Here is a 70966-nt window from a genome sequence, read left to right on the forward strand (position 1 = left end):
CCAGACCAGGGCCCAATTTCATAGAGAGAGCTGCTTAAGCAGAAAATATTGCTGAACAATTTTTCTGCTAAGGGGCTAAGCAGAAATGAGCAGGAAACCAGTCACAATTTGTTCGTGTGACATGGTATTTTAGCTGGTAACCAGAGTCCAGTTAGCATAATAGTTTGTGCTTAAAGACCATAGACCTTATTGCAGATAGCAATTTTGAACAACTGCGCATGTGCGCGCAAAGGACTGTGGGAAAAATTTGGCACCTCGCTCAAAAAAGTAAACAACGTTCAACGTTCGTACACGATCGATCGGTTTGCAAAATGGATGTGGCAGGAGTGACCGAGAAAGAGCTGCTTGATAGAATAAATAGTTCTGCCATAGACGAACTAAGGTAATCTTTAGCTAAAGTGAATGTGCCAAGACACAGTAGTTAAAGACAAACTCCAAAGGCGACATTTTTTCGCGATAAAATTACTGTTTTTAGGTTTGCCCGTCTACGTCTGTAGGGCGTCTGACATTGACAAGGTCAATGGCGAGAAGTTGCAACACGGATCAGTCACCCTCGAGGGATCGGAAATAACAACCAAAACTTCCCACCAGTGACTCCGATTTGTGCTGATAAATACTTCGACAAAAGCATGGACGACCTCCATGACAAAAGTAAGACATTTTTTTCTGTTACAAAACAGAGAAACATTGCCAAGGTCATGATGATCGAGGACTGTCATGACTGTTTTACAAAAAATACAATCATTTCTTATTCCTGGTATAGACTAGAGTCTAGATATAGCTCTATGGATAAAGCCCATCAATGGTTACATTGTCTTGATTCGATTGTATCTGTAATTGGTTATGATAGACTAATAAAAAGCCATATTGAGAGGACTATGTATACAGTAACTCGCTTTTATATTCTTTATAAATAATAGGCTATATTTGTACATCTGTTAAACCTGATTCTAAATTTATATACTGATAGGTCTCATTTTGTAGTTTAAGTGGGGGAAAAGTCATTTCAAACCTTGCCATCAAAGAAGAAGTATTGTGAGCACTTAAATGTGATTCTCTGCAAACTCTGCATCTTCAAAATTTGGATTTAAATTAACAAGTAAACTGGCACTGTGGTCAGGTGGTTCAGGGCCCACTAATAATGGGTTCAGTACTGCCAGAGGCAATTTGTAATGTATTAAGCTGTCTCATGACTTCACAAAGCCAACATTAAAACGATTGATTTTTATTAAGCTGCAGCCAACTTTGGCAAACACGTCATGCATGTCAGAGTCCTTGTTCACAAAAAGACTCTAGAAGAAGGGTCAGACTATCTGCTACACCCACAGGTTGGAATAGAATCTAAAGATGACTGCGCCATGATAAAACTGCAGCTATATATAAAACCTGTGACAAATTCTAGTTTGTGAATGCTATATCATGCATGTTGTGAATTTAACTCCCGGGTTGGTGTGAAAACAATTGTTCACAATCTAACCAGCATCTGTAATTATTTGACCCATTTTATGGTGAGAGTTTAAAGGTTTCATTAATAACTGTGGGTACACATAATTTAACTCTTGCTGAAAATAAATCCAAACTTGTCACACTTTTTGTTCCATATATTTGTTTACAAACAATTTTTTATTTACAAGTTCCATCCTTTAATTTTTTTCCTCAAATATTTAAATTGGTAATATTAACTTTATAACACACTTGGTATTTTCATGGCCCCTTAAAAACACTTACATTGCAGTTTACTTCACTCAATTATTATCTACCCTTGTTTGCCTCAGGTATTGTTCATGTTGACTGTACTGAGGCGGTTAACTACAACCCTCTAGATCTTTGCAATTGCAACCCTTGGTATTATTTAAATCTTTGCATTATGAAGTATTATTGTATGATTTAAGTAACCAGAATAAATGAAGCTTTAAACTCTTCAAGACAGTGGAAATGGACGTTTGGACAGTATTATTGTTTGTATTGTACACTTCTACTTTCTCTGAGAATTGTAGCCTACAACCGCAGGACGCCACGCACAGGCATATTTAGAAGCACTTGCGATACCTTAGGTGTTTTCAAAGCCCAACAGCCGACAGAACGCTTGCGTCACAGTTCACTCTGCAATTAACATTTATCTCTTCATCGCCAATTTACGTGTCATCAGTCAAAAATGGCCTCAAGAGCATGAAGACACACACACACAGTCACACACAGCCTTTAGTCAATTCAGAAGATGGTCAATGAGCTCTCCTGCAGCAAAAGAAGTAGGATGTGGTTGGTCGAGTCCACAAAACAACAGTACAGATCACATCTTTGGAGTGAACACAGAACTGGGAAAATAACTGCTTCCAATATGAGTGCTGTCACGAAGCATGTTGATGCACAAGTAATTATCTGAAAGATAAAGCAGACAAAAACTAAGGGAATAAATGAGTGGTTACAAGTTCTTAAAAAGGCGTTTAAAACAGGCAGGGTCGTGGTCGTTCAGGCCTTGTTTCCTCTTTTACGTATCTTATTTGATGACCTGACATGTGTTGCATTTTAATGACTGAGACAGTTTTCGGATGCATTGTGTGGTGTGTGCGTAGTTAGTCTTGGTGCAAGATGTTTCTTGTTTTGCTTTCACACCCAGCGCGGCCAACTCACCAACATCGCCCGTAACGGTGAAACATCTAGCACCAAGACCAGCGCATATTATGCATCTAAACATATCCGAAAACAACCGGTTATAAACAGCTCCAGCTGGTCTTTATCACTCGTTAACTTTAAACACTCCCACCCCACGTGAAGCGCTCTCCACCACAACAGGAATGCAGTAGTGAAACTGATTGAGGTATTTATGAATGATCTTTTGCCTTGGAAATCACTACCAAACACTCTGCCCTGAAAGTCAGTCATGACCAATATGACTATGAGCTAATTAATGAGCAGTATCATTATCAGAATATTGATATTATAATTATATTCTGAATATAATATCAATATCTCCAAAACAAGTTGAGGAATATAGAATTGAATAGGCCTATGTTTCTTTCTTAGTTTCTACCACCAATCACACATACAATAAACATCTAGCCTATACAATACTCAATTTGTAGCCTACAGCTTGTTGGGCTTGACATGCTTGATGATTTAATCATGACCCGGTCATGATTAAATCATCAACAAGCTTTATTGATATTTTATTAAACTAGTTTGTGTTCATTCAAAGTAAAAAAAAACATGCATGGACCTAGGCCTACCTACGTATGTACGTACTTCTTCCGTTGAGTCGCAAAGCACACTGATCCGATGGCATTATTGTCGTAGTTTTTTATATTAATAATACACATCTGACATGGCTAAATAAAGCATGGAGGTACACCCATTCGTGGCTGAAACTGTCTTCCGCCACAGAAGCATGACCGTCCACCACAAACAATGTCAATGTTTACAAACTTATTGTTTACACAAAAACTTTGTGGAACACGTTACGTGACGACCGTATAACTGGAGGTGCAAAATATTTCCCACGATCCTTTGCGGGACGTCGGATTTTTGCTATCTGCAATAAGGTCTATACAAAATACCCCCCTTCAGCCATCTGCATTTAAAAGATCTGTATTTTATTACCTTACCTTATTCCTAGATTTTTACACTCATCTTGTATTTGAAAAAAAAAAAAAATTCGCAACATAAGGGCTTCCCCAAACACGAGCACCTTTCACCGATGGTGGCAGCAAACATATTGCCAAAAATAGTGATGTGTCTGGACGTGTGGTTTCTTCGGGTTTATTCGCTGCCGCCTGCACACGACCCGCTAGTGCACAGCAATGGTCTGGTTGCCAAGCAATGCCCCTTCATGTACTTAGTTCATCTCTCCATCTTTTGTTTTGTCTTGCTCTTTTTCGTAAAGGATTCCAAAGTACAGTGAACGGCAAAAGAGCGCCTTCCAGATGCGCAAGGAGGAAGGGGGGTCGGTCTTCATGGCCTCATTCCAAGAGAAACAACTGCTACTTGAGGAGAGGAAAGAAAACAGTAAGTAGAGACCTGCATCATACTGCCATCATATCGGTCATGTTCAAAGTATCCAATAACAGTATTGAATGCTAATACTCATTGTACAAAAAGGAACCAGACCATACATCTTCCAGCCTTGGTTTGGTTACATTGATTTCCATGGAAGAAAATCAAGATGGCCACACCATAATAAAAGTCTGTTGTATCTTACAATTTCATTATTGGCCTGTGGACATCCATTTCAATTTAAAACTGTGTGGAAATATTTGAGGTTTCTTATAAGTCTGTTCAATGAGAGGCGTCCTTGGGTCTCATATTTCAAACATAGCGCTCCAGGCATGCAACTCTTCCGCCGGTCCGCGGTTTACGCATTTTAGCGCTTTGCATCCTTTGGAAAAGGCGCTTTATAAATTCGGTTATTATTATTAATTATTATTATTATTATTAATTATTATTAATTATTATTATTTATTACAGCTGTTGCTGTTGCTGTTGCTGTTGTAGTATCAGTTGTGGCATCAGTTGTGGCATCAGTTGTGGCATCAGTTGTGGCATCAGTTGTGGCATCAGTTGTGGCATCAGTTGTGGCATCAGTTGTGGCATCAGTTGTGGCATCAGTTGTGGCATCAGTTGTGGCATCAGTTGTGGCATCAGTTGTGGCATCAGTTGTGGCATCAGTTGTGGCATCAGTTGTGGCATCAGTTGTGGCATCAGTTGTGGCATCAGTTGTGGCATCAGTTGTGGCATCAGTTGTGGCATCAGTTGTGGCATCAGTTGTGGCATCAGTTGTGGCATCAGTTGTGGCATCAGTTGTGGCATCAGTTGTGGCATCAGTTGTGGCAGCAGTTGTGGCAGCAGTTGTGGCAGCAGTTGTGGCAGCAGTTGTAGCATCAGTTGTAGCATCAGTTGTAGCATCAGTTGTCGCATCAGTTGTAGCATCAGTTGTCGCATCAGTTGTAGCATCAGTTGTAGCATCAGTTGTAGCATCAGTTGTAGCATCAGTTGTAGCATCAGTTGTAGCATCAGTTGTAGCATCAGTTGTAGCATCAGTTGTAGCACCAGTTGTAGCACCAGTTGTAGCACCAGTTGTAGCACCAGTTGTAGCATCAGTTGTAGCATCAGTTGTAGCATCAGTTGTAGCATCAGTTGTAGCATCAGTTGTAGCATCAGTTGTAGCATCAGTTGTAGCATCAGTTGTAGTACCAGTTGTAGTATCAGTTGTAGTATCAGTTGTAGTATCAGTTGTAGTATCAGTTGTAGCATCAGTTGTAGTATCAGTTGTTAGCATCAGTTGTAGCATCAGTTGTAGCATCAGTTGTAGCATCAGTTGTAGCATCAGTTGTAGCATCAGTTGTAGTATCAGTTGTAGCATCAGTTGTAGTATCAGTTGTAGCATCAGTTGTAGCATCAGTTGTAGCATCAGTTGTAGCATCAGTTGTAGTATCAGTTGTAGTATCAGTTGTAGCATCAGTTGTAGCATCAGTTGTAGTATCAGTTGTAGCATCAGTTGTAGCATCAGTTGTAGCATCAGTTGTAGCAACAGTTGTAGTATCAGTTGTAGTATCAGTTGTAGTATCAGTTGTAGTATCAGTTGTAGTATCAGTTGTAGTATCAGTTGTAGTATCAGTTGTAGTATCAGTTGTAGTATCAGTTGTAGTATCAGTTGTAGCATCAGTTGTAGCATCAGTTGTAGTATCAGTTGTAGCATCAGTTGTAGCATCAGTTGTAGCATCAGTTGTAGCATCAGTTGTAGCATCAGTTGTAGCATCAGTTGTAGCATCAGTTGTAGCATCAGTTGTAGCATCAGTTGTAGTATCAGTTGTAGCATCAGTTGTAGCATCAGTTGTAGTATCAGTTGTAGCATCAGTTGTAGGATCAGTTGTAGCATCAGTTGTAGCATCAGTTGTAGCATCAGTTGTAGCATCAGTTGTAGCATCAGTTGTAGTACCAGTTGTAGTACCAGTTGTAGCATCAGTTGTAGCATCAGTTGTAGCATCAGTTGTAGTATCAGTTGTAGCACCAGTTGTAGTACCAGTTGTAGTATCAGTTGTAGTATCAGTTGTAGCATCAGTTGTAGCATCAGTTGTAGCATCAGTTGTAGCATCAGTTGTAGCATCAGTTGTAGCATCAGTTGTAGCATCAGTTGTAGTATCAGTTGTAGTATCAGTTGTAGTATCAGTTGTAGTATCAGTTGTAGTATCAGTTGTAGCATCAGTTGTAGCATCAGTTGTAGCATCAGTTGTAGCATCAGTTGTAGCATCAGTTGTAGCATCAGTTGTAGCATCAGTTGTAGCATCAGTTGTAGCATCAGTTGTAGCATCAGTTGTAGCATCAGTTGTAGCATCAGTTGTAGCATCAGTTGTAGCATCAGTTGTAGCATCAGTTGTAGCATCAGTTGTAGCATCAGTTGTAGCATCAGTTGTAGCACCAGTTGTAGCACCAGTTGTAGCACCAGTTGTAGCACCAGTTGTAGCACCAGTTGTAGCACCAGTTGTAGCACCAGTTGTAGCACCAGTTGTAGCACCAGTTGTAGCACCAGTTGTAGCACCAGTTGTAGCACCAGTTGTAGCACCAGTTGTAGCACCAGTTGTAGCACCAGTTGTAGCACCAGTTGTAGCATCAGTTGTAGCATCAGTTGTAGCATCAGTTGTAGCATCAGTTGTAGCATCAGTTGTAGCATCAGTTGTAGCATCAGTTGTAGCATCAGTTGTAGCATCAGTTGTAGCATCAGTTGTAGCATCAGTTGTAGCATCAGTTGTAGCATCAGTTGTAGCATCAGTTGTAGCATCAGTTGTAGCATCAGTTGTAGCATCAGTTGTAGCATCAGTTGTAGCATCAGTTGTAGCATCAGTTGTAGCATCAGTTGTAGCATCAGTTGTAGCATCAGTTGTAGCATCAGTTGTAGCATCAGTTGTAGCATCAGTTGTAGCATCAGTTGTAGCATCAGTTGTAGCATCAGTTGTAGCATCAGTTGTAGCATCAGTTGTAGCATCAGTTGTAGCATCAGTTGTAGCATCAGTTGTAGCATCAGTTGTAGCATCAGTTGTAGCATCAGTTGTAGCATCAGTTGTAGCATCAGTTGTAGCATCAGTTGTAGCATCAGTTGTAGCATCAGTTGTAGCATCAGTTGTAGTATCAGTTGTAGTATCAGTTGTAGTACCAGTTGTAGCATCAGTTGTAGCATCAGTTGTAGCATCAGTTGTAGCATCAGTTGTAGCATCAGTTGTAGCATCAGTTGTAGCATCAGTTGTAGCATCAGTTGTAGCATCAGTTGTAGCATCAGTTGTAGCATCAGTTGTAGCATCAGTTGTAGCATCAGTTGTAGCATCAGTTGTAGCATCAGTTGTAGCATCAGTTGTAGTATCAGTTGTAGTATCAGTTGTAGTATCAGTTGTAGTATCAGTTGTAGTATCAGTTGTAGCATCAGTTGTAGCATCAGTTGTAGCATCAGTTGTAGCATCAGTTGTAGCATCAGTTGTAGCATCAGTTGTAGCATCAGTTGTAGCATCAGTTGTAGCATCAGTTGTAGCATCAGTTGTAGCATCAGTTGTAGTATCAGTTGTAGTATCAGTTGTAGCATCAGTTGTAGCATCAGTTGTAGCATCAGTTGTAGCATCAGTTGTAGCATCAGTTGTAGCATCAGTTGTAGCATCAGTTGTAGCATCAGTTGTAGCATCAGTTGTAGCATCAGTTGTAGCATCAGTTGTAGTATCAGTTGTAGTATCAGTTGTAGTATCAGTTGTAGCACCAGTTGTAGCATCAGTTGTAGCATCAGTTGTAGCATCAGTTGTAGCATCAGTTGTAGCATCAGTTGTAGCATCAGTTGTAGCATCAGTTGTAGCATCAGTTGTAGCACCAGTTGTAGCACCAGTTGTAGCAACAGTTGTAGCAACAGTTGTAGCATCAGTTGTAGCATCAGTTGTAGCATCAGTTGTAGCATCAGTTGTAGTATCAGTTGTAGTATCAGTTGTAGTATCAGTTGTAGTATCAGTTGTAGTATCAGTTGTAGCATCAGTTGTAGTATCAGTTGTTAGCATCAGTTGTAGCATCAGTTGTAGCATCAGTTGTAGCATCAGTTGTAGCATCAGTTGTAGCATCAGTTGTAGTATCAGTTGTAGTATCAGTTGTAGCATCAGTTGTAGTATCAGTTGTAGTATCAGTTGTAGCATCAGTTGTAGCATCAGTTGTAGCATCAGTTGTAGCATCAGTTGTAGTATCAGTTGTAGTATCAGTTGTAGCATCAGTTGTAGCATCAGTTGTAGTATCAGTTGTAGCATCAGTTGTAGCATCAGTTGTAGTATCAGTTGTAGTATCAGTTGTAGCATCAGTTGTAGCATCAGTTGTAGCATCAGTTGTAGCATCAGTTGTAGCATCAGTTGTAGCATCAGTTGTAGCAACAGTTGTAGTATCAGTTGTAGTATCAGTTGTAGTATCAGTTGTAGTATCAGTTGTAGCATCAGTTGTAGCATCAGTTGTAGCATCAGTTGTAGCATCAGTTGTAGCATCAGTTGTAGCATCAGTTGTAGCATCAGTTGTAGCATCAGTTGTAGCATCAGTTGTAGCATCAGTTGTAGCATCAGTTGTAGCATCAGTTGTAGCAACAGTTGTAGTATCAGTTGTAGTATCAGTTGTAGTATCAGTTGTAGTATCAGTTGTAGTATCAGTTGTAGTATCAGTTGTAGTATCAGTTGTAGTATCAGTTGTAGCATCAGTTGTAGCATCAGTTGTAGTATCAGTTGTAGTATCAGTTGTAGTATCAGTTGTAGCATCAGTTGTAGCATCAGTTGTAGCATCAGTTGTAGCATCAGTTGTAGCATCAGTTGTAGCATCAGTTGTAGCATCAGTTGTAGCATCAGTTGTAGCATCAGTTGTAGCATCAGTTGTAGCATCAGTTGTAGTATCAGTTGTAGCATCAGTTGTAGCATCAGTTGTAGCATCAGTTGTAGCATCAGTTGTAGCATCAGTTGTAGTACCAGTTGTAGTACCAGTTGTAGCATCAGTTGTAGCATCAGTTGTAGCATCAGTTGAAGCATCAGTTGTAGTATCAGTTGTAGTATCAGTTGTAGCATCAGTTGTAGCATCAGTTGTAGTATCAGTTGTAGCATCAGTTGTAGCATCAGTTGTAGCATCAGTTGTAGTATCAGTTGTAGCATCAGTTGTAGTATCAGTTGTAGCATCAGTTGTAGTATCAGTTGTAGTATCAGTTGTAGCATCAGTTGTAGCATCAGTTGTAGCATCAGTTGTAGCATCAGTTGTAGCATCAGTTGTAGCATCAGTTGTAGCATCAGTTGTAGCATCAGCTGTAGTATCAGCTGTAGTATCAGCTGTAGTATCAGTTGTAGTATCAGTTGTAGTTTCAGTTGTAGTACCAGTTGTAGTACCAGTTGTAGTACCAGTTGTAGTACCAGTTGTAGCACCAGTTGTAGCATCAGTTGTAGCATCAGTTGTAGCATCAGTTGTAGTATCAGTTGTAGCATCAGTTGTAGCATCAGTTGTAGCATCAGTTGTAGCATCAGTTGTAGCATCAGTTGTAGTATCAGTTGTAGTATCAGTTGTAGCATCAGTTGTAGCATCAGTTGTAGCATCAGTTGTAGCATCAGTTGTAGTATCAGTTGTAGCATCAGTTGTAGCATCAGTTGTAGCATCAGTTGTAGCATCAGTTGTAGCATCAGTTGTAGCATCAGTTGTAGCATCAGTTGTAGCATCAGTTGTAGCATCAGTTGTAGTATCAGAGGGTGCCTGAATACAAGCCACATCCCAGAGGGTGCCTGCCTAGAGGACATCATCCCATGTGATTGAAGCGCACCAAACATAGGTAAATTTCCAAATTCTGATCATAATTAATCAAAAGGGCTTATGTACAGACCCACTTAGAGACATGCAGTGTTACACTTGTTGATTTGACTCGATTTGTATATATTTCAGGAGTCTGCAGTTCTGCTGGAGATGTGGTGCTACCTGCTGCTGACAACATCCCAGAGGGTGCCTGGCTACGAGCTACATCCCAGAGGGTGCCTGACTACGAGCCACATCCCAGAGGGTGCCTGACTACAAGCCACATCCCAGAGGGTGCCTGACTACAAGCCACATCCCAGAGGGTGCCTGACTACAAGCCACATCCCAGAGGGTGCCTGCCTAGAGGACATCATCCCATGTGATTGAAGCGCACAAAACATATGTAAATTTCCAAATTCTGATCATAATTAATCAAAAGGGCTCACGTACACACCCACATAGAGACATGCAGTGTTACACTTGTTGATTTGACTCGATTGGTATATATTTTAGGAGTCTGCAGTTCTGCTGGGGATGTGGTGCTACCTGCTGCTGACAACATCCCAGAGGGTGCCTGGCTACCAGCTACATACCAGAGGGTGCCTGACTATGAGCCACATCCCAGAGGGTGCCTGACTACAAGCCACATCCCAGAGGGTGCCTGACTACAAGCCACATCCCAGAGGGTGCCTGACTACAAGCCACATCCCAGAGGGTGCCTGCCTAGAGGACTTCATCCCATGTGATTGTAGCGCACCAAACATAGGTAAATTTCCAAATTCTGATCATAATTAATCAAAAGGGCTTATGTACAGACCCACATAGAGACATGCAGTGTTACACTTGTTGATTTGACTCGATTGGTAAATATTTCAGGAGTCTGCAGTTCTGCTGGTGCTACCTGCTGCTGACAACATCCTACAGGGTGCCTGGCTACGAGCTACATCCCAGAGGGTGCCTGACAACGAGCCACATCCCAGAGGGTGCCTGACTACAAGCTACATCCCAGAGGGTGCTTGACTACAAGCCACATCCCAGAGGGTGCCTGACTACAAGCCACATCCCAGAGGGTGCCTGACTACAAGCCACATCACAGAGGGTGCCTGACTACAAGCCACATCCCAGAGGGTGCCTGACTACAAGCCACATCCCAGAGGGTGCCTGACTACAAGCTACATCCCAGAGAGTGCCTGACTAGAGGATATCATCCCATGTGATTGAAGCGCACCAAACATAGATAAATTTCCAAATTCTGATCATAATTAATCAAAAGGGCTTATGTACAGACCCACATAGAGACATGCAGTGTTACACTTGTTGATTTGACTCGATTGGTATATATTTCAGGAGTCTGCAGTTCTGCTGGGGATGGGTGCTACCTGCTGCTGACAACATCCCAGAGGGTGCCTGGCTACGAGCTACATCCCAGAGGGTGCCTGACTACAAGCCACATCCTATAGGGTGCCTGACTACAAGCCACATCCCAGAGGGTGCCTGACTACAAGCCACATCCCAGAGGGTGCCTGACTACAAGCCACATCCCAGAGGGTGCCTGACTACAAGCCACATCCCAGAGGGTGCCTGACTACAAGCCACATCCCAGAGGGTGCCTGACTACAAGCCACATCCCAGAGGGTGCCTGACTACAAGCCACATCCCAGAGGGTGCCTGACTACAAGCTACATCCCAGAGAGTGCCTGACTAGAGGATATCATCCAATGTGATTGAAGCGCACCAAAAATAGATAAATTTCCAAATTCTGATCATAATTAATCAAAAGGGCTTATGTACAGACCCACATAGAAACATGCATAGTTACACTTGTTGATTTGACTCGATTGGTATATATTTCAGGAGTCTGCAGTTCTGCTGGGGATGGGTGCTACCTGCTGCTGACAACATCCCAGAGTGTGCCTGGCTACGAGCTACATCCCAGAGGGTGACTGACTACAAGCCACATCCCATAGGGTGCCTGACTACAAGCCACATCCCAGAGGGTGCCTGCCTAGAGGACATCATCCCATGTGATTGAAGCGCACCAAACACGGGTAAATTTCCAAATTCTGATCATAATTAATCAAAAGGGCTTATGTACAGACCCACATAGAGACATGCAGTGTTACACTTGTTGATTTGACTCGATTGGTATATATTTCAGGAGTCTGCAGTTCTGCTGGGGATGTGGTGCTACCTGCTGCTGACAACATCCTAGAGGGTGCCTGGCTACGAGCTACATACCAGAGGATGCCTGACCACGAGCCACATCCCAGAGGTTGCCTGACTACGAGCCACATCCCAGAGGGTGCCTGACTACAAGCCACATCTCAGAGGGTGCCTGACTACAAGCCACATCCCAGAGGGTGCCTGACTACAAGCCACATCCCAGAGGTTGCCTGACTACAAGCCACATCCCAGAGGGTGCCTGACTACAAGCCACATCCCAGAGGGTGTCTGACTACAAGCCACATCCCAGAGGGTGCCTGACTACAAGCCACATCCCAGAGGGTGCCTGACTACAAGCCACATCCCAGAGGGTGCCTGACTACAAGCCACATCCCAGAGGGTGCCTGACTACAAGCCACATCCCAGAGGGTGCCTGACTACAAGCCACATCCCAGAGGGTGCCTGACTACAAGCCACATCCCAGAGGGTGCCTGCCTACAGGACATCATCCCATGTGATTGAAGCGCACCAAACATAGGTAAATTTCCAAATTCTGATCATAATTAATCAAAAGGGCTTATGTACAGACCCACATAGAGACATGCAGTGTTACACTTGTTGATTTGACTCGATTGGTATAAATTTCAGGAGTCTGCAGTTCTGCTGGGGATGTGGTGCTACCTGCTCCTGACAACATCCCAGAGGGTGCCTGGCTATGAGCTACATCACAGAGGGTGCCTGACTACAAGCCACATCCCAGAGGGTGCCTGACTACAAGCCACATCCCAGAGGGTGCCTGACTACAAGCCACATCCCAGAGGGTGCCTGACTACAAGCTACATCCCAGAGGGTGCCTGACTACAAGCCACAACAAGATTTGTGAAGATTTCACATTTCGTTGGCCTGTTTAATTCATTCTTGGAAGTATATGTGCTTTTCGAATTGTTGTCAACGTACTTGAAATGAGGTACTTCATTACAAGTATGTAGACAGAATACATGTTTAACTTGTATCGAGGTAATATACAAGTTCATGTATTCATATACAAAAACTGCATGTTTGTAATGAGGTACTTCATTACAATCATGTAATTATAACATGCTTGCAATGAAGTACCTTATTGCAAGTATGTAAACGTTTCATGTGCGTAATGAAGTACCGCATTACAACCGTGAAACAAGTTTAGTTAATTTGTAATGCAGTTTGCTCATTACAAAATACGAAACAACATAAGTTTATTTGTAGTAAATTCATAACAAATAAAAAGAGAACAATATGTTTAAGGAGTGTGTTTAAGTGTTTATTAGACATTAAGTTTTGTATTGTTACTACTTAATTTGTCTTTCAATTATTTATTAGTCTAATTGTTTACATGGTATTTGTTCTGGGGTAGCTTACATGGTGGCCACCATGTTGTTTTGTTGGTAACTCTTAAAGCTTTTAATGTGAAAGGTCATGACATTGTGTTGTGTGAATATGGAGGTTGTTTAAGAGTACTCATTGCCGAGGTTATTTAATTACAAAGGTCATGACAATGTCATAGAGTCCTCATTAACGAGGTGATTTAATTACAAAGGTCATGACAATGTCATAGAGTACTCATTAACGAGGTGATGTAATTACAAAGGTCATGACAATGTCATAGAGTACTCATTAACGAGGTTATTTCAATTATAAAGGTCATGACAATGTCATAGAGTACTCATTAACGAGGTGATTTAATTACAAAGGTCTTGACATTGTCTTAGCTGTATAGAGTACTCATTATTAGGTTAATATAATTATAATTATAAAGGTCATGACATTGTCTTAGCTGTATAGAGTACTCATTAACAAGGTTTTATAATTACAAAGGTCATGACATTGTCTTAGCTGTATAGAGTACTCATTAACAAGGTTTTATAATTACAAAGGTCATGACATTGTCTTATCTGTATAGAGTACTCATTAACAAGGTTTTATAATAACAAAGGTCATGACATTGTCTTAGCTGTATAGAGTACTCATTAACAAGGTTTTATTATTACAAAGGTCATGACATTGTCTTAGCTGTATAGAGTACTCATTAACAAGGTTTTATAATTATAAAGGTCATGACATTGTCTTAGCTGTATAGAGTACTCATTAACAAGGTTTTATAATAACAAAGGTCATGACATTGTCTTAGCTGTATAGAGTACTCATTAACAAGGTTTTATAAATACAAGGCCATGACATTGTCTTAGCTGTAAAGAGTACTCATTAACAAGGTTTTATCATTACAAAGGTCATGACATTGTCTTAGCTGTAAAGAGTACTCATTAACAAGGTTTTATAATTACAAAGGTCATGACTTTATCTTATCTGTATAGAGTACTCATTAACAAGGTTTTATAATTACAAAGGTCATGAGATTGCTTTTGCTGTATAGAGTACTCATTAACAAGGTTTTATAATTACAAAGGTCATGACATTGTCTTAGCTGTATAGAGTAGTCATTAAAAGGTTTTATAATTACAAAGGTCATGACATTGTCTTAGCTGTATAGAGTACTCATTAACAAGGTTTTATAAATACAAGGCCATGACATTGTCTTAGCTGTAAAGAGTACTCATTAACAAGGTTTTATCATTACAAAGGTCATGACATTGTCTTAGCTGTAAAGAGTACTCATTAACAAGGTTTTATAATTACAAAGGTCATGACATTATCTTATCTGTATAGAGTACTCATTAACAAGGTTTTATAATTACAAAGGTCATGACATTGTCTTAGCTGTATAGAGTACTCATTAACAAGGTTTTATAATTACAAAGGTCATGACATTATCTTATCTGTATAGAGTACTCATTAACAAGGTTTTATAATTACAAAGGTCATGACATTGTCTTAGCTGTATAGAGTACTCATTAACAAGGTTTTATAATAACAAAGGTCATGACATTGTCTTAGCTGTATAGAGTACTCATTAACAAGGTTTTATTATTACAACGGTCATGACATTGTCTTAGCTGTAAAGAGTACTCATTAACAAGGTTTTATTATTACAAAGGTCATGACATTGTCTTAGCTGTATAGAGTACTCATTAACAAGGTTTTATAATTACAAAGGTCATGACATTGTCTTAGCTGTATAGAGTACTCATTAACAAGGTTTTATAATTACAAAGGTCATGACATTGTCTTAGCTGTATAGAGTACTCATTAACAAGGTTTTATAATTACAAAGGTCATGACATTGTCTTAGCTGTATAGAGTACTCATTAAAAGGTTTTATAATTACAAAGGTCATGACATTGTCTTAGCTGTATAGAGTACTCATTAACAAGGTTTTATAATTACAAAGGTCATGACATTGTCTTAGCTGTATAGAGTACTCATTAACAAGGTTTTATAAATACAAGGCCATGACATTGTCTTAGCTGTAAAGAGTACTCATTAACAAGGTTTTATCATTACAAAGGTCATGACATTGTCTTAGCTGTAAAGAATACTCATTAACAAGGTTTTATAATTACAAAGGTCATGACATTATCTTATCTGTATAGAGTACTCATTAACAAGGTTTATAATTACAAAGGTCATGACATTGTCTTAGCTGTATAGAGTACTCATTAACAAGGTTGTATGTATACAAAGGTCATGCCATTGTCTTAGCTGTATAGAGTACTCATGAACAATGTTTTATAATATAATAATAACATAAAATAATAATAATAATAAATAATAATTAGAGGGGGTAACATTACAAAGAAGCAATTGTTGTAATGGTTACACACTCAGATGTATTACGATCCCTTTTGTGGGGTGGGAGATGACAACCTTCACGTGGTCCACCCTGTTGTTAACTAATTGTCATCAGCTGTATATACATATGTATATATAGCTCTATGCATCTAACCAATCTACCCCATCAGGTAAGATGGAATTTGACTCGATGAACTTTCAAGAATGTTCATGATCAGTCCATGAACATGCCTTAAACAGTTCACAACATGTTCATTAGAGCAGTTCATGAACCAAGTTCAAGAACTGTTTATCTGTTCAATTGATGGACATTTGATAGGGGAACAAAAGGGAAGCGACGAGTTCTTTATTGGCCGTTTAAAACCAGCAGGGTCGTTGCCAGGTGATAAAGGCCCGAGCAGAAGGCGAGGGCCTATATCGCACGGCAACATACGTTTAAGAACAAGTCACTACTCTTTTATTCCCATTCATAAATGCCCTTTTGTTAAAAAGCGCGCTTAGAAATAGATATTCGCGCACACTTAGAAATAGATTACGCCCTGTTACTAAAAGTTATGAATTGCGCGTTCGGCATGAGTATATTGGCGTACGTAGGCCTGACGCGCGGAAGCCGGCCGGTTATAAACAGCTCCAGCTGGGCCCAATTTCATGGCTCTGCTTACCGTAAGCAAAAAATCAGCGCTTGCGGAAGCAGGGAATTCTGTGTATACGGCAAGCGTATTTCATGGGTTAGCGGCGAATTTTTGCTTTTGCGCGTGCCTACTCCACGTTTCTAGGCATTCTACGCTTAAAAGGCTAGCTCAGAAAGCCGGTTATAAACAGCTCCAGCAGGGCCCAATTTCATGGCACTGCTTACCGTGAGCAAAGAATCAGCGCTTGCGGAAGCAGGGAATTCTGTGTATACGGCAAGCGTATTTCATGGGTTAGCGCCGAATTTTGGCTTTTGTGCGTGCCTACTGCACGTTTCTAGGCATTCTACGCTTAAAAGGCTAGCTCAGAAAGCCGGTTATAAACAGCTCCAGCAGGGCCCAATTTCATGGCACTGCTTACCGTGGGCAAAGAATCAGCGCTTGCGGAAGCAGGGAATTCTGTGTATACGGCAAGCGTATTTCATGGGTTAGCGCCGAATTTTGGCTTTTGTGCGTGCCTACTGCACGTTTCTAGGCATTCTACGCTTAAAAGGCTAGCTCAGAAAGCCGGTTATAAACAGCTCCAGCAGGGCCCAATTTCATGGCACTGCTTACCGTGAGCAAAGAATCAGCGCTTGCGGAAGCAGGGAATTCTGTGTATACGGCAAGCGTATTTCATGGGTTAGCGCCGAATTTTGGCTTTTGTGCGTGCCTACTGCACGTTTCTGGGCATTCTACGCTTGAAAGGCTAGCACAGAAAGCCGGTTATAAACAGCTCCAGCAGGGCCCAATTTCATGGCACTGCTTACCGTGAGCAAAGAATCAGCGCTTGCGGAAGCAGGGAATTCTGTGTATACGGCAAGCGTATTTCATGGGTTAGCGCCGAATTTTGGCTTTTGTGCGTGCCTACTGCACGTTTCTAGGCATTCTACGCTTAAAAGGCTAGGTCAGAAAGCCGGTTATAAACAGCTCCAGCAGGGCCCAATTTCATGGCACTGCTTACCGTGAGCAAAGAATCAGCGCTTGCGGAAGCAGGGAATTCTGTGTATACGGCAAGCGTATTTCATGGGTTAGCGCCGAATTTTGGCTTTTGTGCGTGCCTACTGCACGTTTCTGGGCATTCTACGCTTGAAAGGCTAGCACAGAAAGCCGGTTATAAACAGCTCCAGCTGGGCCCAATTTCATGGCACTGCTTACCGTGAGCAAAGAATCAGCGCTTACGGAAGCAGTGAATTCTGTGTATAGGGCAAGCGTATTGGGAATAGTGTCATCAGTGGTCATTTCAACTTGGTTTTAGGTGGTTCCTCAGATGTTTAACCCAGGAGGGGGGGTGTCTGGCGGGCCCAATTCAGCAAATCTCAAGTCTGGCGGCTGATACTGGTATTAATTATAGTATTATTGGTCCTTTCTCTATCTGGTCATTTCAACTGCAGTTCCTCTGTTGTTTAACCCAGGGGGAGGAGGGGGGGGGGGGTTGCAGGCCAATGCAGCGAAATTATTGTACTACTACTAGCATACTTGTTGTTATTAAATTATGGGCTCTCACGTTTTTAAAGAATACCAGGTCGACGCGTGGGGCCGGGGCTGGAGCTCCAGAAAGGGGGAGTTTTTAGAATTATGTATTTCAAGAGGCGGTATCACTGAGTATGGATTTAATTTTTGGTGCGTCTTCATAAACTCTTGGAGTATCAAGAACACGATAGGCCTACCCATGCCGGATTAACATGAGTTGAGATTTGTGAGTTTGGTGTTATTTACCGAGCTTTGTTTGTTTTGATTGACTGTTTGCAGGGAAGAGGTTGAATCAAGGAAGAGGCTGAGTGAGAAGAATGCAGAGGACTTGAAGCATATGGATAAAAGACAAAGAGACAACCAGGTTATTACAGTTTGGAGAAATCTTTCCATAAAGCTTTGTCCTTTTTCTTGAAACTGTACTTAATTTTGGTCCAATTCCAATCCATCAAGTAATTTATTTATTTGTTTATTTATTTATTCACTTAGGCTTTAAAAACTTCAAAACACACAGCAACAATAAGTAGAAATGTGTAATTTTTACATTATTAGTAAAATAATTAGAGACATATCAACAAAAAGCAAGCAGAAGCCTATAGGGATTGCCCAATAGGGAACCAAATCACTATCCAGTTCTTGAATTGGTCTCAACGTTTTGACTAGCTTGCTATAGTCATCGTCAAGAGATTGACTCCGCGGTAGTGCAGTTAATTATGATCCTATAAAGCTAAAGTAGTTGTCCCAGCCAATTTTCTATACCTTCCGCCCGGGTATAGTTACAAAGCAGGACAGTTCTTTTCAGAACAAGTCTCTCAAAAATCTGATAATCTACTCTTTGTGGTAGTAGAATAAAGAAAGACAGTTCTCTAAGAACAAACTCTACCTGGCAAGTAGAAACACACATGGTGTTACCGCAAACCAAATATATATTGATACCTCACCATGCAATGCCTAAATTCTTTTGTACCCTTTTCACTGATGAAAGAGGTTTCTAAAAAAATAATTGCCTTGTTAGTGATTTCCAATCCATGTTTAGTTTCACCTCACATGTAGGTACTTGTGAAATTTGTGTGTAATTTCTTTTCCCAAAAGACTTTGATGCTTTATTTGTCGTTAAAAAGACAAATAGTTAATTATTTTCTGCAAATTATTTATTATGACCCATCAAAATGAACTAGGCATATCTGAGCTTTTAAGGAACTGGTGGTTCTCAAATGTAATACTGTAAAAAATTAACTATGCCTAGTGATCAAATGCACACAAAACGTGCAACTACACAGCTGATGTAAATTTGTCCGATATTTTGTCGTTTATTTTAGGTTGCGTAGAGAACCCTACTGAAGTACTTTCGACGAGCAGTAGCGTCTAGACAAACAGTAAGTACAGTCTTTCTTATGATTTTTCTCCTGTAGATGATCAGCGTATATTAATAGAAACATGAGTCTTTAACCAATAGTTCTTTTCCGAACCAACACTACTCATAATAAGACTACCGTGACTGCCAGTAGCTAGAGGCAGTTTGAATCCTATGTTTTGGCAGCGGGTACCACAACGATAATAATAGATGTTAACATAGGATTCGAACTGCCAATACGGGTACTGCATTAATATTCTTTAGCACCAATGTAACATTACCATCTATAACAATTATAACATTAATTAGTTTTTATATCAAATGTCTCAATGTGCAATGTGCTTTTTATTTTTTGCTTATTTGTTGTATTATCTGGTGTCAGTTTGTGAAAACGGAAAATGCCTTTTTGCAATCTTCGACGCATGTATAAAGTTCAAAGCATCAAGAAACCATTGTTAGAAAGCTAGTTGAAAATACCCATAACTTTTTTTACAGAGCTTGATTTTAAAAATGTTCATTGTTGTTTTCCCGGATTGCTACTTTTTACTTGTATTTGTGTGTGTCCGTTTGTAATGTTGGTGACGATTTGTCTGATTTGTGCACTTTTTCCGCCAGATTCTCAAATCTTGGTAATACGTGTTACATGAACGCCATTCTCCAGTCGCTATTCTGTCTGGAATGCTTCACTGCAGACATGCAGAATCAAGACATCATTCCACTCGTGCAGAAATCAAGTCTCTACTGGTAAGACATTTTGGGCCCCTCACGATTGAGACTTGTCAGAGAAGATGTGGCGTAAACACTGGCATAACTGGGGTGGGTGGGTTGGGGCATCATATTCTTCAACACTTTCAAATAACACTGTGTGAATGTGTGCAAGTTCACACAGTGTTTCAATCCCCTACATTATGTGGACTTTTGTTATCAGGTCCACTCTTGTTATGTAGTGTACATGAGTTTTAACCCAATAAGTTACTTATAATCCCCTTTTTATAATTGCCTTGTTTTAAAAGTTAATGAAATTTATTCTCTCCAGCTTTGCTCTCTCATGCATCAACTTTTTAAAAAACCTCGCCCAATTCCATCAGTTCTATGTTTAAAAACAAAATAAAAAAATTCATCATCACTTCACAAGGCAGTGTCATGAATTTTATCAATCTTATACTCTTATAAAATAAGTGTGAAATATGCGAGGCCCAAGCTATGGAGCTCTGTTGACACCCCATCTCTAGTCCATCACACTTTAGACGAAAATAATTATTAAAAAAACTGTTTACAAAAAGATTTCTTGAATAACATATATTTTTCTCATGGGGTTATTTCATTAATCTATATCAGTATTATGATATTTGTGTTTTGTTATGGGGTTTTTCTTATGACACAAGACCCCTCGTTTTTGTTTGTGAGTTGTTTATTCTGCTCTTATTTTCCAATCTTTGTTATAATTGTAACAAGGGGGCCACTACTTAACAAGCTTGAGACACCCTCCACATCCAAGTTGATTACTGCTATGGTAAAAACTATTACTTGATTAAACCATCTCTTCTGTTATTTTCATATAATATTGTCATCATTTTGTTTTAATGTGGAAAAGAAAGTTAAGTGCAGGTAGAAACCTGCGTCGTGTTGACATAGCATTGATCGTACATTATGTAAAATGTCAATTACATGTCGTGTATAGATTATATAAAGAACGCAGGTCGGAACTCACACGAGCTGATTGGGCATGCATTATTTCTGAATCGACTCACGACCCGGCATGGTTGGAAGTTGCAGGTCGGAACTCATGTTTCAAAGTCAAATCTTTGCACCGTGGAAGTTATTTTTGCAGTCAAACCATGTAAAATATGTTGTTTCGATTGAAACAATTCATGTTACTCACTCATGTTCTCGACAGCATTATTTTCTTGGCCTTAATGTCATTCATTATTGATGTATTCTCCAGCAAATCTGTTCATATGAAGTTGCGCAATGTGTGACATTCAATGATTTATTTGAAATAAAAAACTGTCCAATAGGGGGGGGGGGTGTAAATGCATAATGTTGAGATACACACAGGGTGAAGACAGGTGTTTGTAACTTACCAAAAGTGTGTAGTGTCTTTAAAGGGTTGTTTGTTACTTTGATTAAAAGGTTTTTATTTGATAGTAGCATTAGAAAGACAATAAAGTTATTTTGAAAAAGAAATGTATTAAGAAACCTAAACAATGGAGTCCGTGTTGTATTATTTTGGGTCTCCTCGCGTGTTAGCCACATTGGATAAGTTTAACGCGTCATACTTAATCGATTATTGTATTCGGCCTTTGTAAATTCGGCCTTACCACAGATACCGAGTACGTGCACAATAAGCCATTTTGCAGTTCCAGCTGCGCCTGTCTGTGAACGAGGCTGTGTTGAAGCATGCTGTGAAATATGGACGTGTACTTAAGTATAGGGGATGGTTGTAAAATGTTAAGTCCAAAGGGTGTACCGGTTTGCGGCACCAGCGGCTACACGGGTTACACGGGTTTTAGCCGAAAACTAAAAAATATGAATAGATTCAGCATCTTTGCAAAGGGCGCCCTCAATAAGTAAGTTTAACACACAAAATAAATAAATCCGACAGTAATGGTGAAGCAAACATTTTACAACCATCCCCGATACTTAATTACACGTCCATAATGGACGTGTACTTAAGTATAGGGGATGATGGACGTGTACTTAAGTATAGGGGATGGTTGTAAAATGTTTCAGTCCAAAGGGTGTACCGATTTGCGGCTACATCGGCTACATGGGTTAGCCGAAAACTAAAAAATATAAAAAGAATCAGGATCTTTGCAAAGGGCGCCCTCAATAAGTAAGTTTAACACACAAAATAAATAAATCCGACAGTACTGGTAACCCTTCGCTCGTCCCCAGCGCCTTATTGTAAACATGGTTTGAAATAAAGTAAACCATGGGGACGAGGTTGAATGTCGGCCTATGTGTACATCATAGAGTTGTATATAAGAACAATATTGTGGCCGGGTTTAATTCGTAGAATCCGAAACAATGTTACGAATTTGTGGAATAGACGTTGTTGTAAACTCGTGTGTGTAACTCTGTAAACGTTATGTTGTGATTGACTCGTAGTAGTGTGGACGGCATGATACTGCTGCGGAGTGGGTGAGAAGACGAACTCAACTTGTAAGTTTCAATTTCAAGACAAAACAGAAATTTGCATCATTCGCAGACACCTGATTTCTCCTCCATGTGAACATACACTCTTCTTGTTGTTTTTTTTCGCTGGAAATTTATACACTGTGGATTTCATCAAAGTTCACAGAGCAGTCAAAGTAGGCTCATCTAATTGGTAAGTTTAAAAAGTCTTTCTCTATTTTTTAATTTAATATTTGGTTAAAAATAAAATACACACATTACTTCTGAGCATGGAGGAATAAATGTTCTGAGCATGGCCTCCATGTTCTGAGTGAGTGTCTATGCCGATGGTCTATTCAGTAACTACATCATAAAAGTATTTTTTGGGCATACATTCATACTTATTCATTCATTCAATAAAATAGTATCTTATTTCCTCAAATCAAATGAAATATATCTTTTTGTAAACATGAGTGAAAAGGTGTTGCCATGTTGGCAGGATGGAAGTTTTCCAAAATTAATATTAATCCTCACTGTATTTGATATTTTGAGTGTAATATTATATGGATAACATTCCGTATGGCGCCACCACTTTTTCACTAATTTTTACAAAAAAGGATATCTCATTGAGGTAAATTAGATACTATATTATTTCATATCGAATGAAAAAGTGGTGGCGCCATACGGAAACTTTTCCTATTATATTAAAGGAATATAACAATAACACGGTTTGGGGGAGGGTGACTTGTCGATATTAGCTCCCGAGGTATTTGAAGTTGAAAAACTAGTGGAAGTTCACGAGGCAAAGCCGAGGGAGGAACTAGTTTGTCAACTTCCAATACCGAGGGGAGCAAATATTGACTAGTCACCCAAAATAAACCATCGTTATATTTGTTTTACTAAAATAATAGGCCTTCTTCATTCATATTCAGTTACCGGAACATGAGTTTTGAGCAAGGGAAAATTACGACTGTGAAATAAAATGCACATGATAAGTTTGTTCAGGTTTTGGATGTCGGTAAAGAGAGCGCTTTTTGTGCGTGTTTACAAAACAGTACTCACGATCGTATGACCAGTAGATCACATGACAAGTAGAATAGCGCCCGGGCTGCCCGGGCGCTATTCTACTTGTCGTGACACACCATGTGCGTGATTACTCGCGTAAATAGCAAAAATAGCACCTGGCCTGGCACGTGATGATGCAGTAAGAACTTGACTCTCGGTCTATGAGGTATAGGAAAGTGTATAAAGAATTAAAACTAAAAGGCATATTTGTAGCGTGGACTATCTCAGAATTTCAGAAATGTGTAACTGAACATCACCCACCAGCAGGCCTCAAGTTTTACACTGGGTGAACCGAAACTTTGGTTTTAAGCTTAGTTCATACATACTGCCTGTGAATATTTCGCGTTCGAATCAAATTTTATTGCGTCACAGACGTTGCATAGGCCTACCTCCCAGGAAGGTAGATTTAAGCAAATGTGTTTGCGCAGTATAAAATAGCAAGAACAAGTTTTCAAATTACAAAATCTACAAAGCAAAGCTACACGCATGGTGTAACCACAAAAAAAACCATTGATACCTCACCATGCAATGCCTCAAAACCCACACCCATTTGAAACCATTTAAAATGCACCCAGTCCAATAATGATCCAATTTGACTTTAAAAGACAAATTTAAGTAGATCAAAATGATAGAAGGTTTGGGGGAGATGGGCTAACCTCACCTACACAAAGAAAGGCTGTTTATTTTCGCATGTTGTAGCCTACATTAATCACCCCTGCCCTAACAAGCCCATCCCCCCTGGTCCAAGATTCCATCGAGTGTGCAGGAATACCCACTTACTGTATAAATACACCTGCTCATTGTGCTGCAGTGTGGCCCCCTGACTCACCAGAAAATCAATCAATTAAAGACACATCACAGTCACAGACAAAACTGACTGAAAACATTCATACATTATGGGCGTGAATAGGCCTAAAGGACATTACAAATAATGTTTGACAAGATGTGGTGATATTAAAAGAGTGATCAATTTTACAGTACCTTTTGTACTTCTTGAAAATGTAATTTTGCTTGGGAGTGGGAATCATTTTAATTTTAAAAACCTTAATATAGAGTAATGTGTGATACTCACTGAAGTGTACTGAATCAGCCTACTCAGTGCTTTCCTATAATCCCTTGGGTTTGTTTGTTTGTTTGTTTGTTTGTCTGTCTGTCTGTCTGTCTGTCTGTCTTTGTGTTATGGTGTTTATCTGTTTGTTTGTTTGTTTGTTTGTTTGTTTGTTTGTTTGTTTGTTTGTTTGTTTGTTTGTTTGTTTGTTTGTTTGTTTGTTGGGCATTGGGCAGTGGTTTTTGCTCATACAATGAGATAGTCATGGGTTCGAATCCCACTTGAGTTACTCATGGATTTGTGGCCTACAAGACTTGGATGACCGTTGATTAAAAATGCTTGAAATAAAACATTAAAAAAAATAAATAAAAAAAAAATTAAAACAATTTCTCCAATAATGTTAATATTTTACCGAAGTCCAATCTCAGCTAGTGATGCTCACCTTGTAATTAAGGATAAATATTGGACATTTCTTTTTTGCCGGAACTATTAAGGCATCAACAGAGACCAACCTTTGGCAAGCCTATGATGACACTAAAATTTGTATGATTTCCTTGCACCAGTTTTAATGGCGAAACGCCTACAAACAAAATTCAGACGAATGTTTGTGCAGGGATAGGATGATGTTTTAGTCTCGTTGGTATGACACTGCAAGGGCCGCGGGTTCGAATCCCACCCGAGTAATCCTGCTGGGGTTTTTTTCCCACAGAACTCCGGAAAGTACTGAGTTAAAAGGGCTATTCACACATCTGTGTAAATGTGTAAAACCAATTTATAATTAATATTCTTTATCCCGATACAAATTGTTATTTTAGGAAACTGTTTGTTGATGGAAAAGTAATGTTTTTTTGATGCGTAGTTCTGTTTTTAAAAATATCTTTTACAGTGTCAGTACCTCATTGGTGGTTTGTAAATGCTACCAGTTGTTCCAGAAAATGCATCCCCGCAGACCCCCCAGGCTCCTGCCTTGCCCCCAGTACCCCCTCCCCCGGCCAGGGAGGGGGGCGGGGGAAGAAAGGAAAGCCCGTCCAATGGAAAGGGTAAACACAACGGCTCCCCAACATCGGCGGAGTCCAGCAAGCATCATTTCCATCTTGAGTTACCAGCGGTGATCAAAGATCCAAACACGGGGAAGTCTTACCACCGAGGGCGTCTGTTGGGAAAGGTGAGTTCAAGAACGAAACAAAAAATCATGTCATACTCCTACAGAATATCAGAGAATTTCATTTTAATGCAAGACGATTGGGTTCCAAACAGCCCCTCCCCTCAGACCTTCCTTTATAGAAAAGCTCTTGTAATCGCTCTCCTGAGAATACTCAGGAGCTCAATTTGAGCTCCTAAAAAATCACTCTTCTTAGATTGTCCAGGAGCTCAATTTGTTTGATAGCATACTCAGTTTATGATTACTAAAATGGTCAGGTCGGATCGGACTCGGACGTACACAAATAAAATTTACAGATAAAATCAAATAAAACAACCCCGATCCCACTCCCGTGTGACAAAATACCACACGATTTTAAGGTGTTATGTTTAATGTTTCCTTTTTTCTTAAATGTTTTCACTTTTTATATAAAGCATTAGAAAATACACATTTGCTTATGAGAAAATACGTCATTGATCCATGGTTGATCTAGTACGTAATACTTTTAGTATTGCACGGGCGACTTATACAGTAGCGTGTGTGTTTACGTACGTGTAGTAATGTACCCGGCTGCGAGTTCGTAAAGCTAGCAATCTGTTAATTGCGCTGCTCAATCTCGAGATTGCACAACAGATGTTGATTGAGCTACGTACGCCGACGGTATGCGCTTCGCCCTCGCATTTGCGCTGCCAGAAAATGCGCGAAAACTCCCACGTGACACGTCCAGTCCTGTCTCAATGCGTTTATTGCTGGTACGCGTAGATTTTACCAATAGAGGGCGTTTAATATCATGCTAGTGCATCGTTCCAAAGCGACCTCTAGCGTTCAATGTTTCTTTTATTTATTGTCGCACGCAAAGTAACAACGACTGGTGTGAAATCTGCTTTTGTGTTATAAATAAAATACATCGTAATGATCAAGGAGGAGCGCTGTCGATCGCGCACCTGAAGACAGCCCCAGGAGCGCAAGCGATCGCGCTCCTCAAAAACGAAGGTCTGTCCCCTCTTCTCTACCTTACTCACCTGTTTTTAGTATTGACCTTTATAATGCATTGATGTCATCACGCGGCCATTTTAGAGGTAAAACGATGATGCAACAATGGCAAATACAATTCACACGTCTGTGTACGCACGGCGTAAGATGGGCCAAATGAGCCACCTTCTTTTTATCTTTAAAGGGACACGTTGCCTTGGATCGGTCGAGTTGGTCTTTGGAAAGCGTGTGTAACCGTTTGTTATGAAATGCACATGGGTAAAAAGATGTTGTAAAAGTAGAATACAATGATCCACACAAAAATGCCTCGAAATTGCACGGTTTTCCTTTTACCTCGTCCACTAACACGGTCGGCCATTTATTTGACTCCCATATATGGCCGACCGTGTTGGTTCGCACAGTAAAAGGCAAACCTCGCAATTTCGAGGCAAACTTATGTGGATCATTGTATTCTACTTTTAAAACATCTTTCTAACAATATGCATTTTATAAAAAAAATGTACAAACGCTTTTTATAGACCAACTCGTCCAATCCAAGTCAACGTGTTCCTTTAAGATGAGGGTGTCCTACTCTTATGAGGTCATTTGCATCTAGCTCAATTTGTGTTCTCTAACTCTGGCTATTGATTGTATTCTCAGTCCATTTGTGTTGTTCCAGTTTTTGTGTGTTTTGTTTTGCTTTTTATTTTTTGTGTTTTTGGTTTGTCAGGCCTAGCTATGTTTTCAGCAGGATTCTGCTATAAAATTATGACATTTTTTAAATTAATAAACCATAAACATCATTTTGGATTGTAGTCTTCAGTCACCAAGCAAAGTTTCAAATCGTATGTGTACATTTTCTCGTTTAAATTAAGGAAGAATAGAGAGAAACATTTGGTTTTGGGGAAAAGTCATTCCAGTCTTCTAGATCAAGAAGTTGAAAAGGAAACATCATAGGTTTATACAATATTTTGTTTGTGGTGTTAGCAAATTTTAAATCCTCTAATACTTTAAGAAAGTGAAAGTGAAAATGGGTAGAGTATGAAAGCTGTCCAATCCGTGTATAATACACTGTATGTCTTTCAAGGTAAAAATCCCCCTTCCACTATGATACACAACCGTTGTTCAGCTCGAACGTTTTAGGTGTTTGTCCAATGAGTATGAACACCTCGCGTTGTATTTTGTTTTTTTAATGTCAAACCAATAAATGTCTGCAGTCAACTGGAAGCCATTCCCAGGGTCATTGACTACATAATACAAAAGTCCTGCTAACTTTACGTGGGAGATTTTGCGTTTTTGGAAACCTCTTAAATTTTTGTTGGGAAATGATGCTCTTTTTTGGACTAAAGCTCCGGTGTTTCTGAGTGCGGGTTTGAGTCCCAGTCGGGACACAATTGTCCTTAAGTAGGACACTTCGATCGCTGTGTCCTTCAGATGGGACTTAACGCCGGAGGTTCCGCGTGTTGTGTAATGCACGTAAAGTAACCCAGTGCACTTATTTTAAAGAGAAGGGGTTTGCCCCAGTGTTCCTGGGCCCAATTTCATAGAGCTGCTTAAGCAAAAAAAAATTGCACAAGCAGAAACATCCTTGCTTAGTCAAATTTACCGGCCAAGACTCAACTAAAATTTTATGCTAAGTAAGCTGTTGTTTACTTAGCATAAAATTTTAGTTGAGTCTTGGCCGGTAAATTTTACTAAGCAAGGATGTTTCTGCTTGAGCAATTTTAATGCTAAGTAAACAACAGCTAAATACCAGTCACAATCAACATATGGCATGACATTTTGGGCAAAGTAACATGTGTAAAATAAGCAAGCTATTTTCACGCTAAAGCAAATTTTTTGCTTTAAAGCAGCTCTATGAAATTGGCCCCCGGTTTGATCAGCACCTTAAAAACCATTTAGATTACTTGGTGGTATACAAGTAAAACATGTAGGTCTCACACTTAAAAATGAAGCTCCGCATACCTACAGGAAAAAATACTGAGCGCTTTGATATGCACCTTGTAGGAGTGTGATAAAGTGCAACTATGAGAACCCAGTTTTATTATTTCGTTTCCAAAGCGGAGCCATTTTCTTACGGTATTGAACACAAACAAGCCTTGTATCCCCCTAAAAACATGGCCCCCCCTTTCGGGATCAGTGTTTATGAATCACCGTCAGTGAACAGGTTATGAGTACTTTCTTCCACTGATCTGAAGCTCAATAATGACCTATGATCAGCATTTCCTGTCCCTTTGTGATGAGAAGAATGGCATTGGAAACTCGATCCAGTGCGTTAGTATTGAGTGAGTCTGTTCATCCAGGCTTGGATGTGCTCCATGTCTGTCAACATGGATTTTTTTTCCAGATAAAACTTGTAAAAATAGAATTATTGTCAGTGAGTTTGTTGCTCCATTGCATCTTTAAAGATGTACACCGTAGGTTTGGTAATTAATCTTAAAGAGACTGTACACTTTTGGTAATTGTCAAAGACCAGTCTTCTTGTTTGGTGTATCTCAACATGAGGCATAAATTAACAGACCTGTGAAAATTTTAGCTCAGTTGGTCGTCGAAGTTGAGAGATAATAATGAAAGAAAAAACACCCTTGTCACACAAAGTTGTGTGGTTGTGTGCTTTCAGATGCTTGATTTAGAGACCTCAAACTCTAAATCTGAGGTCTCAAAATCAAATTCATGGACAATTACTTCTTTCTGGAAAACTACGTTACTTCAGAGGGAGCCGTTTCTCACAATGTTTTATTCTATCAACAGCTCTCCATTACTTGTTACCAAGTTAGGTTTTATGCTGACAATTATTTTGAGTAATTACCAATGGTGTCCACTGCCTTTAGATCTTCAGAACAATGGTCCCATGCTTGAAGATAATGTAAGTCACATTGACTGGGCGCGGTGTCCATTTCAGGCACTTAAAAACTTAAAAAGCCAAGTATAGAATAACAACAATGTACATGTATTAAAATCACAGACTTAGAATATAAGTCCCGAGGCAATTCTAAATCTATCCACTGTGCTTTACTGTAAAAATTATAGCAAGTTTTGAAAAGATTTGTTGAAATTCATTTAAAGTTTTTGTTGAAAATTAGAAACTAAAAGGCGTGTGTGCAGAATCAATGCATTAAAAACACACAGTCAGAATGTGTTCAGTCAGGCACATCTTAATTTATCCACTGTGCTTTACTGCAAACTTACAAGTTCTGAAAAGACTCTTAGAAATCTTTTAAGAATTATTGTTGACACTTCAGGTGAAACTTAGGTCAGAGAGGTCGTGTATGATCAGAGAGGTCATTCTAATGTAAGCTACACTGTTACTTAGAGTTGGTAAAAAGGTCATCTGGATCCATTCCATAATGCACTTTTGCACTAATAAATGCGAAGCTTTGGTTTTGTGAAAATTGTTTTAATCGTAAAGGCCCCATGGCATTATGTACAACAAGAAAACTCTTTGAAATTTCATTTCAAAAGGTGGTAGCGTTTTTAGACATGGCTGAAAATCCAAAGCGGTTTTATAGTCAATGCAGGAAGAATAGTTCGTAATTGGAATTATACACAATCTGTGAATATTTCTGACTGTAAAGTTTCTCAAATTCAAATTTTTTGGGAATAAAATACATTTTGTTCATAACCACGTTACTTCGAAGTGAAATGATACTCAAAATTCTTTACACTATCGAAAACTGTCGTCTTTCTAATCAAGTACATGTTTAGTATTGATTGCAATGAATTTTAGGAGTGATTACGAAACGTATACCTTCCCTTTTAATAGAGGGAAATTTAGCTACTCATGAAACATTTGAAGGGGCACCAATGCAATGACTTTGGGCATGGAGGCAATTTGATCAGTCCTGAGAGTAGAAGAAATTTAAAGACACTAGACACTGTTGGTAATTGTCAAAGACTAGCCTTCACAGTTGGTGTATCGCAACATATGCATACAAAATCTAACCTGTGAAAATTTGAGCTCAATCGGTCGGCGAAGTTGCGAGATAATAATGAAAGAAAAAAACACCCTTGTCACACAAAGTTGTGTGCTTTCAGATGCTTGATTTCGAGACCTCAAATTCTAAATCTGAAGTCTTGAAATCAAATTCATGGAAAATTACTTCTTTCTCACTTCAGAGGGAGCCGTTTCTCACAATGTTTTATACTATCAACCTCTCCCCATTACTCGTTACCAAGTGAGGTTGATGCTAATAATTATTTTGAGTAATTACCAATAGTGTCCACTCCCTTTAAACAAAGAATTTGCATGTTATATTTGCGTATACCATGATTTAATATTGCACCCTAAACAGTTCAAACACCCCATGTCATAGAAAATTATTAGATTTAAGTTGCACTCAATGTGCAAAATGTATGTTGTATTCTGAATGAAAACTGAGTAAATTCTGGTTTTATGTACTTCTTGCAATTATGCAAAGTGAATTTTGACCATACAGGACTGTTTTTGCATTGATTATTTTCGATTGAGTTGAGCACATCAACTGATGCGCATTATTTGTTGTGAATTAGTTCGTCAAATACGTGTTGCATTCACATTTGCAGGAAGTATGAACCGGGCTCTAGAGGGAAATGTTGCAATATAAGACAAAAGGCTTTAACAATAGACATTAACTAATAATAAACAAATAAATACACATAGCGTTGACAAGAAAGTAAATATGCCACAAAAACAAAAACACAGCCGAGATACTTCAAAAGGGTTTGAACACACAATCTTTGTCATTCTACCGCTTGACCAGCCAAGCTTAGAAGGCAAATCAAATCCTAAGTGTTCAGCAGTATGCAAAGATTTTATACTTAAAACATTTCTTTTTAGTTTAAAAATTTTGAAGAAGAAAAATTTGAATAAGGTGTTGCAAACTGCTTACCAACCAAAATGGTGCATTGCAAATTTTTCTCATAAAAAGGCTAAATGACAACACAACAAATGCACACAAATTAAATGACTAGAACTTATACTTGATTGTTTATTTAAATAAACCAAACAATTATTTCATCACTCCAGAACCATAAAATCACACCATTGCACTCGTAAACATTCATTATAAACATAGTTTACAGGTACATGTACACAGCTTGACTTTTAAGACGTCAGATGCAAACCCTATCACAGCTGTGCAATGGTATTATGCCAAACTCCAGTATAAAGTCTAGCTCTTCCAAATACTATGAACTCTTCACCCTACTCTAAACGCACACGATCCTGTATTAGCTCAGTATTGGTTCGTTTTGCTCTCAAATGCAAACACCTCTTGAATAAAGTACTGCAATGGGGAAGATAAATAAGCATCTCAAGTCCTTTTGACGTTTTCTTTCCTGATGTATTTGAAATAAATACTTTTTTCAAGCAGCTAGGTGAAGGCGACTTTATTTTATTTTAGAGCAAAGTTCTAAATTCCAGAAAATATTTGTTTAGAATCAAAAATAACTTCTTGAATATTAGAGTTCTGAGTTATAACTAATGTCTCAATCCTTTATTTGTGTTTCTTCATTCAGTGGTCAGAAAACTGAAGAGACATGAGTGTAAACTTATCATCAATGAATTCAATAAACTATCAAATTATATAAACTATCAGCAGTAAACTATCAAATTCTTTTAATTATCAAATTCTATAAACTATTAAATTCTATTTTGAAAAGTCTTGAATTCTATTAAACTATCAAATTTTATTAAAAAGTATGAAGTTCTATAAACTATCGAATTCTATAAAACTATCTAATTCTATAAACTATAAAATTCTGCCGAATTCTATAAACTATCAAAAATGCTTCTTCCCCCCCCCCCCAGAATCCTCCTACGTGACTCTAACTCTAGAGACAAAAAACACTTCTTAGTCAAAACCTTTTCTCAAAACCTCTCACTTGTACACAACCCAAGAGATCGGTTCATTGCAGATCCTCGCTCCATATTCAGGCAGACACTGTCAATATTTGCAACCTTGGTCCCACACAGTTGATCCCACGGTAGCTAATACATGTGCTAGCTAAACAGAAGTAACAAGGAAATGAATTAGCATCTAATTTCTCGATCCTTTATTTGTATTTCTTCATCAGTGGTAAGAAAACCTTAAGAGACATGAGTGTAAACTTATCATCAATGTAATCTATAAATCAAATTATACAAACTAAATATCATTTCAGTAAATATCATATTCTTTTAACTATCAAATTTGATAAACTATCAAATTCTATAAACTATCAAATTCTATAAACTATCAAAACTGCTTCTTCATCCCCCGGATTCCTCCTCCGTGACCCTAACTCTAGAGACAAAAACCTCTTCTTAGTCAAAACCTTTTCTCAAAACCTCTCACTTGTACACAACCCAAGAGGTGATTTCATTGCGACAGTCCCCGCTCCATATTCAGGCAGACATTGTCCATGTTTGCAACCTTGGTCCCAACACGGTTGATCCCACGGTAGCTATCCGGAAGTAACAAGGAAATGAATACTAAAGCAATCATTGTCTTCCTGCCAATCAGCTCCCTGTGACCGGGGGATGGTCTTGATAGAGGACACAGCTAATCACCATGGACGCAACAACTCAGGAAAACAAATTAAACCGGGAGAATATTATGCACAATATTACTTCAGATTGCTATAATTCGTGTCATTTGTTCTAAATTGAAAGTGTGGAACTCTATCAGGCCTGATACTCCACGGAGGAAACAAAGTTGATTGCCTCCATGCCCCCTGGTCATTGCCTTTGTGCCCTTGAAATGCTCTGGAAAAGTAGACAAATTATGATTTCCTCATAGGATGTCCTTTACCAAGGAGAAAATGCCTTGGTGCCCTTGCCCCTTTCAAAATCTTAACTGGTGTTCAAAAAGCCAAATTCTTTGGGTCATGTCTTTCCTGGTCCCCCCCCACCCCCTTTGTTTTATAAACGGGGGGGGGGGGGGGGGGGGGTCAAAATATGGCTTTGTCCAAAGGGAACACAATTTCTTTTGTCTAAACTCGTTATTGTCCTGTAGTTTTTTAATGAGCACAACCAACGAGAGAATTTCACTTGAGGTCTATAGCAGCCATTCTGTCTTATTTGAAATCTTACTGTAGCAGAGCTCTACCAGTAGGGGTACTATGTAGCTTTCAAAGACTATCTACATTGTGTACATGTAATATGCTTTTGTGGCAACAATTAATTCATCAGATGCGATGAAGTAGTTTGTAGCTACGAATGCTCATGCAGTTATTTTAATGTAATTAGTTAGTATTTAAAGGCACTGGACACTAATGGTAATTACACGTTAGCATAACAACTTACTTGGTAAAAAGCAATGGAGAGCTGTTGGTAGTATACAAATATTGAGTGGCTCAGAGTGGAATGGGAGGAATATTATCGCAAGGTAAAATTTGGACTGTTCCATTTCACGAGGCGAAGCCGAGTAAAATGGAACAGTCCAAAATTTACCGAGCGATAATATTCCTTCCATTCCACGAATTAAAGCCACTCAATATTTCTTTTATATAACTGACATATTATAGATCCTTGTCATTTGATGTATTTTAAAAGTATAACATGATGAAAAATCACACAAATTACTGGTGCGGAACCGCTGCGTAGCGGCAACAATGCACAAATTTAATAGCAATCGGATCGCAACCTTTTGCACAGGTGCTCCTTTGTTTTAGCAGCGGCGCGGCGGCGCTGTACTGCTCAAAAACATTGGGAACAAGGATGATCCTAACTGTTGAATGGGAAATGCTATTCCCCATGGGCAAATAGGTCTTTTTGATCACCGGTGCGGATGAGAGTAATAGTGAATGTCACATGAAGTAAGTTCCACCAATCAAATGACAAGGATCTGTATGTCAGTTATATGATTCAGAACATTGTGAGAAATGGCTTCCTCTGAAGTAACATAGTTTTTGAGAAAGAGGTGATATCTCACTTAAATACTAAAAGACTTTAGGCCTGAAGCCTTTTAAAGGCAGTGGACACTATTGGTAATTACTCTAAATAATTATTAGCATAAAACCTTACTTGGTAGCGAGTAATGGATAGAGGTGGATAGTATAAAACATTGTGAGAAACGGCTCCCTCTGAAGTGGAAAAGTTTTTGAGAAAGAAGTAATTTTCAACTAATTTTATTTCAAGACCTCAAGTTTAGAATTTGAGGTCTCGAAATCAAGCATCTGAAAGTACACAACTTCGTGTGACAAGGGTGTTTTTTTCTTTTATAGTTATCTCGCAACTTCAACGACCAATCAAGCTCAAATTTTCACAGGTTTGTTATTTTATGCATATGTTGAGATACAGCAAGTGAGAAGACTGGTCTTTGACATTTACCAATAGTGTCCACTGTCTTTAAGGTGTCAGAAAGCACACAAATTTGTACAACAAGGGTGTTTTTTCTTTCATTAATATTTTTTTCAACTTCTATGACCTATTGAGTCCAAATTTTTACTGATTTGTAATATTATAAAATGCAGTGTATGTTGGTATACAGCTAGTGAGGAATGAGGATACCAGTGGTCTTTGACAATTGCCGAAGGTGTCAAGTGCATATTAAGTGCAACCACTATCTTCCTTGTCGGACTATCAAGGTATCTCTATCGATTATTTGAGATGTCTTATGTATAGCAGCTCTTCTGTGTCATTGGAGATGTCTTATTAATATATAGCAGCTTTCTGTGTTAATTCGAGATGCCACAATAAAGCAGCTATTTTGTCTTATTTGAGATGCCACAGTAAAGCGGCTTTTCTGTCTTGTTTAAGACGCCATATTGGAGCAGTTATTCTGTCTTATGTTACTATGTATTTGAGATGTCTTTATAGAAGCTATTTTGTCTTATTCGAGATGCCACATTTATAGCAGCTATTTTGTCTTATTTGAGATGCTACATTATTGCAGCTATTCTGTCCTATTTGAGATGCCTCATCTTAGAGTAGTTATTCTGTCTTAAGTTACATATTTGAGATGTCTTATATAATGTAGAAACTATTTTGTAAGCTATGTGGTCGTGTAAGTGTCGTGGCCGAGTGGTTAAGAGCAACGAATTCAAACTCTGGTGTTTCTGATCAGCAGAGTGTGGGTTCGAATCCCAAGCTGTTACACTTGTGTCCTAAAGCAAGACACTTAACCATTGCTTCGTCCTATGGATGGGACGTAAAGCCGTTGGTCCCATGTGTTGTGTAACGCATGTAAAAGAACCCAGTGCACTTATCGAGAAGAGAAGGGGTTCGCCCCAGTGTTCCTGGCTGCATCACTGCCTGGCTGTGGCTGCTGTATGCGCCGTAGCACCTTGTAAACCCTTATAAGGTGCTAAATACAGTTGTAGTTGGGTCTCAGAATTCATCACTGCAATAATCTTTTGAAAGTTTGTATACAATACTCAGTGCCTTGAGTACCTTGTTTGGTACGTGCGCTATATAAGACTTTGATATTATTATTATAATTATTATTATTTAAGATGTCACATTAAAGCAGCTATTCTGTCTTATTTGAGATGCGACATTATGGTACTTCGATCTTATTCGAGATGCTACATTGTATCAGCTATATATTGAGATGTCTTAGCAATTAGCATACATGTAGCAGCTATACTGTCTTATTTGAGATGCCACATTATGGTACTTCGTTCTTATTCGAGATGCTACATTGTATCAGCTATATATTGAGATGTCTTAGCAATTAGCATACATGTAGCAGCTATTCTGTCTTATTTGAGATGTCTTATTACCTGCCATTTCTAGCCTGTTGATATGGCCTCATCGTGACAGCCATTCTGTATTATTCGATGTGACTCATTCAACATTATAAACAGCATCAAGCCTTCAATTCTGCCTACATACCCACGCAGTGTGTATGGGGTAAAAAAAAAACTCTTGAAATGCTACGAGAATGAGGAGCTTATTACGATAAGAGGTACATTTACCGTATGTAGGAGGAAACGGGCCAGAAAGAGCAAGGGTCAAAGAACGTGCGTGTTCTATGCAGACACGATATTAACCCGGTTTTCTACATGGCTAACAATTAGAGTTTGTCTGCTGATTTGTCTGGGTATGGATACACAGTGCAGGGTGTGAGCACGATTTAAAGGGTTTGCGTAATTTTTTTGCGACGAAAAAAAAAAAAAAAACAATCACAAATGTCCACAAATTTACATTAAACTTAAACAGTTCAAAGATAATGGTGGTAGAAAGCTTCCCTTGAAATATTACTGTAATGTGTTGTAGTTGTGAATAATGAGTTTTACACTAAAAACGATTTTTCGTCTCAGTGAGACGAAAAAAAATTCACGGATACTATAACAGATTTTTGCGCTCTCCTGAAAACATTGCTCTTTGATTTTTGTTCTTTTTCTCAAACACTTGGCGACTAATGAAGACTGAAACTTGTATAGGGAAATCAATTACGTACATTTTTTCTATACAAAAACAAGAAAAGAGAAATTTGACATGAAATGAGGTTTTAAAACTTAACGTAACTATCATCTGATGTATCTACATGTAGCTTCAGAAGAAGCTATACTTACCTTTCACGGACAACTCACTAAGGTCAAAATAGAAGACAATTAATATCAAATTGAGATGTAATGTGGCCTTTACCTTTGATTTCTTTTTTTACAGGGTGGCTTTGCCAGATGTTATGAGCTCATTGACTTGGAGACGAGGCAGGTTTATGCAGGCAAGATTGTCCCTAAGGCTCGCATCGCTAAGCCTATACAGATGGAAAAGGTATTGTATGAATAAATACACAGGGATCACTCAGTAAACAAAAAATACATACATTTTTGTATCGATTTGAGGCTAGAACAATTTACACAACCCAAAATAAGCTAGAAATATATATTTGTGCCTTTACACCCCCCAAAAAGGACAGATAATAAATATGTATTCTTGCAACTTAGAAATACAAATTTTCCAACGGAAATTTTATCGAATTAAGAATCAAATTTATTGTTCAGGTGGGTGTTTATAAAAAATATACTTTAAATTGATAAGAACTGAATGAAATACCTTGAACCGTGTTGTGCAATCTAATTAACACAGGTTCCTTGACTTATATCTTATTGCCGTAACAAACTATACCGATCACATCCCGATGTTTACACAAATCCCTCACTTGCTAAATTATAAAGACTGCTCGAAAATGCCAGACATCCACGGGGCATTTGTGGATGCTGAAAAATCGGTCGGCTTGGAAATAAACCGGACAGCCCCCCCCCCCTCCCCCCTTCACCGCCTCCTAAGGCAGAGCTTTGTAGCCAGTATATTAAAACGCCAAGCTGAACTACATCGCTCGTTACATGAACAGTGCGTGAGCGGTACAGGGTCAATCTCGGACATGAAAATGTGGATTAAAGTTGACCACTGGCAAGACTTGCCTTCAATTTGAAATGTCAGTTTGTTATTTGGCCAGCAGATTGAGTTTGATGATGAAAAGTTGTTGGATTTGGTTTTAAAGGGCTTGGGTATCACTTTTGTATGGCACAAAACACAAACGTCCACAGATTTACATTTTTCTTTCACGGTCTAAAGATAAAGATAGTAGAAGGCTTCCCTTCAAATACTATTTGCTGAGGTGCTGTAGTTTTTGAGAAATAAGAAAAACCATTTCACAAAAATAATTTTTGTCTCGATGAGATGGGAATTGTTTTAGCAAGTACAACAGGTTTATGCGACTCTCCTGAAAACATTGCTCTGTAATTTTACACCTTTTTTTCCCTCAAAAACTTGATGACTACAAAGCTGAAACTTCTACAGCAGTTAAATTATGTTACAAACATCTTTATTCACAGTGAATGTCATGGCCAAAAATTTGATCTACAAAAGGTATCAAAAGCCTTTAACTCACTCGGTGTAAAACAAAAATCGCATTGGAATTAATTTGTTTTAAAAAATATAGCAAAATAAACGATGGAGAAGGTATAATTGTGAGTCATTGCAAAACATACAGCATGTAATGTGATGTAAACACTAAGCCTTTGAGTCACTCTGACATCATATTTCCCTTACTACAGTCGGACCGAAAAAGGTTCCGAGACGAAATTGAAGAAGGAACTGAAATATGAGTCAAGAAATGTTCATGTCCCTTGAGGATGAAATAATCTGAATGCTTTCACTTTTACATCCTGGAAATAAATAAATAATTAAATAAAGAAAATAAACAAAAATCCTCATTCTGGTTGCCTAGAAGATGATCGTTGCACAATACTTCAGGTTTTTACCGGAATTGGAAATGGGTGTTCAAAGTTTACGCGTTAAATAATCGGGTTTCTTAATACGCGCTTTATAATACAATGCAATGCATCGCATAGACTTGTGGACAAGTCGTTAAATGTCTGTTGCGGTGATAGCGCGAGAGAAGTGATCTCGCCATAGCATTAACGACTTGTCCACAAGTCTATGCATCGCAAAGCCTGGTTCATATTTCACTAAATTGATAGAGCAAAGTGAATTTGCTTGCGTCACAATTGGGTAAACGGGGTGTTGTGTATGTTTGTGTCGCATAATTCGCTTCGCTTATGCGTGTGAAGTATAAGAAGATGAGCCTGGCTTAAAGTGTCTGACTGAAAACAAAAGCCACCACTAACACACCCTTAAAGTGACACGTTTCTTTGGATTGGGCGAGTTGGTCTATGAAAAGCATTTGGATCCGTTCAGGTAGAATACAATGATCCACACAAATATGCCTCCAAATTGTGTGGTTTTCCTTTTATATGATGAACCAACCAGGCACGCGTGTTTGTAGAGGCAGAGTCAAAAAAATGGCAGGTTGTGTTAGTTCGGAAAGTAAGGAGAAAATCACGCAAATTCGAGTCATGTTTGTGTGGATAATTGTATTCTACTTTTAAAACATCTTTCAAACAATATGTAACAAACGGGTCCAAGCGCTTTTCATCGACCAATTCGCCCGGTGCAAGGCAACATGCCCCTTTAAGCTTACACCATGCACTTGCTCTTATTAATTAAGAACTGGGTACATTAAGGAAACAAGAAGTATGTACGCTTCGCGGTAGTCGTACTGCGATAATTTATCTAAGGAAAAGTAGTTAATTATGTTTAGATTGGTTAGACACCATAGGATTTCAGTAATTAAGACTAAGTGTTCAAATACAGATGGTGTAAACATGCCATCATCACGAGTGAGGTCTCGAAATTAATTCAAATATTTTACCGAGAAATTACTTCTTTCTCAAAAACTAGTGTCGAGTGTCTTAACAGGATTGGGGTACTTTTTTAAACACAAAAGACAATGTCCACATATTTGCATTCAACTTACTCAGTTTGAAGATAATGATAGTAGAAAGCCTCCCTTAAAACATTACTTTCTGAGGTGTAAATTTTTGTCTCACTCTCAGTGAGACACAAATTATTTTGCATGTAAAAAATGTATTATCCAGTTATGGTTTGTTATTGTAAAATACCATAACTGGCTAATGCGTTTTTACATTGCTAAAACAGAGACTGAAATGATTTGTGACATTGTTTTACTCATTTCTCAAAAACTACATTACCTCAGCAGGTAATATTTTAAGGACAGCTTTCTATTATCATTATCTTCAAACTGTAGTTAAATGTAAATCTGTGGGCATTGTGTAAAAAGCTCCCAGACCCTTTAAAGCCATTGGACACTTTCTGAACAGAACAAAATTTAAAAGTTCACAGATTTCGTATAAGTTACAGGGTTTACAGAAGGTAATGGTGAAAGACTTCCCTTGAAATATTATTCCATAAAATGCTTTACTTTTAGAGAAAACATTAAAACAATTATCAATTCTCGATATCGAGAATAATGGATTTATTTTAAACACATGTCATTACACGGCGAAACGTGCGGAAACAAGGGTTGGTTTTCCCGTTCTTTTCTCCTGACTCTGATGACCGATTGAGCCTAAATTTTCACAGGTTTGTGATACACGAAGTGTGGACCTTTGGACAATACTGTTTACCGATTTTGTGCGATTGCTTTAATGACAGGTATTATTTTGTTGCCGTTTGACAACCTAATTTGAACTCACCTGATTAATTAGGTAATGCTCACCTTTCCAAGCAATATTTTTCACTGAACATTTAATGACATTGCACGCCCTCTGATGCACTTTCCTGGGGGTTACTTAGAATTATGTGCATTTTAAATGGAATCACTTCTTCTAGTGTCTTTTTGCATCTTCATAAATGTTTCCTTCATTGAATTATCATCTATTTAAGGCACTGAACACTTTTGGTAATCACTCAAAATAATTATGAGTATAAAAACTTAGTAACGAGCAACAGAGAGCTGTTGATAAGATAAAACATTGTAAGAAACTGCTCCCTCTAAAGTAACATAGTTTCTGAGAGAGTAATAAAAGACTTCAGGTCTGAACCTGTAATTATTATGCATCTGAAAGCACACAAAGTTGTACAACAAGGATGTTTTTTCTTTCACTATTCTCTTGCAACTTTGATGACCAATTGAGTCCAAATTTTCACACGTTTGCTATTTTATGGAATACTGCCGTCGATTTCACAAAACTCTTCCTAACTTAAGACTAATCTTAAGACCTAGGACGAGTCCCAACCCTGCACTGTAGCATGCAGACCTTAAGATTAATCCCAAGTTAGGATGAGTTACTCGTCCTAACTTGAGATAAGACGAGTCCTAACTCTTTGTGAAATCAACGGCTGGTCTTTGACAATTCTTAAAATCTTTTTTCTTCATAATTTTTTTGTTCACGATCCAATAAATTTGATCAGCCTAATTCCACCACTGTGTTCAACCTTCCAGCGCCATCACATATTAAAACAACCCTTCTATTTATGTACACCTTAATAGCCCCCTGTCAAGGATTGAAAACAAGATCATGTTGCCACTGAGTCTGCAATCTTAAGACCACCCTCTTTGGCTGACATTTTGTCTTCCTGGTCATTTCTCCCTTTCAGAATGTCTTAGGTTACACGGCGTACACGATTTAATATATGGACTAATAACAAACTAGCTACATGTATCTAACATTCAAATGTCAAGGAAACACTCCTGAAACTATACATTACAATTTGTATGATGAAAAACACATGACTTGCTCAGACAAAGCATACACAGAATAAAATATCATGTACAACTCGTGCTTTAATGACTTGAATAATTTCATCACCTCGGCCAGGAATTCGGCCCAATTTCATGCCTCTGCTTACCCTGCTTACGTCAAGTGTATTTCATGGGTTAGCGAAAAATTTGGCTTTTGCGCTGGCGGCGTGTGTACTCCATGTTACTAGGCATTCTACGCTTACACAGCTAGCGAAGTAGTTCGCCGCTTGCACTGAGGCAGAGAATGGTGATAGTAAGTGTAGAATTCGGCAGTAAGCAGAGCAATAAAATTGGACCCAGAACTTCCAACGTTTTCTGAAAATGTGTTGAATGGCTGTCCAATTTTTTTTAATTTTAATTTTTTTTATTCTCTTCAAACACACCCACCTGCAACAAAACAGTGTTTCCTATCAAAGAGGTTGATATTAAATTTAAATTCTATTTCCATGGTTCTACAAAAGTACAAACCTGTATGCTTCGTTTTTGAAAGGGCAAAGGCACCTAGACATTTTCTCCTTGGTAAAGGGCACCCTATGAGGAAATATTGTAAATTTCTACGGTATCATTTCAAGGGCACCAATGCAATGACCAGGGGGCTATGAGGCAATCTTTGCCTCTGTGAAGTTTCAGGCCAAAACATATTCAAAAAGACACCCAGACATCACACGACATACTGCACCAAGTGAGGGATAGAATTACAACGTTTTTTTTTTGTAGTGTCAAAACAAATAATACCATTATGCATTATGTGACCCTCAGAACGCCAGTCTGGACACGTATACATGTGCAGTGACAGGAAGGCACTCTGTCAATATTGTATTGCCTTGTAGTTATTTTTATTTATCGTACCACTAAATCCTTGACGGAATGAGATGTTGGTTTCTTAGCTCATGGGCAAGTGATCTTTTGAGGCACTTCTAAAAATTTTCATAATAATCATTATAATATTTCATTCTGTTTTTGGAGGACAGTGATTCCCAATGCACAATCTAGCGTAGTGTAGTATCTTAAATTTGCGGCTGAATCTGCAAATCAATTTATTTGTTTATTTGTTTATTTGGTTTTCTTCACAAAAACATCAAAGAAAACTAGAAAAAATTATTGCACAAGTAGGGCTTTGAAAAGCAAGGTAAACACTCAATTAAAAAAAATATTCCAAAGGCCTTGTTTCAATTCAGCATGCTTTGGTCGGCCAAACATCAACAAATTTTGGGACCAGATTACCCAACAGTTTTTAAAGAAACCATCTGGCGAAACCTGTTGACGGTATAGTTGTTGGTTCCCCAGCGCACTGCCAACTGATCTTACAATTACATGGCTGGAGCTGATAAGAACAGTTGACTCAAGCTCTGGTGTTTCTGATAACAAGAAAGTGGGTTCGAGTCCCGGTTATGACATTTGTGTCCTTTAGCAAGCCACTTAACCATTATTGCCGCCTCGTTCAGACGGGACGTTAAGCAGTTGGTCCCGTTTGTTGTGTAATGCATGGTTAAAGGAACACGTTGCCTTGGATAGGGCAAGTAGGTCTATAAAAAAATATGAAACCGTTTATTATGAAATGATGGTTGGACAGATATTTTAAAAGTAGAATACAATGATCCACACAAATATGCCATTTTGTGGAGTCAAGTTTTTGACTAAGATCAAATTAGATCAAATAGTAAAAGGAAAACCACGCACTTTCATAACAAAACAGTTTCAAACGCTTTTCATAGACCAACTCGACCGATCCAAGGCAACATGTTCCTTTAAGAACCCAGTGTAATTATCGTAAAGCAAAGGGGTTTGCCCTGGTGTTTCTGGTCTGATCGGCAGCATATTGTGTCACAGCATCTTATAAAGTATTACATAAGGAATAGGTCTCATACTCCAAGAAGGTGGCTCCACATACTTTGCATGACCAAATGCTGAGCGCTCTTTGAAGCGCTATATATAAGAACCTAGAATTATTATTTTCTGTATTTTAATGGAGGCTGGTAATAACATTGAATATTCCATTCCATCTATAGATGCAGCGAGAGATTCACGTCCATTCGCTCCTCAAACATCCCAACGTGGTCAGTTTCCATAGGCACTTCGATGATGAAGACAATATTTATATCATCTTGGAATTATGCAGCAGGAAGGTTGGTCAATATGTAGTGACAAATTATTATTAAAATTTATTTTTTTCTAAGGAACTTACACATGTTTTTAAAATGAGGAGAAGTGTCTTCTCAGACCTATGTTGAGGAAGGTTGGTAACTTTTTAGTGAACAAATATTATAATTATTATTTTTTTTTAAATGATTAGAAATTTCTTCTCAGACTTATGCCGAATATGAGATTGTAGGAAGGTGTCTGGTCAATCAAGAAAAAAAAATATTTATAAAATTCATATTTATGGTACTGACAAACACATATATTTTTAAGATGACTAAAAAATTCTTCTCAGAATGATGCCATATGAAGGTGTGGTCAGTCTGTGTTGAAAAAAAAAAATTATTACGATTCATATTTAAAAATCATTATTTTTATTAAATTTACAAATGCATTTTTTAAGATGATGAGAATTTTTCTCTCTCAGAAGTATCCAATATGGAGCGTGGCCAGTCTGTATCAATAAAATTCAAATTCAGGGGCGTCAAAGTACTTTTTTTATATGATCAGATATTTCATCACAGAAGGTTAGTCAACTCTACAGTGCAGATTCATCATTAAAATTCACAAATCAAGGAACTTCAAAATGCATTTTTTTTTCCAGCTGCTCAGAAATTCCATCTTAGAACTATGCATTAGGGAGTTTGGTCAATCTTATGTATGCCTCAGATGTTGTCATTTGGCTCTTTACTATTTAAACAGCCCATGGTCCTCTGCTTGTGCAAATATTGTGACGATGACTAGTAGTTCCTGCTTTTTAGCTGTTGTGAAAGATTGACCTGAACAAAAAAATGAAGACTGACAGCGTCAAAGGAAAATTCCTTTTGATATTGGAAGAGGAAGCTTATATTCCGATCCTCCAGTTTCTCAAAAATCACCATTCATCAAAATTAATGATCGCTTTATTAGAGAAGCGAAACAAAAACTGTGGAAGTGCAAGACGTTCTAATAACACTAAAGATTAAAGGAATGTTGTATTGGCCCAATGACCAGAGCACTAATGTAAAGCGCATTGATGGGGTTATTGTAAAATGCGCTACATAAGAACTAGTTATTATAATCTCATCCAATGAATGGGTAGGTCTTCACCACCTTCAATATCATCATCTTAAAGGCACTGGACACTTTTGGTAATTACTCATAAACAATTTCTTGGTAAAGAGCAAAGGAGAGCTGTTGATAGTATAAATCATTGTGAGAAACAGGGGTGGATTTCACAAAGAGTTAGGACTAGTTCTAACTTAGGACTAGTCCAACGAGATGTACAATTTGCATGGATAGTTCTAAGTTAGGACAAGTAACTGGTCCTAACTCGAGATAAGACTAGTCCTAACTCTTTGTGAAATCCACCCCTGCTCCCTTTGAAGTAGGTAAGAGAAAGAGGTAGTTTCTCTCTCAAATATTGAAAGACTTCAGTTCGGAAGCCTTGTATCTAGGCATCTGAAGGAACACAAATTTGTTCAACAAGGATGTTCTTTCTTTCATTATTCTCTTGCAACTTCGATGACCAATTGAATCAAAATGTTCACAGATTTGTTATTTGTACATAATGTTCGGTACCAATTGAGTCAAGATTTTCGCAGATTTGTTATTTTTGTTATGTTTGTTATGTTCGCATACACTGGTCTTTGACAACTACCAAAGGTGTCCAGCCGCCGATTTCACCAAACTCTTCCTAACTTGAGATTAATCTTAGGACTTAGGATTAATTAAGTTGCAAATCCATAGACGTTAGGACGCATTGAACCCATCCTAAGTTTACTCGTCCTAGCTCGAGATAGGATTAATCGTAGCGTTTCATTAAAATGGCTGCAGTGCCTTTAAAACTGTACATGTATGTTCATCTTCCGAGTCTACACAGCGAGCTTATGTTCCTTGGCTCTGGCGCCTCAGGCAGTCTTTCACTCTCTCACTCTGCCTTGCACCGTTTTGATCGATTTAAAATTTCCCCAGCGATAAGGATTTAGGAGGTACATGTACATGTTGGACAGTGGGTAGTCTTAGATTGTGTATGTTCATCTCTCTGGAACAAACCAAATGAATTTAGGTTCTTTAGGACTAAATCTTTACACTACAGGCATTCTCTGTTTTCCTGAGCTGTATCTGTCTTTTGTTTTTTGCTGAACTAGGGGTTTAGATCTAGAAGTGTGCGGAGGTGGCTAGTTCTTGATTACTTTCATCATCATCTTAGATTGTGTATGCTCATCACCAACTATTAGTATTTTTAAGAGTAAACTTCAAGCTATGGATATGGGTAACATCATCAGGGGGGGGGGCTCACTTCATGTAAATCGTTGCTGCTCAGTCACCTGCACGTGTACATCCCGATATGTGGAGATTGTGCAGTATTCCACCAGAACCAGAACCAGAACCAGAACCAGAATAAACAGAATGAATTTAGGACTAAATCATAACTGGCATTACAACGTATGTGTAATTTCTAGCACTGTGTCTGTCTAGTTGAACTTACAGATGAGAGTGTGGAAAGTGGCTGGTTCTTAATCCCGTTAATTATCATCTTAGTTTGTGTCTTTTCATCTCTAAACACAGAATGAATTTGGGTTCCTTAGGACTAAATCATAACTGGCATTCTGTGAGATTTAGTTGGACGAGTGTGGAAGAGGGCAGTTCTTTATCATGATTATTATCGTCATCTCAGAATGCAATGTCGTTTTTTATAACGTCAATCTCTGAAACACTGATGTTGACACCTCCTTAAACTTAAAGGTAGTGTCTCTTCACACTGAATCTGCTAATCAAAGTTTTTGAGTATACATTTATTGTGTAGGAGTTAAGTAGGAAAGCCCTTTTTCTTCACCATCCTTGTCATCATTGTTTTGATTGTGCAACTTCATGTTTGAATATTTGTACGTTTTTGGTGTTATGGGGGGCAAACCTTTTTAAATTTTAATATTTGCCTCTTATCAAATCTATCAATACCAAACTATGATGGGACGAATATATGTGCGGTTTGGGTAGATGTTTGCCCTTATCATACCTCATCATCTTTTGATTGCGTCTCATGTACAGGGATGAGAAATTTCAGATTTGTATCTAAATTCAGACTTGTTTTTATGTCTGCCTAGTGACAAATACACTTCAATTTTCTCCACATTTAAAAGATAAATCCTACTCTTTGATCTACTTCTCTACAGGCATGATGCTCTTCCTACTTAAGTCTGATTTCTGATTTGTTTGCCCTTTGAAAAATCAGAAAAACTGTGATTTTAAATAGCTTATTTTAAAAGGTTATTTAACCCTACACCATATGAAAAAGTAGGCCAGCCCAGTTGTGTTCAACAAATATTTCCTATTTTTTTTCCAAGGACCAAATGTCACGCCTATTCTCTAGTACGGTAGTGAGTATACTGTTACCTAAAGCTTATTGGAATCTAGAACTCCAGGGGTTATCCAAAGCTGGAACTGCTATCATTTTAAAACATGCCTCCTAAGATCCGGATTCAAGTTTCAGACTTTTTTGTTATCAACCACGAATCTGACTCCTGCATGTAGACTACAAGGTTTAACAAACTTTATGTAATTTCTAGCACGATTGCAATTCTATACCACACTTACATGTACCCGGCCCCGGCAACACACTCACATTACACAAGTACTGAAGTCACTACACTGGCTACCAGGTCGAATCTCGTATTAATTTCAAACTTCTGTTGCTTATCTTTCATTGCATACAAGGTTCCGCTCCTATGTATAATATTTCTTTGGTAAAACCATACACTTCTGCACATGAACAATCTCCTGGATCTTCTAACACTTGCTTGTACTTTGTCCCTAAGAGTAGGAAATCATTGGGCGATAGGTAATTTTGACATACTGGACCCACTCTCTGGAATGACTTATCACTTCAATTTAGTAAAATTTCTAGTGTTGATACTTTTCAGATTAGTTTGATAACCAGCTTGTTTAATATGACTTATCTGTAGTTCTCCTTTCTCCAGAAGACGATCAGAGCATACTGATCGAAACGTCAAGTTGAAACCAACGGTTCTTTTCAGAACCACCCCAACTCATTTAAAGATAGTCATTACATGGTGTTACCACAAACCTATCATATATAAATTTCCACCATTGAAAGTTTCAAATCCTACTTAAAAGTTCTTCGTCTGATTGTTCTCGTTCCTTACTGTGTGAGGGTTCTCTCTTGTGCGCTTTGAGCACCTTAATTTGGTGGATTTTGGCGCCTTACAAATACTCTATATTATTATTATTGTTTTAAAAATTATTTTCAGTCTTTAGTACAAATGTTAAAGCTACGCAAGACCTTCACCGAGCCAGAGGTGCGGTACTTCATGAAACAGATCATCGAGGGAGTCCGCTATCTCCACAGTCACTGTGTCCTACACAGAGACCTGAAACTAGGCAACATGTTCCTGACGGATGACATGGGGGTCAAGATTGGGGACTTTGGGCTGGCTGCCAAGCTGGAGTTCCAAGGTGATCGCAAGAGGTAGGATTATGTTCATGTGTTCTAAGGAGGAAGTGATTAGTGCGTGTTTGTGGACAAGTGTGTAATGCATGTTGGTCCGCAGCCAGACCTATTTATGATACTTAAAGGGTTTGTGTATTTTTTGTACGACACAAAACACAATGCACACAGATTTAACGGTTTGAAGTCATTGAAAGCTTCCCTTCAAATATTACTTGCAGAGCTGCTGTAGATTTTTAGAAATGAGTAAAATACTGTCACAATTTTCTTATCAAGATATGAAAACTTTGCATATACAGCGTTATCACGCGACTCTCCTGAAAACATCGCTTTGTGATTCTCACTTTTTTTTCTCAAAAACTTGAAGACTTATGAAGCTAAAACTTCTACAGGTAAATTATATAACATACATGTACATCTTCACTCACAGTGAGTAGGGACTCATGTCATGGCCAAAAACTTGATCTACAAAAGGCATCAAAACCTTTTAAGAGATGGGAAACTTTGATCTAAGGAGAGTTCATTTTTCAACCCTCTAGTATTAAGTTTCCTTAAAGGCAAAGTATACGTTGTTGGAAGCATTTAATTGTTTTAATCCTACATAAATGTAGTATTCAATCAAACTAACCTGTAAGAAAATATTAGCCTTTTTTTGAGGTATCGCCGGAAATCCGGAGCGAGTATGTTCACCCAGGAAGAAAACTCCCTAGTAGGAATACACTCGCAGATTCAAATTTTGGGGCATAAAAACCTGATATCTTTTTACATAGTCACATTACTTCAGAGTAAACTGTTTCTCAAAATGCTTTACATGTATGCTATCGAAGCTGATGTAGGCTTCTGACCAAAAGTGCCATTAATTTTAAGAATTGGCAAACATTTTCCTTCCCTTTGAGCTACTTGCCTAGACATTTTCAACAAAAATTGTGTACATTAGTACAGTGACAATCATGGTGGCCTGTGACTCATGTCACTGTCGTACCTACTTTGTATGATAATGTATGACCGTGACTCAAGTGACGTATTCTATGATTAGAAATGTGACTCATGTTACGGCCGTACATCTTTAAAATCTGACTGTGACTCACATCTGGTGACTTGCCTGTACTCGTATTCAATATGGAATGTGGCTTTTAGACATAGGGATTCAAAAACATTTCAATCTGAGAAATGTGTTTGTACGAAATGTTTCTCAAAATGTGTATTTCAATTATGGGTCATTCTTAATCCATAATCCATACAAAATATTAATCTTAATCCATTATTTCTGCGTGGACATAACCACTCAATATTTTCGTTAATGCTTAAAAAACACTACCACCCTCTGAAATGGAATTTTTACAGATTAGTTTTATTTTATACATCTCCATTTACATAGGATTTAAACAATAAGACGGACCCAAAAACCAATGGCATACTTTGTCTTTTAAGGCACTGGACACCTTTGGTACTTGTCAAAGGCCAATATCTCACTTGGTATACAAAATAACAAATCTGTGAAAATTTGGACTCGATTGCTATAGAGAATAATGAAAGGAAAAAACTCATGTTGCACAAAGTTGTGTGCTTTCAGCTGCATAATAAAAGGCGACAGACCTAAAGTCTTATATTGTTTGAGTGAAGGCCCGGTCCCACTGCAGCGATAACGAAATCGATAACGATCACGACGCAAAGAAAACGCATTCTATTGGTCGAATTGCTCCACGCAGAATACGCACACACTCATTCAACCAATGGAATGCGTTCTCTTTGCGCTGTATCGTTATCGTTGTCGTTATCGCTGTAGTGGGACCGGGCCTTCAGAAGTGATCTCTTTGTCAAAAACTACCTTACTTCAGAGGGAGCGTACTCTCGTACCTTCATGGTTTTTCAATCATTACTCAGTTCTGACGATCGTATTTTGTTGTATTCTTTACACAGGACAATGTGTGGTACACCTAACTACATTGCCCCAGAAGTCTTGGGCAAGATCGGCCATAGCTTTGAGGCCGATGTCTGGGCTCTTGGCTGTATACTGTAAGTGTTCCTTTAGTATGAACGTGTCTGAATGGGTGGCTACAGCTACGGCTAGGGCTAGATTTCCATGTCATCATGCCTTGAAGCTTAACACACCCTTAGCAACAGTCGTAGCCAGAGCTGTACCTGCCAATTTGGAAATAGCCTCTTTTTTTTATGAGACACTACTGTGTTTGGCCATGAACCACGTAGGCAGCTATAGCTATGGCTGTATAAACACATTGCAATGCTTTAAAATATAGGCTGTTTTTAGAAACAGCCATAGATGTCAATTTAGTCAGGGCCTATATACATGTACATGTAGACCCCCCGCACGATGGGTAGCGGACTCACACGCGCTTATCCTGTCTGCCATTTTGTGAGTCAAAATCAGGCACAAATATGCACAAAAGATGTGACTCCCAAAATGATGGAAATGGTAGACAGGCATATTGTTGTGAGGTGTGTTTCGCCTTGCGTAAGGGTTCTAAAGAAATCCATAGACCCTTGCATCACGCCAAATGCTTAGAGGTCAAGCACACATTTACACACATAGAACAGCTACTGTCCTATGACCTGCCTCCTTTTGACGCTTGTTGATTCTGACATAATACGGAAGGAGTCTGTAGAGCTGAGCTCACCCCAATCAATGAAATCATGTTCTTGTTTATTTTTCAGCTTTACAATGTTGGTCGGGAAGCCACCATTTGAGACCAGCTCCCTCAAGGAAACCTACTCTCGTATCAAGCACAATAAATACATCCTCCCTGACAGTCTCTCGCTGGGTGCCAAGTCCATCATCACAGCCCTCCTGTCCTCAGACCCAGATGAACGGCCCCCTCTAGAGGCCATCATAGACCATGAATTCTTCACCGAGGGTTACATACCCGAGACGTTATCGCCTACCGCTTGTACAACAGCGCCCTCATTTCCGATCACTAAGGTGCTGATCAGTGACGGCTCGGGCGGGATTGTCACCAACGATTTTTGTCGGTTGAGGAGGGAGAGTACGTTACAGCGGAGGGACGTGACTGCGCCGTTAGCCCAGCTGAAAATGTACTCCAGCGGTAACGTTCCACACGCACAGCAGCAGAAGTCGCCCACAAGTGTGGTGTGTAAATTCTTTCAAAAACCCGCCCAAATTTAATTTGTTTGAACAATTGGATTTATTACATAAGGACATAAACTAGGGCCCTTTTCGAAACCATGGCTTCGGCTTTGGATTCGGATTCCGTCTCTTTTTCTTGTCTGAAGCCCTGAGTGTGTACGCGTAGTACGCGTAGTTGTCAAACCACCGCAGGGCCAAGCTAGCCAGGGCCGAATCCGGAGCCGAAGCAGTGGTTTCAGAAAAGGGCCTATGATACTAGCAATAATGCACACACAGCTCTGTTTTGCCGTCAATGAGCCGTATTCATAAAAAAATAGCAATGGGAGACTTTCTGGGACGATAGAGGGCAGCAGACTTACCGGGTAAATCCATTGTTCTCAGAATTATGCGCATGTTCAGAACTACGTAAACAATGGAAATTTACCCGGTATGTCTGCTGCCACCTAGCGTTGGAAAGTCTCCTATTGCTTTTTCTAGGCTTTTGCTTACATCTTTATACAGATGTATGTACAAAGATGTGAGCAAAAGCCTAGAAAAAGAAATTGCTATGTTTTATGAATACGGCCCAATGTGTGGACATTCCTTTGTTATGTACACTGAAGAAAATTCCTTTTCTTCAAAACGTGGTGATGTGGCACAACTGTTTCAGCCGTTGCTCTCGACCAATGGAAATGAAGAAACTGTCTTATAAGAACAGGTCCAAGCTCGCGTGTCACGCCCATGTTTCAACACTTTTTACTGGTCATAAACAAAGGTTTATACACACCCACATGATGCGCTCTCCACCAATAGAAATATTGAAACTGTCTGAGGTATTTATGAATAAAGGATTAAAACAATGGAAAGGAAAAAAAATATATATGTATATACTTTTTCTTTGATTTTTTTTCAAAGTGCTTTGTATCCCTCAGGATAAGATACTTAAGTTTTGTTGATTGAGATAGTTGCGTCAAACGTGTCTTTTCTTCTCTTTGATAGTCTGGTGCCAAACAAGCTAGTACACCCAAACTGAGATCAAAACATGGCCATGGTTCAAGACCTAAGACTCCTGTGACTTCGGCGTTAAAGACCGTCATGTCAACAGTTACAGAGAAGAAGGGTATGTTGAGGATTGTAGTACTTTTCTTTAATTTTCTTTATCATCATTATCGAAAAAGGCCACACACCAGACTACTGGGTGTCAAACGTGATTGGTCAAAGTCTGCATCAAGGCTGCATGGCTATATCGACAAACCAAGCCACAAGCCACAAGCCATTCAGATGTCACCTGCCCAGAGCAGCTTGGTGCCGATTAAACAGATGGGCTAGATTTTTAGTCTAGCCTGTGAGTGTGGAGTGCTCTCTAAGCAGCTGCCAACATCACCAGTGACTGCATTACTGATCTTCTACAGTAGCGTAACATGAGACCAGCCGTCGATTTCACAAAACTCTTCCTAACTTAAGACTAATCTTAGGACTCAGGACGAGTCCCAACCCTGCACTGTAGCATGCAGACCTTAAGATTAATCCTAAGTTAAGACGAGTTACTCATCCTAACTCGAGATAAGACGAGTCTTAACTCTTTGTGAAATCGACGGCTGGCCTTATAGATCGTCATCATCATCACACATACTCTATGTTCCCAAAACTCGTCTGGCAAGTTACGGAGACCGTGCCTTTTCTAGCTGCGCACCGCGTCTCTGGAATTCCTTGCCAGACGAGCTGAGGTACACACCTGATCTGTCTACAATCTCAAAACTCATCTGTTCAATTTGTTTGCTTGCTAGCTTCCGGCGCCTTCGAATGGTACCTTCCAGATACTGTGCGCCTTATAAATTTTATGTTGTTATTTTTATTATTTTTCACAGTTGCCCTGGCGAGCAGTCCCTAAATTCATGCTCTAATCAATTTTTCTTTGTTTAAAACTAAATTTAATATTGTTAGATTCAATGTTTCAACAGTGGACATGTATGTGATTATTGTAGAATAACTTGATTTTGTATTTGTCTTATTTTAGTTGTCGTTAGCAGACGATCAGCCCCAGTTAGCATAGAAACGGTTGCTGAGATGTTGCAAACATGCATAGAACACTTGCCAAGGGGTAGGTTTGAATTTAAAATAGTAAATAAGATATTCATTTTGGCTTTACCAACTAACACCGATGTGTGTTAGCACTGTATACTCAGTACTTTCTGGAGTGTTGTGAAAAAAAACACCCAGGCATATTACTCGGGTGGGATTCAAACCCACGACCATTGCAAGTCTAGAGCAGTGTCTCATTGGTTCCCACGCAAGTAATATTACTGTGATTTTCACAGAACTCGGAAGTATACAATGATAACAAATTTTGGTGTCTATATTTATGGGTAAAACCAAAATGATAATAACATCAATAATACAAATTAATTTGTAATGCGCTGAAAATTCTTTATCCCTGTACAAATTTAACATTTATTGAAGAGTAAATAACAAGTTAGGAATCTTTGGGGTATTATCAGCACTGTTATACCTCATACAACTTCATGAGGGAGAGCAGAATTCGCTATTGATGCCAGTGCACCCGATGACGTTAAAGAAAAGTGAGAACAAAAAAAGAGTATTGTAAAAAGTTTGCCTACTCTAAGTTTCAGAGAATTCCAAACACGTTTCTGTACTTTCAAAACGACCATAACATAATAAGGTGTTTAAGTTTCACTGTCTTTGGGAATAAAAGTGTGAATACAGGCTTTACTCTAAATTTCAGAGAATTCCAAACACGTTTCTGTACTTTCAAAACGACCATAACATAATAAGGTGTTTAAGTTTCACTGTCTTTGGGAATAGAAGTGTGAATACAGGCTTTACTCTAAATTTCAGAGAATTCCAAACACATTTCTGTACTTTCTCATGAAGCAGAAATATGTTGTTCAGTAACCTTGGTTTCTGTGAAGATAGTAAAGGGTGCGTTCCTTTTAGCATCCCTGGGTCGACCCCGGTCTGCCCCCGGTCTGTCGAATAGCTTTGACGTCATTTCAGGGGCTCACGTGGGTCAGCCCCCAGTGCCCTGCTTGTGGAGTGGGTCGCTTTGGGGCTGGCCCCAGGTGCATGACGTCACTATGAGGGCGGTGAGTGATTATTGTTTAGCTCTTGTCAGGGGCTCACCCGAGTGAGCACCGCAGGGTAGACCCAGGGAAGCTAAACGAACGCACCCAATGTCACAAAGTAGTTATAGGGTGTCATGGCCGAGTGGTTTAGAGCATTGACTTAAAGTTCTGGTGGTTTAGTCTCACAGTTTAGGTTTGAATCCCGGTCTAACACTTGGGTCCTTGAGCAAGATGCTTTACCATATTTGCTTCTCTTAACCCAGGGGTATAAATGGCCTTTGGAGGGCCAAGGTAGCCTGGAGATGTAAATTCCGCTGAGAAAGATTACAGGAATGTTATTGGCCCAAATGACCAGGGGTGGATTTCACAAAGAGTTAGGACTAGTCCTAACTTAATAGGACTAGTCATATAAGAGATATAAAAAACATATGGCTAGTCCTAAGTTAGGGTGAGTAACATGTCCTAACTCTAGATAGACTAGTCTTAACACTTTGTGAGATCCACCCCAGGGCACTAAAGGAAAGTGCATTGATATGGCCTTTGTGAATTATTATTATTATGGTACATGTAACTGTATAAAGTAGTTTGTGAAATTTAACAACCTCAAGGCGTATCTTGAAGTAAATCTTTTTAATTTTGCCTTTTTCCTTTCACAGGTGAACATCAAGGTACATCCAAATACAAATCCCAAGCTAATGAGGTGTTGTGGGTCACCAAATGGGTGGATTACTCTAATAAGTATGGCTTTGGTTACCAGCTCTCGGACAGGACTGTAGGCGTCATGTTCAACGATAAATCTCGTATCTCATTCTCTCCAGACCGGAGGTAAATGTTTGTGTTGATAGTTCAGTCTCCTGGGCCCAATTTCATAAAGCCTGTAAGCACAAAAATTTGCTTAGCATGAAATTTCTGTCTTAATAAAAACAGGATTACCAACCAAATTTCCACGTGATTTTCAGGATAAGCAAACAACAGCTGAATGCCAGTAACAAGCAATATGCAACAAATTAAAATTTGGTTAATAAACTTGTTTTCATCAAGGAAGAAATGTCATGCTAAGCAAATTGTTATGCTTACAGGCTTTATAAAATTGGGCCCACTGCTTACTGCAGAGTTCTGTGCTCACAGTCACCATTCTCCAAATACGTGTGAGCTACAAATTCCTGCGCTAGCTGTGCAAGTAAAAATTACCCGCTAACCCGTACAAATTTGCTTGACATAGGCACAAAATTCCCTGCCATAGATTTCACCAAACTCTTCCTAACTTAGGATTAATCTTGTGACTTAGGACAAGTCTCAGCCCTGCAAGGTAGCATGCAAACCTTAAGATAAATCCTAAGTTAGTACGAGTTACTCGTCCTAACTCAAGGTTTAGTGAAATCTGCTGCTGCTTCCGGAAGCGCTGATTATTTGCTTATAAGCAGAGCCATGAAATTTTGCCCTGAAGATTAGCAGAGTATACTGTTTGTAGTGTCGAGACCACACCGTCTCTGTTAAGGGCCACCACTCCCTCAAAAGGGATTTAATACATGATTGTAACTCTAAGTTTTTTATTTATTTGCTTATTTTTTAGAAAATACTAAATTCATTGGTGTATCATGGCTTAGCGGATAAGAGCGCATGACTCAAGCTCTGGTGTTTCTGTTCAGCAGAGTGTGGGTTTCAAGTCTTGGTTGGGATGCTCGTGTTCTTTTAAGCAAGACACTTATTTTTTTATAGCTGTGTCCTTTGGATGGGATGTAAAGCTTTTGGTCTTGTGCGTTGTGAAAGAACCCAGTGCACATATCAAAAAGGGAAGGGGTTCGTCCCGATGTTCCTGGTTTGATTGGCTGCATATTGCGCCACATCACCTTGTAAACCATTACATGGTTCTATGTCAAGGAACTTGGGTTGATTTCACAAAGAGTTAGGACTAGTCCTAACTTAGGACTAGTCCTGGGAGATATTAAAACTTCAGGCTAGTCCTAAGTTAGTATGAGTCACTCCAGCCTCGCTACCATGGGCAGCGCGCCGTAATCGATACCTCTCGTCACTAACCCCTGGTAGTGATGTACTGGAAAACAATGCTGATTGGCTATGGAAATTGGTTATGTTAGATGTCAAGTGCGTGAGCGTAGTTTTAAGTTTGCGTGCACGCCCGCGTTTTTTATGACACAAAAAACAAAAACATTTTTTAAGAGGAAAGACATGCGTGTGCGCGTAGAAATAATTGAATAATGAATATGTACGCTCATTAATGGCTCATTTAAATGTGCTAGCATATAGCACATTTAAATTGGCCAATTCCAGGTTCATGATCGAGCAAGGCATGCTGGGAAAAAAATGGCGCGATGAGATCGATCACCCCTGGGAACGAGGTTGGAGTAACTCGTCCTAACTCGAGATAAGACAACTAGTCTTAACTCTGTATGAAATCCACCCCTGGTCTTATTTTTCAAAAATGTAGCTCCACAATACCTTGCAAGAAAATCCCTTAATGTTAGAGTGTCACTGTGTGACGAATATGAGTGCTATAGAAGAAGTGGCTGTTGGATCTTTGCACTTATAGATAGTTGCATGAGAATAGTTTTAAAGGCAGTGGACACTATTGGTAATCACTCCAAATAATTATTAGCATAAAACCTTTCTTGGTGACGAGTAATGGGGAGAGGTTGATGGTATAAAACATTGTGAGAAATGGCTCCCTCTGAAGTGCCATAGTTTTCGATAATGAAGTAATTTTCCACGAATTTGATTTCGAGACCTCAAGTTTAACTTGAGGTCTCGAAATCAACTATCTAAACGCACACAATTTCGTGTGACAAGGGTATTTTTTCTTTCGTTATTATCTTGGAAGTTCGATGACCGATTGAGCTCAGATTTTCACAGGTTTGTTATTTGATGCATATGTTGAGATACAACAAATGAGAAGACTAGTCTTTGACAATTACCAATAGTGTCCACTGCCTTTAAGATTAAGAGATAGTGAGAATAACTTAAAACCCTTTTAAAAATGTTGGTTTAAGCTCTCCTGACCACTTTACTCCATCTTTAAAACTTACAGTTCAGTGCAATATCTTTCAACGGATGACAAGGCGCATACATTTAGTCTTTCTTCCGTGCCGTCGAGACTTTCTAAGAAAGTCACTCTCCTTGACTACTTCTCAACGTACATGGATGAACATCTTGTGAAGGTAATATACAACCCGTTACGTTCAATAGATGTTTAATTTGCATCGGGGATAAAGAGTGCTCATTTTGGTTTTACCCATATACACTTTATGCTCAGTACTTTCCTGAGTTCTGTTTATAAAAATCACAGGCGTATTCTCTGGCGGGATTTGAACCCACAACCTTTGCAACTCTAGAGCAGTGTCATACCAACTAGACCACCAAGATTGTGTGGCAAGCAAGCCTATTCCGATTTGTCCTCAAAGGAATGTTATGAACGCAATGTATGGAGACTCATATCAACCTCAACAGTGTACTGGAGTTGCACATACTACGTGTATATACCACTGGAAAGCCCTACTCAAAAAAAGGGATTTAAGTTCGTTTTAGTTTTGTGTCTGTGGCGCTAACCTACGCAACACGAGTGGCCAAAGAGTAGGGATACTAAACTCCATAATGCTAATAATTATTTTGAGTAATTACCAATAGTGTCCACTGCCTTTAAAACACACTTGTTCATGCTTGCTTTCCCTACAATTTGACAACACTGGACTTCTTCTAGACCAGTGCCTTTGAATGCTTTACAGAAAAGTGGGTCTTACAAATGCTGTACTATTATGTATTCATTATTTTCACAATCATGAAAGAATCCTTTCATTTGCTGCTTTTTTGTTTTGACAGGGCCCTTCATCCGATCCCTCCAGTCCAACGTCACCGATTGGAGATTTAAAGGTATGTTTCAGGACTGTATGCTTAGTTTTTTAAAGGGCAAGGACACCAAGGCAATTTCTCCTTGGTAAAGGGCACCCTTTGAGGAAATTGTACATTTCTACTGGAGCATTTCAAGGGCACCAAGGCAATCACCAGGGGCATGGAGGCAATCGCCTGCGATGCCTCCATGAAGAATTGTCACGCCTGATGTTTGTGTCGAATTTCGATCAATCAAATCGATCCAATTGGCTTCTTGGCAGGTGCTTCGATAATTGAAGGAAAATAAAGATAGGATTTAACAAAAACATCCTGAGAGGACATTTGCAACAGACCGAGTGTAGACAGGTTCATAGAGATATATATATTTTTTTAATTAAAAACCTTTTACTTTAACAATATTTTGTTGTTAAGTTTGATCTACATCTTCACGGCTTGTTGTGGCCTTATACCCAAAGGTCGCAGTAACAAAGGTTATGTGTCATCCTTAAGTGTCACGACAGGGACTCGAATCCACAGTCTGCTGATCGGAAACACCATAGCTCGAGGCCGGTGTTCTTGTCTACTCGGCCACGCCACACCAATAAGCTTGGAGATGCCCTCGTGTGTAATAAAAGCACAATGGAAATGTCGTGGCCGAGTGGTTAAGAGCACTGAATTCAAACTCTGGTTTCTGATCAGCAGCGTGTGGGTTCAAGTAAGCAAGGCACTTAACCATTGCTTCGTCCTTCGGATGGGACACAAAGCCGTTGGTCCCGCTTGGTGTGTAGTGCACATAAAAGAATCCAGTGCACTTTACAATACAATTCAATACCAAAAAAAACCTTAATTGTCCCTGCATGGGAAATTCCTTATTGAAAAGAGAAGGGGGTTCACCCCTGTGTTCCTGGCTGGATTGGCAGCAAATTGGGCCACAGCACCTTGTAAACCATTACATCTACATGGTGCTATGTAAAAGGAGTAGATCTCACAAAAATTCAAACATAGTCCCACATACCTTGCAGAAAATACTGTATGTTAAAGTGCCTTGAACGCCTCACTGAGTGACGGATTATGCTCGCCAATAAGAAGCCACTAAAAATTTTATTATTATTATTATTGGTTTTTTTTTTAGTCGAATGAAGTGAGCGAGTGTGCCATCCGATCACCATCACCGAAGCGTAAAGGACCCGACCACACCCAGGCAGTGGGCGGGGCATGTCCATACCTTGTGCAATGGAACCGCACCCCTAAGGCAATCGCTATGTACCTCAGCAATGGAACATTCCAGGTAGGAGCAGGTGCTTATTGTTAATTGGATTGATACATCATTGATCCTTAGAATATGATCTATACAATTAATCACTTTTAATTTCAAAAAGTAATTAAACCCACAAGGGAAACTGACACAAGGGAAACTGACTGGGTAAATTTGAATTAATTTTGAATTGACTGAAGAATTTCTCACTGAATTTGCACAAATACCATTGAAATATAAACAATTATTCAATGTTTTCTGAGTATCACCAGATTGTAAAAAATCCATTAAGGACATGAGTGTCATTACCTTTGCTCCAATGCAGATCTATCAGGGATATCTATTTGCATGACTCGTAGTAAGGCAGGTAGTTTACATTTACTGTTACAGCAGCTAAGGAGGGGAATAAACTTCCTTCCTATATTAAATCTGCTCCATCTGTGTTTATGTTTAAGAAGATCTTTAAAAAATAATGTATTTCCTAATAACTGTATTATTGCTGTTTTATTTGTCTAATGTTTAATTGGTTTGTTGATATATTGCTGATCACTATTGTAAACCTACATGTACATTATAATAATAATGATAAATATTCTTCCGTCTGTAGATGAATTTATTTGACGATCACACCAAATTGGTTCTGAATCACAACGATAGTGATCACCTGATTACGTATATCAACGAGGAGCGTATCGCCAGCACCTATCGTCTCATCCAAGTCACCCACCACGGCTGCTCCACGGCAATCGCTAAGAGGCTTCATCTGGCGAGAGAAAGAATGCAAGACATGATGGGAATAGGGAGTGATGCGTCAGAAGATGACGTGGAGGAGAGTACTGACTTATAGGAGTGCATCTTATAAGGATCTTGCCTTCTCCAAGTGGAGGTAAAAGAACGATTCCCATTATGAGAACGCTCCATTTAAAGGCACTGGACACTATTGGTAAACTACTCAAAATAATTATTAGCATAAAACCTTACTTGGTAACGAGTAATGGAGAGCTTTTGATAGTATAACACATTGTGAGACACAGCTCCCTCTGAATTAACTTAGTTTTTGAGAAAGAAGTAATTTCTCACTAAAATATTTGAATTTGATTTCGAGGCCTCAGAATTTGATCTTGAGGTCTTGAAATCAAGCATCTGCAAGAACACACCTTGTGCAACAAGGGCAATTTTTCTTCCATTATTCTCTAATTTGACGAGTCAATGCAGCTCAAACTTTCACAGGCTTGTTATTTAATGCATACATGTTGAGATACACTAAAGTGAGAAGACTGGTCTTTGACAATTACCAGTGTCCAGTATCTTTAAGGGTTACGTTGCCTTTGATTGGGCTAGTTGGTCTATAAAAAGCGTTTAAAACCGTTCGTATTAAAATGCATATAATGAATATGAACCACAAGGGAAACTGACTGGGTAAGTTTTTAAATGATTTTAGGGGGTTGAACAAAGAATTGGCTAGAGTGGGATCGAACCAACGACTGTCGGATTAACGTGCCGGCGCTCTACCAACTGAGCTATCTAGCCCTATGTTGGCGGTGTCCCTATTTTGTCAATATCTTTGTTCGGGGGTGCCAGTCAGAAGCCATACAACCGTTAACTGCCGTGTAGCCAGGGATCACACCCAAAATGCATATGGTTAGAAATATAACTTGAATTTGCATGGTTTTCCCTTTACTTTGCAAACTAACAGGACTGGCCATTTTGTGGAGTCCAAAGTTTGACTCCCTAAATTAGGGTGCCATGTTTGTCCATGACGTATAAGGAAAATTGTTTTATTGTCGTGCGTTTCAAAACAATGACATTTATTACGCTTTGTGTGACATGGCTCAATCTCATGAAACACTCAGATTCATCTTAAGATGAGTTGTCAGTCTAGTGATTTGTATTGTGACATCATCAAACTGTGCTTAGATATTCAGATTAGTTTACATCTCATGATCAATCTTGGCACTTAATTTGAGCTCTGGAAAAGGGTTTAGGTACTTTTGGACGACACAAAAGACAAATGTCCCCTGATTTACATTGAACTTACACAGTTTAGGGGAACTGATTGTAGAAACTAGAATGCTTCCAAATCCCTTAATATACATCTTTCTAAGGTGCTGTAGTTTTGAGGAATGAGTAAAACAATTTCATGAAAATAATTGTTGTCTCAGTGAGACGAAAATTATTTAAGCATGTACAACTGATTAACATGACTTTCCTGAAAACATTGCTTTGTGATTTCCACTTTTTTTCTCAAAAACTTGACGACTAACGAAGTACAGGTAAATTGAATTTCATAGTACATTTTCATTCACAGCGAATAGGGATTCCTGTCATGGCCAAAAACCTGATCTAAAAAAGGTATCAAAACCCTTTAAGCAGAATTTGTTTTCTCCTGTTACACACTGTTCGTTCTTTCTGTGAACAGATTGCCTGCTTCCAACTCGTTATGTTTATTAAAAGTTTGCTTAAGACAAACCAAAACAGTATTACAGTTTGTATTGTAAAAGTATTGTTTAAATAACAATATTTTAAAAGTGGATTGAAGCTTAGCTGAATTTAATCTAAAATAGTCACTAAGTGATGTTCAAGAAACTGTGCATGGTGTAGATAAAAAGAACTACAGTAACTACTACTAAAAAAAACTTGCTGGTACAACCATGTGTAAATCACATGGTTGTACATCTGCAGTTTACTAGTAATATTTACTCTACTTCTTTGCAACTTTCTACAAAACACATTCACAGAAAATAATATAGTAGAATGATCTTGAAATACCATTTGGAGATTTCCTGAAATATTATTAAAAAAATCATACATTCCATGGTTGGAAATATAACTATACCGAAATTAGCAACTCTCAAAGAGTATGAATTTATACCGTAGTTCATAATGTAAGGTTCTTTGATTAAAGACCTGAGCCCAATTTAAAAAGCGGTTAAGCAGCAAATTCTGCTGAGCAAATTTCATTACTAAGCAAGAAATGAGTAGGGTACCAGTGGCAACAATGTAAACATTGATGAATGTTGGCTGGTAACCTGTTTCTGTTAAGCAAGATGGGAACTAAACATGTGAGTGTACCTGGGTTGTGCATCGATGGTTGCGATTGGTCAATGCATAAAGGTCAAGCTCAGATGATTGGTCTATTAATGAGATCATAGGAGGCCTACAAATAACTACTCTGGTCTAAAAAAAAAAAAACATGCCAAATTTGAGAGATAAATATAAGAGGATGTTTGTATTAAGAGTATAACTATATCAGTGTATTGTACATAGTCAACAATCCTCTGTCAATGGTAAATGAAATTGTTTATTATGAAAACTTTCCTTGAAGCACCGCCAATAGAGGGGGCTGTTCGGAAGATATGACATCATTTAGTAAACCAATTTGCAATGTACATTTTTCTGCTGCCACACACAAATTCGTCAAAGTCTTTGTCATCAATGTAAAAAATGTAAAATGTATGCATTTTTCTAAATTAGTAAAATTTTATAAAACAATGTAATCCACCTACGTTCTCCCTTTTTCACAGACTTGGCACGGTTTTGTTTTCTGTGTGTACTTATAATATGGAACATTTTTATATTTGATTTGATTGTTTTAACCGTTTGTATTTTGGCTGGGCAACAAAGAGTACAGTAGTCCCATGATGTTGAATGTTGTGACTATGAGTGTTAACGTTGAAGTTTGAGAGGGAGCAGGTTATGTCCAACATATTGGTTCCAATGCCTCGATTGATCTAATTTGTTCAAAGCATTGGACATTGCTGTAACATGATTGAGGTATCAGTGCATTACGCTGTATACTCGGTACTTTCTCTGAGTTCTGTGAAGTAAAAAAATCACAAGCATAGTACTTGGGTGGGATTCTAACTCATGACATTTGCTCTTCTAGAGCAGTGTCTTACCAGCTAGACCACCAATGTTGTGCAGTAGCTAGAGGCAGCTTGAGTCCTACGTGCAGCGGGTTCAGCAACGATTATTAGATGTTAAATTTGCATCAGGGATTAAGAATGTTAATTTTTTTTCACAAAACTCGGGAAAGTACTGAGTATACAGTGATAACACACATCAGTGTATGGGTAAAAACCAAAATTGATATTTTGTATCCCCGATGCAAATTTAACATCTCTTATATCGTTGCGGTACCTGCTGCTAAAACATAGGATTTGAGCTGCCTTTAATGGCAAAGGTCGTGATCCTACCCCAAGTAATATGTCCGTGATTTTTTTTTTACCGAACTCGGGAAACTACTGAGTGCAACACACTGGTGTAATGGTAAAAAACAAAATTAATATTCTTTATGCCCGATGCAAATTTAACAAATAATTTTTGTTTTACAAATATTGAGTAAAGATTTTATCAGGGATAATTTTAATTGTGATGTCATTATGATGTCATTATTATTTCATTATGCACAAGCTATAAGAACTGTATTCATATTTGTGTTTTTGTTGTACAGATTCAACCTGTTATATATAAGAAGAGAGAATATTTTTATTTATTATATTTGCTCATGGCGCTTCGTTTTCTCGGTGCTAAGTTTAGATTTTATGGGACTTTTTTTCTGTTGTCATTGTGTTGTTTAAGGTCTTGAAATATATTGTGTCGGACAAGTAAATGTAATTTGTTAGATGGTTAACTGTTTATGTGATAGATTGGAATCCTTGTAAATTATAACAAACCGTGGAAACGGACTAGTCAGGTCTCCTGCTTGTTACGGTGATGACAGATAGGGACCTGGGATTAGTCAGGCTCCCTGCTTGTTTTAATTCAGTCTTGCAAGTTTTACGCATACAAATTAAAAGGAAATATATTTCTGACATGATTGCATTGGGTGTGGATATTAATTGCTGCTTCTAATTGCTGATGAAAAAAGTAACCTAAAAATATAAGACTGGTCTTTGACAATTACCAAAGGTGTTCAGTGTCTTTAAAGCACCAACCTCTGGTTAATCACCAAGCAGCTTAAACTAGCTTTGTCTTCCAACATTGTAACACTTGTTCTTCCTTATAATTTCCCCCATCTTATTTTAAAGTATTATTGTAATTATTTATCACATAATTTTGCATGGTTTGCTTTAGTATCCAAACGAGTAGATCTGAACATCGAACAAAACTTTAATAGCTAAAACAAAGAGTTTTTCACTTGAAAGGAATGTTTATTTAACACATTTATTGTAATTATTGAGTTTGTTAGTTGTACAATTATTTTTTTATTTACTTTTGTATTAATTTATTTGTTTATTTTTTATTTACTTACTAATTTGTTTATACATTTTTATTTTGTTTGTTTATTTGGTTTTTTTTATTTTTTTATTTAAAGCATTCTTTATTTAAATTTTTGTGCATGCATGTCTTATAAAGAAATTGTGCATGACTCAAAAGAAAATTGTGTCTCATCAAATTGAAATAAATTCGGAGCAGACTTTGTTTATTAATCTTACTGAAATATTACAGACTTATGGAACCCCCTCCAAATTCAAGGAACTTTCCACAGAAAGTTTTTCAAAGCTTGAGATTGGATCCTATTTTGTTTATCGATGGCCTAATCACGACAAAATGCAGAAGTTTACAATGTCAAAATGATAGTAAACAAACAAACACAATGTAAACCAGTCTAAATAGCATTCATGTTCAAGTAGCTGTTTACAAAAACGATGCAGGTCGACAATGTTTAAAGGAATACGTTGCCTTGGATCGGTCGAGTTGGTCTTTGAAATGCGTTTGTAACCGTTTGTTATAAAATGCTTATGGGTCGAAAGATGTTGTAAAAGTAGAATACAATGATCCACACAAACATGCCTCGAAATTGCACGGTTTTCCTTTTACCTCGTCGACTAACACGGTATAAAAAAACGGTTACAAACGCTTTTTATAGACCAACTCGTCCGATCCAAGGCAACGTGTTCCTTCAATGAAATATGAAAAAACAAACTTTAAAAGTTACTAAAAAGAGAAGTGCTAAAGCTTGCAACTACCTTCTCCCCTACAATTTTATCAACGGCCCAACTGTGAAGCTTCATACAATGCGTAATTATAACGAAATGCTTCTCATTGGTAAATCCATAATAAAACAATTATTCCGAAAAATAATTAGAACTTCGAAATTTCATGTATGGATGTGAATATAATTTATATGGGAAATAAAAATATTTTTCATCTTTGAGAGCTTTGGGAATAAGCAGTAATTATCGTTTATCGAGGTGAAGATGTTTATTGGAAAGCTAAGACAAAAGTATTTTTGGTTGAAACAATTATTATGCAAAACATTTGGCCAGTTTTTATTTCGCTTTGTTTTTATAAAAATAGTGGTCCTTCCGAACAGATTTGAGACGGCATCAGACGGCATGGTGTTGATTTTGTTAAAACTCCACGTGGTCGTCACACCCTTGTTGGATATACTGCAGTGTAAACTTTATGGAGGTAGCTCTTTGAATAAAAAACAACCAGGTTGTGGAACTTAGATCCAGTAAGTTTGGTGCTGTGTTTTATTTTTGAGTTCAGAAGTGGAAAGAAATGGTATCATCACAAAGTAAAGTATGAACTGCAGGCCCATCATATTGTTTAGACAAGGCCTTCGGTATAGGTTAGTCCCAACCTTTCCATTACGGTCCAAAGTGTTTTGCAGAAAATATCCCCTTACAAAAAGGGATATCCTATAGACAAACTTCTTATAGAATCCTGTTTTATGATTTAAATATAACTCAAAGGATTTCGAGAATGTACGTCACTTGCTCTACGCGCTGACCATTACCCGGAATAACAAAAAAATTAATGATCAAACTTGTCTTTAGAATGAGAATGAGACACTAGGCCTAAATGAGTTTTTTTTTGTTTTAAAAGTCATGTTTACAAGTAAGGCATAGGCCTAGCGTTTACTACGGACTGCAATCTTAGGCATGCTTTCCACCACACGCCGGTTTTGGCAAGCCAGGTTAGGCCTGCAGGCCCACAAACAAAAGGGGATAAAAGAGTTTGTATTTAGGCTTGAAAGTTGAAACCTGCAGTTTGTTTGCGGGGAAACTTGCTCTCATAGGTATAGTGAAATAACATTATTTGGTTCAAATGGAGACTATGAGATTTTTCTTTATCAGCCCATGTTTGCTCTACTACGATGTGCCTGATTATTTTGAACGAAATTTTTAATGGGGTTGAGTTGGAACATTTTTGTAATTTACACGTAGGCCACGGAGTTTTTTGCCCTCGCTGCTTGGCAATAATTATGGCATTTGGTGCCTGTCAAAAGTTTCCAATGGAAGTGCCTATTTTGCAAAATGAAAAATGGCTTTGCCCTTGATGAAAAATTCCAGGCCCGCACCTGTGCGACTGTACCCTCGTGGTAGTAATGAGTAAATTGTTAAATTATAACATCAACAGTTGCTTATCGATAATCCTCATGATCCGATCACCTCATGTTCGTTACGTCACGCGGGCTATTCTCTTCGATTTTACACAACCCTGGGAATAATCAATTGAATTCAGTTTCTACGCAGGTTCAGCGCTGTTTATTGTCCGGTAGTGAAGTGAGTTTTAAAGAAACTTATTTTACTCAACAGAGGGCGTGCGTCAATGTGTGATTTTATGCTTGCTTTTTACAAAACATCGTCGTCGTCTGACTGCTTCTTTACTTCACACACAAAAAGAACATAGTTAGAAAACATTTTTGTGCTCTTCTTCCCGAGTCAGATACTCGTACTCAGAATGGATGTAAGTGTGAACCTTTTAAGTTTTAAAATAATTGGTGTAATCGTTTATGAAGCCTCTTGTGAACAGAGGACACGCTTGCCTAGTTCCCGGACAGAATCAAGGAGGGGCTGGCGTGTTTTTTATATAATAAATTTGTTAATTAATATTTATAAGGCCTACGTATTCTTTTTATAATTTTCAGATACTCCTTTGTGGTTAATGGATGTATAAATGAACAACCATTAAACTTATAAAGGTGTCTTTACGTATTATACTGCTTAAATATTTCTTCATTTGATGATGAGAGCTGGGAATATTTGTTTTAATAGAATCTTAAGGGACTGTGGGGGAAAATTTGCAAACGTATTCTGTGCAACTTTATTTATTTTTAGTGTGATGTTCTGGTTGAATTGAGTTTGGCTGGGGGGGGGGGGGGGGGGGTTGGAGCTTTACAAAGGATAGCTCCAAGATCATCCATGATTATAACATTAGTTTTATGTAATGATTTTGGGTTGAAAAATTAACATTTTTACTAGAGCAGGATTTGAACCAAGGTCAGGAGTCAAGTACCTCCAAAAGATTTATGTGCTGGTACTTTTTTTGATGTAAAATTTTCACACAGCTCAAAATCATAATAAAAATAGTCTTTTACATATTACTCCACATAAATAAGTGTTTTTATATCAATTTTTAAATACAAAATTTGCATTTGTAATTTTTTGCTTGCCTAGTTTGGTTAATTTCTTGAGAATCCGATCACACTACAAATAATAATTTATAATTATATTATTGTATAGTTGCAAGACTGATTTAGTCAACATTCTTCTCAAATGTAGTACTACTAGTGTTAAACAACTACCACCATTCTTTTCAGAAATGAGAAGTCTCCTCAACAATCCGATAAATCTACTCCGTGGTAGTAGAATATAGAAAGACAGTTCTCTAAACAACTAACTCTACCTGGCAAGTAGGATACGTATGGTGTTACCGAAAACCAAATATATGTCACCATATTATAAAAAAGTAGGTGTCACTTATGAATTTGTTTTTCTCATCTAGATCAAAATATTGGATGCAAGAAGCAGCAAAGAGCTTCTGACACTGACAGGGGTGAGTACTTGAAATCTCGCCATAAGTCTCTGTAACAACAACCCCTACTTCCCTCCCTCTTGAAGAGCACGTCCTCAGGGTTGGGACTAGCCTTTTGTCAGGGGCCTCTGTGGCAGGCAGACAGATATCTGTAAGACACCCGCACTTGTGTCCTTGAGCCATGGCGTTTGTATCCTATTTATTTGTGGACTTTGCCAAGTAATGAAGTAGAACTTGGAAGTAGAAGTAGAAATGCATCATTGTTTGTATATTTTTAGGTTGCGGAATCCTTTTCCCATGGTGGAAATAGTATGAAAGTTAAATCCAAGGTCACAGGTGAAAATGTTGTTACTAACTTGTTGATACACTGTTTTTTTTTTCTTCAAATCCCTGTTGTTGTGAAAAGGAAGTAACACACGTGCCTTTATACAAACACGGTATATTTTAATAAATCTTTTCCTCTTTTCCCCTTCAAATCAATTGTTATTTATTAAGGGCTTATTATTTGTATTTACAGCTTGGCAAAGCAACAACCATTGCTGACGTTAAAACCCAGTTTCATCTCAAAAGTGAGTATTCATAATGGAAACTTAACATAAAAATCTTGTATTTATGTAAACTATGTGTAAATGAAAATTGTTTTGATTCATTTCTGTTTGATCATAACCTAACTTTGTGGATTTTCCCCCTGGTATAAATGTCTTGAATAACAAAACAGAATTTGGAATGTTTGTTTCTGGTAAATTTTTGAGTCTATTACAGTAAAAATGTTTATTTCCTTGTTTTTGTGTCAACGTTAAATGTTCTTTTCTTTTTTCCAGAGAGAAATCTGTATCCTGACAGACAGTCATATCGTGCAGCTTCAAGTGAGTAGAGATAACTAAGCTATCTTTATAGAGAAAGAACATAATAAAATATAAGTTTGTAAACATTCAACCAGCATGTTCCATTCAATACAGATTGTTGTGTGCCCTAAAGAAGGGCGTTACACTCTGCAGCCTTCTTTCAATCACACAAAGTACTTTTTCCGCAACAAAAGGTTGTAAAGTGATTAAAAGTAAACTTAAGGTGTTTGGAACCATTTTATTGTTTTAGTATTATATATCAGAGGGAGCCGTTTCTCACAATGTTTAATACTATCAACACCTCTCCATTGCTTTTTACCAAGTAAGTTTTTATGGTGACAATTATTTTGAGTAATCACCAATAGTGCTGGCCTTTAAAACTTCAAATGAAGTTCTGTGTTTGTTTGTTGGTTTCAGAGGGGAAGTCCCTAAAGGATGAAAGCACTCTGGAATCCTTGGAGTTGGGTAATAATGGAAAACTCTACTTCAAAGACTTGGGCCCTCAAGTTGGTTGGAGCACGGTAAGTTTTAATATAGGAAAGTCCATTGTTAAGCACCCAACATTGACTATTGACAGAAAGTACATTTTTATGAAAGACTTTTTATAAAAAAATGTTTGTTTTTCAAGTAGTAAACTACAAGAGGAACTGACTGGGTAAGCTTAAAAATAGTTTGGGTTTGAACAAAGAAAAATTGACTGGAGCGGGACTTTAACCAACGACCTCCGGATGAACGCATCAGTGCTCTACCAACTGAGCTATCTAGCCCTATGTTGGGGGTCTCCCTATTTAGTCAACATCTTTGTTTGGGGGTGCCAGTCAGAAGCCATATAACCTGCTAGCTGCCGTGTTACCAGGGATCACACACAAATTCTGAGGTCTCGAAATCATATTCAAATATTTTAGTGGAAAATTACTTCTTTCTCGAAAACTACACTACTTCAGAGGGAGCCGTTTCTCACAATGTTTTCTACTATCAACAGCTCTCCATTGCTTGTTACCAAGTAGTTTTTTTGTGCTAACAATTATTTTGAGTAATTACCAACAGTGTCCAGTGCCTTTAAAGGGATAAGACTTTTTAGTATTAAATAAACCATAAGGGAAACCATAAGGGAAACTGACTGGGCAAGGAGAGGTTTTAGCTGTTGGAACATTCAAACTTTTTCTTCTTATCATCCTCTACAGGTGTTTCTCACTGAGTATGCAGGTCCGTTATTCATTTACCTACTGTTCTACATGAGGCCTGCAATCATTTATGGAGCTGAGAATGTTGACAAACCGAGGTCTATGGTGGTTCAGTAAGTACAACATTTTTACTAAATTCCCAAAGTAATTTATTTATGTGCTATTTTATGCTGGTAGTTGGCTTAGCCGTTACTTACTTGGTATCAGGTTGTATCTGTTTTCTAATTCGTGTTTGTAAAATTATTAGTCTCTCTGTCAACTTCGTATACATGTACTGTTCTATAATTATATATACCTTGTTTAACCATGGTTAAACCTTGTTTAACCATGGTTAAACCTTTGTGTAGCTATCTACCGTAACAGTTAGTATTTACTTATTCGTCTATTTAGTGCTGTTTATCCTGTTTTGTTTTGTATTGTTGTAACGGGCACATCCAGCACAAGCCTCTGCTTTTAGGATGATGCATCCACGTGAATGTAGAAATAAATGTTATATTGATAACCATCTAGTTTCCTTGTCAGAAGAATTGGGCTTGTCGTGGCCGAAGCGAATAAGAGCACTGGATTCAAACTCTGGTGTTTCTGATCATAATAGTATACTGAAAGTAACAAATATGATTTTCTAATTTTTTTCTTTTTTTTCTCAAAAAATAGTTAATGGCCTGACGTTTTGAACCTATCAAAGTCTTTCTATGCGAGGGTACAATCGTCAGGCCATTAACTGTTTGTTTTTTTTGCATTTATACCATAGGTCCTTTCGGTTGGTAAGCAGTTGGCAACAGCTTATTCTATTTTCTCATTTAAAATTATTGTCCTCTG

At 38.4% G+C, this 70966-nt stretch overlaps 2 protein-coding genes and 1 long non-coding RNA gene across 3 annotated transcripts in view; all 3 read left to right on the top strand.

Annotated features, from left to right (window-relative positions):
- The first annotated feature begins 17993 nt into the window (after positions 1-17993).
- Positions 17994-19882, top strand: LOC117297366. The gene is made up of 3 exons (XR_004519871.1): positions 17994-18153; positions 19109-19165; positions 19759-19882. It is a non-coding gene; the product is annotated as an uncharacterized LOC117297366 (long non-coding RNA).
- Positions 19883-22118: 2236 nt separating this feature from the next.
- LOC117298063 (serine/threonine-protein kinase PLK1-like) lies at positions 22119-60335 on the top strand. Its single transcript, XM_033781293.1, has 14 exons — positions 22119-22474; positions 25260-25538; positions 37060-37167; positions 43513-43629; positions 47893-48110; positions 50010-50105; positions 50763-51195; positions 52171-52291; positions 53189-53272; positions 54911-55079; positions 57298-57427; positions 58086-58136; positions 59227-59382; positions 59957-60335. The coding sequence occupies exons 2-14, from the start codon at positions 25287-25289 to the stop codon at positions 60194-60196; spliced, it is 2175 nt and encodes a 724-aa protein (XP_033637184.1). The 5' UTR covers positions 22119-22474; positions 25260-25286; the 3' UTR covers positions 60197-60335.
- Positions 60336-66913: 6578 nt separating this feature from the next.
- LOC117298065 (probable very-long-chain enoyl-CoA reductase art-1) overlaps positions 66914-70966 on the top strand; it is a 10514-nt gene continuing 6461 nt past the window's right edge. The window contains exons 1-6 of the mRNA XM_033781294.1: positions 66914-67050; positions 68089-68139; positions 68636-68687; positions 68940-68984; positions 69381-69484; positions 70148-70260. Coding sequence (XP_033637185.1) covers positions 67045-67050; positions 68089-68139; positions 68636-68687; positions 68940-68984; positions 69381-69484; positions 70148-70260 — 371 coding nt within the window. The 5' untranslated portion in view covers positions 66914-67044. The remainder of the gene's footprint in view (positions 67051-68088; positions 68140-68635; positions 68688-68939; positions 68985-69380; positions 69485-70147; positions 70261-70966) is intronic.

Source organism: Asterias rubens, chromosome 12 (assembly GCF_902459465.1).
Source record: "Asterias rubens chromosome 12, eAstRub1.3, whole genome shotgun sequence".
NCBI lineage: Eukaryota > Metazoa > Echinodermata > Asteroidea > Forcipulatida > Asteriidae > Asterias > Asterias rubens.

What these genes read in the sequence shown, in the direction of transcription:
- LOC117298063 (XM_033781293.1), top strand. Translation starts at nt 25,287, where the DNA reads ATGCTACCAGTTGTTCCAGAAAATGCATCCCCGCAGACCCCCCAGGCT. An exon ending in AGCCTATACAGATGGAAAAG is followed by an intron (nt 37,168 to 43,512) that starts GTATTGTATGAA and finishes TTCCATCTATAG; the next exon opens with ATGCAGCGAGAGATTCACGT. An exon ending in CACCGATTGGAGATTTAAAG is followed by an intron (nt 58,137 to 59,226) that starts GTATGTTTCAGG and finishes TTTTTTTTTTAG; the next exon opens with TCGAATGAAGTGAGCGAGTG.